This window comes from Schistocerca serialis, chromosome 5, assembly GCF_023864345.2.
Source record: "Schistocerca serialis cubense isolate TAMUIC-IGC-003099 chromosome 5, iqSchSeri2.2, whole genome shotgun sequence".
NCBI classification, from domain to species: Eukaryota; Metazoa; Arthropoda; class Insecta; order Orthoptera; family Acrididae; genus Schistocerca; species Schistocerca serialis.
In genome coordinates, this window is record NC_064642.1 from 50,130,801 (window position 1) to 50,202,889 (window position 72,089).

The window sequence follows — 72,089 nt, forward strand, 5'->3', positions numbered from 1 at the left end:
CTACATAGCTCGTTAAAACAATTATCTTCATGTTAACCTTAAACCACAGTCACACATCATTCATACTTCTAAAACACATTTATAACATTTTACATACACAAAAAAGATATAACACTTTCTGAAAATACTAGAACAGTTTATGAAAAACATTCTATTACTTTAGTGCGCTCTAGTGGGCACAATCGGAACTAAATCAGAGTTCCCTATCCAATATTGTCCTCTATCGGCTGATACATAAACTACGTGGGCGTCCAGTCTCGCGTCACCATCTGTCACTATCCAGCTTTGAGACACATTTCCCACTTAACCGCCTCCAAGGAAGGATCGGTATACGGCGCTACGCCTCAAAAGGAAGTGCATTTATGTAATTATGAATTAAATAAACAGTTAGTCCATTTCTTCACTCGAGTTACAACATTTCTTAAATTTGAACAAAAATGATGAAAGTATCTCAAATATCTATAGTATTAAACATAATGCGACGGAACAAGTTATGTATAATGAGATGGAACAGGCTGTTCTCTCTCAAACTTCTCATACAGCATTTATCGAAGAGGAGATTATCTGGTGTACAGCTTCTGACATCAATACCCACAACATTATGTAGCAATATTCCTATACGTGCCCATCATTCGTCCGCCACTTCCCATATTTACTCCACTCCCTATACTGCACAACGTAATCACAACAGCAACTTACCACTTGTCTATGAACCTCAGCCCGCGATGGTTTCCTGATACATACATTTACTTTTACACGGCAGAGCTACTATAGTGGTCTCCGTAGAACGAGGCCATGCTGTACTACAAGTGTGTAAATTTACATTCAGTCCTTCGAGTTAAATACTTCAGACGAAAAAACGATAAATACGGTTTCTGCAATAGAAGAGACAGTGACAGCGACAAAAGTGATACTGAAGAGGAATAGGAGGAGGAAGACGAGATGTAACTGTAAACAGGACACCTGGAATTACGAGCCAGACATAACAGTCCAAAATGCACTGACAAATTGTACATATCACTCAAATAACAGCTAAGGATAACGAATATTAGAGTAAATGTAGTGTAAAGTGCTGGCAATCGAGCCAAGAAAGCACCCAATATTTAATATTAACGCATAGAATTAGCAATACCATTTCTGTACTACTAAGTAAAAAGTATTTTGTTGCCTGAAGGTGAACAGCTTGAAGAAACCAGTCTGATGCATTCACCACCAGTCACAGTAGTTAATGACACTAACAGATCTCTCATCTATCGCATCATCTGTTTACATAATTCTTAAAATAACAAATTTTTATTTATGTTTCAACCTTAAATTATTGTTATCTTACAAAAGTATTATTCTTTGTCAAATGCTGCAGATAAAAACAAACCAAAAATACTACAATAAAAAGATGACCATCGAAAGCTGTAATATGTACGATCTGTTTTAAAACATCAGGAAACGGATCTTTAAATTTGCAGTAAATGAATAAATAAATAGAACAGAGAAAGTGTGATTTTTGCACGTCGAAAAGATGTCCTCTCCAGGAATTTGCGACTTTTTCAAACCCTATGCAAATGCAGCCACAGAGCTATGAATTGTGCAGTCAAGTTAGCATTACTGCACAGAAGAGAGGACGACAACCTTGGTTCAGTCCTAGGCAGTTAGCAGTCAGGTTTACCGGCCGTTCGGGCAGTCGACCGCCTACCCCGAATTACACGTTTTGCAACCCACACAAAAACTGACGGTTCTGAAACACATTAAATTCATCTTCCGTTAGGCAAATCAACATTAAAAATAGAATGCTTGGAAGAGTACAATAACTCCCTTAACGCCATCAGATGTGTAGTTTCGTAAAAAAAGTGTTAAGTCATCTAATTTGAAAAAGTGCTTTTAAAAGTTTATTACTTGTTTGTTGGTTATTTTTGTTAATTTCCAACAATTGTTCTGAATATACACATTTCAGACTTTCTATTTTAGTGACATCCTAACATTATGCAATAAAATAAATTTTTGTGGTCGTTTTCTACCTATATTTCATACCTTATTCGTTACCCTGGGTGCAGTCATATGATGATAGTATTTCAAATTACTGAACAAAGAAGGCAGCATATATATTCATGTTAATAGCATCATAAGATGGATAAATATCAGTCGTTTCAGTCACAATCATTTCCGTGTATGTCAAGTCCAAATCAGAGCTTGAGGCACAACATATTTTCAAATTCACCGAAATAGTTATATCAAAAGTGGCAATTTTAGAATTTTGCCCCCTCTTAGAAAAATTTATGAGCACGCCCATAGTTACAAATGGAGTTAGACATGTATCTTACATGATAGTCTTGCAGTGAACGCACCCTTTGTAGCTGGCGGATGTGACGTCATGCAGTGGGAGCGAGAAGCGGCTCTGCAGATCTTTAAATATGCAGTCCGTTTTTGTTGGCCAAGAGGGCCACAACTCTCGTATAGGATCGTTACCTACGAGTTCAATAAATGTGTCCGATAAAAATGAAATTTTTATTTAAACCTGTCACGACGAATATTCGATTATTTAAAAAATTTTAACAGCCCCAAAGAAAGAAGGTGTGGGACATGTGAAAATTGCCGAACTATCAGTTTAAAAGTCACGGGTGCAAAAAATTAAAACGAATTCTTTACAGACGAATGGAAAAACTGGTAGAAGCCGACCTCGGGGAAAATCAGTTTGGATTCCGTAATAATGTTGTAACACGTGAGGCGATACTGACCCTACGACTTATCGTAGAAAATAGCTTAAGGAAAGGAAAACCTACTTTTCTAGCATTTTTAGACTTAGAGAAAGCTGGAATACTCTCTTTCAAATTCAGAAGATGGCAGGTGTAAAATACAGGGAGCGAAAGGCTATTTACAGTTTCTACAGAAACCAGATGGCAGTTATAATAGTCGAGGGGCATGAAAGGGAAGCAGTGTTTGGGAAGGTAGTGAGACAGGGTTGTAGCCTATCGCCGATGTTATTCAATCTGTATACTGAGCAAGCAGTAAAGGAAAAAAAAAGAAAAATTTGGAGTAGGAATTAAAATTCATGGAGAAGAAATAATTACTTTGAGGTTCGCCGATGACATTGTAATTCTGTCAGAGACAGCAAAGGACTTGGAAGAGCAGTTGAACGGAATGGACAGTGTCTTGAACGGAGGATATAAGATGAAAATCAACAAAATCAAAACGAGGATAGTAAAATGTAGTCGAATTAAGTTGGGTGACGCTGAAGGAATTAGATTAGGTAATGAGACACTTAAAGTAGAAATGAATTTTGCTATTTGGGGAGCAAAATAACTGATGATGGTGGAAGTAGAGAGGATATAAAATGTAGACTGGCAATGGCAAGGAAACCGTTTCTGAAGAAGAGAAATTTGTTAACATCGAGTATAGATTTAAATGTCAGGAAGTCGTTTCTGAAAGTATTTGTGTGGAAGTGAAACATGGACGATAAATAATTTGGACAAGAAGAGAATTGAAGCTTTGGAAATATGGTACTACAGAAGAATTCTGAAGATTAAATGGGTAGACCACCTAACGAATGAGGAGGTATTGAACATAATTGGGGAGAAGAGAAATTTGTGGCACAACTTGACTAGAAGAAGGGATCGGTTGGTAGGACACGTTCTGAGGCATCAAGGGATCACCAATTTAGTACTGGAGGGCAGCGTGGAGGGTAAAAATCGTAGAGGGAGACCAGGAGATGAATACACTAAGCAGATCCAGAAGGATGTAGATTGCAGTAGGTACTGGGTGATGAAGAAGCTCGCACAGGATAGAGTAGCATAGAGAGCTGCATCAAACCAGTGTTTGGACTGAAGACCACAACAAGATGTTTGTACCAAAATGTTGTCTCATATCCAGCGGTTCATTTGAGGGAACCAAGTCCGTGTCGTATGGTGGGTGAAGAAACACTTCCCGTCGAAAACGCTGCAGGGGCAATCAGTGTGCGGTGGAGGATCGTCATGAAGGAGGAAATGCATGACAGTTACGTTGTGTCGGCTGCATCGAAGCAGGCGAAGTCTCTAACAGGCACTCATACTTAGCGGCACACCCCGTTTTCCAGGCTTCTTTGCGCGCCCGCTGCGCGCGCGATCAGTATTGAAAAGATCGACGTGATGCGATCGATGGGCATACTGGAGACACAGTCCAACACATCTATGTGAAGCTACATCGGATTTTCACTGTGGTTTCCATTTCGCGGTCGATCGGACCTTACTTTCTGAATAGTACATATAGCAGGCAACTGGATGTGAAGGCAGTTAGTGCTATGAAATGGAAGAACAATAAGGTAGTAATTTAGTGGGAGACAAGTTAGTAAATAAAATCACACCTGAATATCTTTTGTAAAGAACCGTTTTTAGATCTAGAAAGCAAACAAAACTGTATACATATGTTTCAAAAATGGTTCAAATGGCTCTGAGCACTATGGGACTTAACAGCTGTGGTCACCAGTCCCCTAGACTTAGAACTACTTAAACCTAACTGACCTAAGGACATCACACACATCCATGCCTGAGGCAGGATTCGAACCTGCGACCGTAGCAGTCGCGCGGTTCCGGACTGCGCGCCTAGAAACGCGAGACCACCGCGGCCGGCCGGAGAATTTCGTTTCGTGATGGTATCGTATAGGAATGCAGTTTTTCATAGCGAGATTCTCGAATAAACATTTCAGGAGTCTTTTACCTCGCTATATTTGTTTGTAGTCTCAGACTTTCGACTTTACCTGTGGCCATCGATAGTAATTAACTGTCATTTTAATAGACCGTATGGTAGCTTCATGTGTGATTGGATGAATTATTTTCCATTAGTCAAACCATACATACCATTTCAGAACGCTGAACATAGCACCGACGCCACCTTAAAATCTTGATTGCCAGTCAGTTATCTTTGACGTAACGAAAACCATATCCCATGAATCCTTCTACTGGAATTCTGCCATGAATGCCCTTGGGATCAGAATGCGAACACCAGCTGTAATCGTCAGAGCGTTGTATCCTTAGTGGTTCATGGAAACCGGTATTCTGTGCTGAAAAACTAACGGATCGTGTAACCTCCCCCTCACTTATCGACCTTAATGACAGTGAAAAATTGAACCGCCTGTACCTAATGGGAATTTGGGAAAAGCAATCGTCACCGAAGTTAATCTGTCGGTAAAGAGGGAGGAAAGGGTTACATCTAAATGAAAGGAAAAATGCAAATGAAACTGGTGGAAATTAATTTTGAAAAGGGGTAAAGTTAATAAAGAAAGTAAATGTGCGGCCGTTACGTTAACAATTAACTAGTGGTAATTAGATATTTGAGATTTGGGGGAAATTACGGTCGCCAGTCCTATGGACAATTACTATAGTAACTGAAAAAGAAAGGTTATTACATATATAATTAGCACTAGAATGAAAAAGAAAGGTTATTTCACATATAATTAGCACTAGAAGCGTGGTAACTGAAGGTTGACACGTGTAGTGTGAAAACTGAAAGTTTGTCAGAAGTAATAAATTTCGCTACAGTCTGCTTAATTTAGCAAAAGAATTAATAAAACCGGAAAATTGAAAGTTAATTTCGTGACTGAAATTAATAGTGAGATTTGTTTCTGAAGCACTACGAAATTCAGTAAAATAAGGTTAGTCTTGGGCTACCTCAACAATCATTTCAAAAGCTACTTGAATCTACGCAATTTAGAAATAAGAGATTTAACTTTGAACTTGAATTAAATGATTCTGAACAATTAACAATAGTAAAATTTAGTACGTACCAAGCTGAGCTGCAGTCACAGGTAAGCTAAAATATGCAAACAAAACTCGCACTCTTAATTTGTGATTGTGTAATCTAAATATTGTAGCCAGCTATGAATACTTTAACTGAACTTTGAAATTAAAGCAGTGAAATGGAATAATATTACTTTAATGCTGGCGTTTGAGTTTCAACGACACTCGGGTTCATACCGGAAAAGGAAAGGACCCTACTTGGTAATGCAATTGGGTCAATGAGCAACAAATGTTCATGCTAAGTTGCTGTAATTATAGTTACGAAAATGGAACAGTTTGAAAAGCTGAGGTCTGGCATACAGTTCTAAAACTTTACGTGCTTCTAGTCTTCCTTGTTGGTTGATTGAAGGTTTGAAGCCGTCGATCGAGGATGTGGCGACAGTCACACATTGTCGGCCGTCGCTGTTGCAGAAGCTGGATGTTGGCGCGCCTTCTTCTCGACACGGTCACCAGGCGAACCGGGCTCTTGATGTGCGCCAGCTAATGCTTCCCGTCCGCGACACCGTGTCAGAAACTATCATAGCAAGTCGAGCGCAATTACATGCTGCCCAACTCCGAAAGCGCGTCAACTCGCGGGAGCGTCACCCAACACACCTGCTCCACTGCACTACCCCAGCCAGACTCCTTCTGCTCCTGCCCGCGCTCCACGCGGCAGAGTTAACACTACCAAAGATCGTAAGCACTTTGGTTTTCCACACGACCTATCGATGTATTCGTTCGATAGGATAGTTTTGCCTAGGCCAGACCCAGCGTATAAATACAAATAATATTCACAAAACAAACCAATTATACATCGACATAAATGCATATACACTCCTGGAAATTGAAATAAGAACACCGTGAATTCATTGTCCCAGGAAGGGGTAACTTTATTGACACATTCCTGGGGTCAGATACATCATATGATCACACTGACAGAACCACAGGCACATAGACACAGGCAACAGAGCATGCACAATGTCGGCACTAGTACAGTGTACATCCACCTTTCGCAGCAATGCAGGCTGATATTCTCCCATGGAGACGATCGTAGAGATGCTGGATGTAGTGCTGTGGAACGGCTTGCCATGCCATTTCCACCTGGCGCCTCAGTTGGACCAGCGTTCGTGCTGGACGTGCAGACCGCGTGAGACGACGCTTCATCCAGTCCCAAACATCCTCAATGGGGGACAGATCCGGAGATCTTGCTGGCCAGGGTAGTTGACTTACACCTTCTAGAGCACGTTGGGTGGCACGGGATACATGCGGACGTGCATTGTCCTGTTGGAACAGCAAGTTCCCTTGCCGGTCTAGGAATGGTAGAACGATGGGTTCGATGACGGTTTGGATGTACCGTGCACTATTCAGTGTCCCCTCGACGATCACCAGTGGTGTACGGCCAGTGTAGGAGATCGCTCCCCACACCATGATGCTGGGTGTTGGCCCTGTGTGCCTCGGTCGTATGCAGTCCTGATTGTGGCGCTCACCTGCACGGCGCCAAACATGCATACGACCATCATTGGCACCAAGGCAGAAGCGACTCTCATCGCTGAAGACGACACGTCTCCATTCGTCCCTCCATTCACACCTGTCGCGACAGCACTGGAGGCGGGCTGCACGATGTTGGGGCGTGAGCGGAAGACGGCCTAACGGTGTGCGGGACCGTAGCCCAGCTTCATGGAGACGGTTGCGAATGGTCCTCGCCGATACCCCAGGAGCAACAGTGTCCCTAATTTGCTGGGAAGTGGCGGTGCGGTCCCCTACGGCACTGCGTAGGATCCTACGGTCTTGGCGTGCATCCGTGCGTCGCTGCGGTCCGGTCCCAGGTCGACGGGCACGTGCACCTTCCGCCGACCACTGGCGACAACATCGATGTACTGTGGAGACCTCACGCTCCACGTGTTGAGCAATTCGGCGGTACGTCCACCCGGCCTCCCGCATGCCCACTATACGCCCTCGCTCAAAGTCCGTCAACTGCACATACGGTTCACGTCCACGCTGTCGCGGCATGCTACCAGTGTTAAAGACTGCGATGGAGCTCCGTATGCCACGGCAAACTGGCTGACACTGACGGCGGCGGTGCACAAATGCTGCGCAGCTAGCGCCATTCGACGGCCAACACCGCGGTTCCTGGTGTGTCCGCTGTGCCGTGCGTGTGATCATTGCTTGTACAGCCCTCTCGCAGTGTCCGGAGCAAGTATGGTGTGTCTGACACACCGGTGTCAATGTGTTCTTTTTTCCATTTCCAGGAGTGTATATACAAATAGTAAAACAATTACAATATATAAAGACACAGAAATGTCATATCTTCAGGTAACAAAATAAGGGAAAAGATATAGTACCATAGATGTAAGCAGGAGGATATGCATTTCCGGCATCGCTGCTAATGTTCCCCCAGCATAGACATCGACGTAATCCCCAATAGCTTATGGATGTTCCATGACTTCCTGAAGTATCAATGACACAATTCGTCCAACTAAACGATATACCGCACTGCCTATTACTACACCAGTCAAGTGCTGACTATTATGGCTTACGAAATCATTGAAAGCATTACTATATAAATAATACAAAGCGATAAGAAAACTGACAAGCGTTCATTCATTACGGTGTCTTGTTTTCTTCTTTTGCTTTGCGTTTCTAAACCTAAAGACGGATTTGCGTCTCTGATATCTTTACTCGCCGTCGTCTGGCACTTTTCAGTAATTTTTTATTTTATTGTAAACAGCAAAGTTTTTCGCATCTAACCGATCGCGATGACACAATATGAGCGCTGAAGAACTGTCCGATACAGAATTGAAGATTCAGGTCTGATGTCCCGTCATTATAGACGGAGCGCTAGATCGGACTGGAAAGAGTGGCGAAGGGAAATTCCGGGATTTGCCAAAAACGTTTAAGGGAAACCATCGAAAATGTAAATCTAGATATCTGGACGAGGATCTGGAGCGCTATCTTCCCTCATGTGAATCAAGGGTCTTGTTACTGAGGCCCTCTCCTTGGCTCTATGATTCGAAATAGTAAGGTCGCTTCAATTGCGTTGCAAAACATGGAGAAAACTATTATACCACAACTTAACTCGAATGAGCCGCAGTGTTGTGTGGGTCCGTTATAAGAAACTCCTACAAGAGGCGGTTCAGAAGAGAGGCCAGAAGTCACGAATTAAAGGGCTCCCAAGACAAGCCTGTGACGTACACGTAATGAGTTGCACAAAGAAAAGATTTTGCTAATGGTGTCTACAGTTAGCAGCAGATGTGGTTTCCAGTACATGAGCACAATTAAGTCCCCATTGTGTAAGTGTGGATTGTCTGCCGTCAAGCCGGAGGAACGTCATTTAATTCAGCCATATTAGGGATCAATTTTCTTATTGTTTTCTGATTCTTTTTTTTTATACAGTTAAAAGTTTGTGCGGTCATGTAACTGAAAACTGCGTAAGCCTCTCACGTGGTGAATGTGTCAACAGCAAACTAGAGTCGTTATTCAGATGAAATATTTGATCTTGAAGTTTACGCAGCAGGTGCTTAAAAAGAAGAAATTTTTGCTTACAAATACAGTTAACATACAAGGGATTTTGAAGTGGCTGATGTTAGTAAAGAACAATGAATGAAATTAAGAGTTTTCAGACAAGCAAATGAAAGTCGTTGCTTCGGTTACGCACTTTACTTCCGGAAGACATCGATACAGTTTCCTACTGTACTGGGGAAAGATAAAACACACCGATAGAGAAGCTTCTATAACTTCAGGGAGACGATTATTGAACTATATGAAAAAGAACGTAAATTAGTTTCAAACTACGGCGTGCACACACTTTATTCAACATGTAAATGTCTGGTCCGGTATGCCTGCCATCATTGGCGATGATGTGGCGCAGACGTATAGCGAAATTTTGCATGACACTGATGCTGTCGATGGCCTCCTGAATGGCTCTTTTCAGCTCAGCAGTGGTTTTGGAGTTATTGCTGTACATCAGCCCCACAAAAAGGAGTCGCATGTATTCAGATCGGGAGAATATGGCGGCCAATCGAGGCCCATGCCAGTGGCCCTTGGTTACCCCACAGCCAGAATGCAGTCCGCAAAGGGCTCCTCCACGACGTAGAACACTCTGCTGCTTCGATGGGGTCAAGTTCCGTCTTGCATGAACCACTTCTTGTCAAAGTCAGGGTCACTTTTGATTATGGGGATGAAATCGTCTTTCCAAGCCTTCCCGTACCGTTCGGTAGTCACCCAGCCAACAAGGAATTACGCAACGTTTATTCCATGACTGGACAATGCACACCACACAGTCGCCCGTTTAGGGTGAAGAGACTTCTCGATCACGGAATGCGGATTATTAATCCCCCAAATGCGCCAGTTTTGCTTATTGACGAACCCATCCTAACGAAAGTGGGCTTCGTCGCTAAACCAAACCATATTCACATATTAATTCCCATCATGCCCGCGGGCAACCGTGCAGTTTGAACGTCCTAACGCAAACCGTTCAGAAATTATGACGATTTTCTTTCATATAGATCAATAATTGTCATCCTGAGGATAGGAAACTTTAAATGAAACGTAAATAATAACGTCCAAAAACCTATCTGCTTGCAATCTTTGTTTGTAAAAGGAACTTCGCGCTTGGAATGAAAAAGTAAATCAGTCTTGGAGGAGACCCGGCGGAGGTTCGAGTCCTCCCTCAGGCATGGGTGTGTGTGTTTGTCCTTAGGATAATTTAGGTTAAGTAGTGTGTAAGCCTAGGGACTGATGACCTTAGCATTTAAGTCCCATAAGATTTCACTCTCATTTGAACATCATAGTCTTGGAGGAAATAAACCCAAAAATGGCCTTAGTGGTCAAAATATTGGATACGAAACTAAGAATGACACCAGGTCGTATAGCGGTATACATCCTTTAGCAGTACGCGTACAGCCGAACGAACGACCACTCATAGCCAAATGTATAAAGCAGGGGTGTCCAACCGGCGGCCCGCGGGCCACATGCGGCGCCGGAGGTGAGCGTCTAGTGCTAGTGTTAAGTATACCGCGTGAACAGTAATAAAGCCGACAAACTGCATGGACGGGTTAGGTAGTATGAACATATGTCCCGATATACCTAGTAGGTAGCGCTGACGAATGACAGTTTCTCTGACCACTTGCCGTGTGTTCCTTGTGTGTTGCAGATTGCTTGACTGACGCAGTTTACTGCAAGCAGCAGGATGGTCCTGTATGCATGTCGGGTACAAGCCGAGATGGTGTTTGTGTAGATAGAAACGGTCGAGAGGAAGCACGGTTATACCCAAACGACTACCCTGAGAGACACCAACCACATCACATAGCATTTGAAGCTCTTTCTGGGCGTTTGTGTGAGCATGAGTCCTTTCAGCCAGACGAACGTGCAGGGAGGTGGCGGATTGTGCGTGCACCAGATTTGGAGGACAGGGTTCCACGGGATATTGAGACAAATGCTAGTAAAACCTCCAAGCAAGTGGTTGGTGTAAGCAATAGTTCGACTAAGTGTACCCTGAGCCACAGCCGCTACGGTACCTATCACATGCGATCCCATCAAGGCCGCTTTGAACACGTGTTGCGACGTGGATGTGATGCAGATCTCTACTGTGTTCCGGGACTATTTGTTGTCGTTGCAGGCACACCGTCCATTTCCGGACACGTGTTCACAGTACCTTTTGTCTTCCCATTTCCATTCAGGAGCCCGTACCTGAAATTTGTCAGTTTTATTCATGTTCACATTGTATTATGTGCGGCTGACAAATACTCATCTTCTTCCATTGTGGCCCAGATAAGCTAGAAAGTTAGACACGCTAGTATAAAGTTTTGCAGCGGCAGTTCGTTGCCAGGTTCAACTAAGAAGCTCCTCAAGAAATGGCAAAATTCTTGTGGCAACAGATTCTTTCCACAACACGGTCCGTTTACGAGAGGAAGATGACAATGTTTCCATGGAGGCCTAAAGATACATATCACACAGCAGTGTCATCTCCCAAAATGTTGTGTAGAAATGTAGGACCACCAATCAAACCTCGATCATAGAAAACCACCACCCTGATATATACCATGAAATGTTTGGCACCGAACTCACTTAAAACAGCATTCAGTGATGAGGTAAGTGATCAGAATATCAATGGACGTCACGGAACTTGCTCTTGATTGAGGTGCTTGTAAAACTCCAGCAGTGTGGGACGATATTATATTCACCGTAGTGTGCAGTTTACCCAGACTAAAGCTGACTGGAATTATTGTGTTGAACAGAGAAAACCCCCATTATTATAAGCAGGAACATTGACACCAGTGTGTTGTGATTCAGCCAGCAGTGTGCAGTAATGACATGGCTCGCTAATCAGGGCCTGTTCATGAAAATTTTTCCATAGAAACCCCATACCATTTGGTGCCCACTCGCACCCCCGCCCCTCCTCCTTCTTAAACATTAACTGCCTTTCCTTGGATTTTCGCACATTTTACTCATGCCATTAGCACAGTCACCCTCATCATGATGTGAATGGTCGAGATAATTGCGAATCTGTGCTTACAAGCCGCCACTGACTTCAATAAGATGTCCTAACCAATACAAACGTTCTTGAAACAGATGAAGAGCAAAGCGAAAGCAGCATTTTTTTTTTAAATTTCGCTTATAAGAAATCATTCAAGGAGGAGAGTCGTACAAACATACTGTCGTTTGACCATCGAACAGTCTCCCGTATGGACGCCATAGTAATTAGCATCCCTGAGTAGAGGAACAACTAAAAGAGTTGGAAGCAAATAAGTCGCCAGGTCAGGATGGAATCCCACTTCGGTTTTGCAAAGAGTATTCTATGGCACTGACCCCTTACTTAGCTTTGCATTTATCGCGAATCTCTCGCCCGTACCAAGTACCAAGCGACTGGAAGAAAACGCGGGTGACTCCGGTATTTAAGTAGGGTAAAAGAACGGACTAGCAAAATTGCAGACCAGTATCCATCATATCCCTTTTCTGCCGAATCCTTGAACATACGAGGTGCATTCAAGTTCTAAGGCCTCCGATTTTTTTCCTCCGGACTGGAAAGAGATAGAAACATGCGCATCGTTTTAAAATGAGGCCGCGTTCATTGTCAATACGTCCCAAAGATGGCAGCATCGTACGGCAGATGAAATTGTACCGCCAGCGGCGAGAATGAGAACTGTTTTAAATACTTAAAATGGCGACGTTTTCCTTACTTGAACAGCGTGCAACATTCGTTTTCTGAATTTGCGTGGTGTGAAACCAATTGAAATTCATCGACAGTTGAAGGAGACATGTGGTGATGGAGTTATGGATGTGTCGAAAGTGCGTTCGTGGGTGCGACAGTTTAATGAAGGCAGAACATCGTGTGACAACAAACCGAAACAACCTCGGGCTCGCACAAGCCGGTCTGACGACATGATCGAGAAAGTGGAGAGAATTGTTTTGGGGGATCGCCGAATGCCTGTTGAACAGATCGCCTCCAGAGTTGGCATTTCTGTGGGTTCTGTGCACACAATCCTGCGTGACGACCTGAAAATGCGAAAAGTGTCATCCAGGTGGGTGCCACGAATGTTGACGGACGACCACATGGCTGCCTGTGTGGCACGTCGCCAAGCAACGTTGACGCGCAACGACAGCATGAATGGGACTTTCTTTTCGTCGGTTGTGACAATGGTTGAGACGTGGATGCCATTTTTCAATCCAGAAACAAAGCGCCGGTCAGCTCAATGGAAGCACACAGATTCACCGCCACCAAAAAAATTTCGGGTGCTGAAAAAATGATGGTGTCCATGTTCTGGGACAGCGAGGGTGTAATCCTTACTCATTGCGTTCCAAAGGGCACTGCGGTAACAGGTGCATCGTACGAAAATGTTTTGAAGAACAAATTCCTTCCTGCACTGCAACAAAAACGTCCAGGAAGTGCTGCGCGTGTGCTGTTACATCAAGACAACGCACCCGCACATCGAGCTAACGTTATGCAACAGTTTCTTCGTGATAACAACTTTGAAGTGATTCCTCATGCTCCGTACTCACCTGACCTGGCTCCTAGTGACTTTTGGCTTTTTCCAACAATGAAAGACACTCTCTGTGGCCGCACATTCACGAGCCGTGCTGCTATTGCCTCAGCGATTTTCCAGTGGTCAAAGCAGACTCCTAAAGAAGCCTTCGCCGCTGCCATGGAATCATGGCGTCAGCGTTGTGAAAAATGTGTACGTCTGCAGGACGATTACGTCGAGAAGTAACGCCAGTTTCATCGATTTCGGGTGAGTAGTTAATTAGAAAAAAAATCGGAGGCCTTAGAACTTGAATGCACCTCGTATTTTCAGTTCGAATGTAATACGTTTTCTTAAATCGAGAAGCTTATGTCCACGAACCATCGCGGTTTTAGATGATGATGATGATGATGATGATGATATTTGATTTGTGGGGCGCACAACAGAGCTCGTTCAAAGTCCCAATTTTTACACAGTGCAATTTGTTGACAGTCCAATCTAGCCCCTGTCAAGATGGATGATGATGATGATGATGATGATGATGATGATGATGATGATGATGATGATGATATAACGAGGACAACACAAACACCCAGTCTCCGTGCAGAGGAAAATCCCCAACCCGGCTGGGAATCGAACCCGGGACCCCGTGATCAAGAGGCAGTAACGGCGGTTTTGGAAAGCATTGCTCGTACGAAACTCAGCTTGCTCTTTTCTCACATGACATACTTCTAACTGCGGATGAAGCGCAACAGGCAGATTCTGTATTTCTGGATTTCCGAAAAGCAAGCGATACGATGCCCCACTGCAGATTGTTAACGAAGGTACGAGCATATGGAATATTTTCCCAGATATGTGAATCGCTCGAAGGCTTCTTAAGTAACAAGCGACAATTGTTCATCAGAGACAAGGAGTACTCCAGGGAAGTTTGATAGGACAAAACATGTATATATGATCTGGTCGACGGGATGGGCAGAACGCTACGGTTGTTTGCTGATGATGCTATGAAGTACGGCAAGGTGTTGAAGTTGAGTGAGTGTAGGAGGTTACAAGAAGACTTAGATAAAATTTGTAGTTGGTGTGATGAATGGTAGGTAGCTCTAAATGTAGAAAAATGTAAGTTAATGCGGATGAGTAGGAAAAATAAAGCCGTAACGTCCGCATGCAGCGCTAGTTGTGTCCTGCTTGACACTAACGTCGCGTAGCCGCCACAGAGCGATATTAAATAGAACGAGCATGTAAGGGTTGTGATAGGGAAGTCGAATGGTCGACTTCCGTTTACAGGGGAAGTTTTGGGAAAGTGTGGTTCATCTGTAAAGCAGACCGCATGTAGGACGCCAGTACGGCCTATTCTTAAGTACTGCTCGAGTATGTGGGATCTGCATCACGACAACAAGGAAGCTATTCGGAGGTGGGCTGCTAGGTTTGTTATTGGTAGACTCGAACAACACGCAAGTGTTACGGAGATGCTTCGGGAACTCAAATGGGAATCCCTGGAGGGAAGGCGACGTTCTTTTCGAGGAACATTACTCAGAAAATTTAGAGAAACGGTATTTCAAGCTGACTGCAGAACGATTCTACTGCCGCCAACATACAGGGTTATTACAAATGATTGAAGCGATTTCACAGCTCTACAATAACTTTATTATTTGAGATATTTTCACAATGCTTTGCACACACATACAAAAACTAAAAAAGTTTTTTTAGGCATTCACAAATGTTCGATATGTGCCCCTTTAGTGATTCGGCAGACATCAAGCCGATAATCAAGTTCCTCCCACACTCGGCGCAGCATGTCCCCATCAATGAGTTCGAAAGCATCGTTGATGCGAGCTCGCAGTTCTGGCACGTTTCTTAGTAGAGGAGGTTTAAACACTGAATCTTTCACATAACCCCACAGAAAGAAATCGCATGGGGTTAAGTCGGGAGAGCGTGGAGGCCATGACATGAATTGTTGATCATGATCTCCACCACGACCGATCCATCGGTTTTCCAATCTGCTGTTTAAGAAATGCTTCTGCTTTAGCCTTTTCCGAAAGATTTTCCAAACCGTCGGCTGTGGTACGTTTAGCTCCCTGCTTGCTTTATTCGTCGACTTCCGCGGGCTACGCGTGAAACTTGCCCGCACGCGTTCAACCGTTTCTTCGCTCACTGCAGGCCGACCCGTTGATTTCCCCTTATAGAGGCATCCAGAAGCTTTAAACTGCGCATACCATCGCTGAATGGAGTTAGCAGTTGGTGGATCTTTGTTGAACTTCGTCCTGAAGTGTCGTTGCACTGTTATGACTGACTGATGTGAGTGCATTTCAAGCACGACATACGCTTTCTCGGCTCCTGTCGCCATTTTGTCTCACTGCGCTCTCGAGCGCTCTGGCGGCAGAAACCTGAAGTGCGGCTTCAGCCTAACAAAACTTTATGAGTTTTTCTACGTATCTGTAGTGTGTCGTGACCATATGTCAATGAATGGAGCCTCAGTGAATTTATGAAATCGCTTCAATCATTTGTAATAGCCCTGTACATTTCGCGTAAGGACCATAAAGATAAGATACGAGAAATTATGGCTCATACGAAGGGATACAGACAATCGTTTTTCATTCGTTCTATTTGCGAAGTGGAACAGGAAGGGGACTGACTAGTAATGGTGCAGCGTACCCTCCGCCTTGCACCGTACGGTGGCTTGAGGAGTGTGTATGTAGATGCGGTTGTAGAAATGTAAACTTTTCGATTAAGTTCTCACCTAACTGGGCTCAAATTTGACCCATGGACCATAGTTGTAAATGTTATAAATGTATGAAGCGGCATCAGCAGATTTTATACCGATAAAAGCCGAAATGTAGTGTGCTAGTCTGTTTCTGGGTTTCCAGGGCCAGACTGGCGTCCATTTGATTTCATCAGTCTCGGATCATCTCAGATGGGAAGTATGAAGTATTCACGGTTGAAACAGTGAAGGAGCGATTTGTACAGTTTTGTCGAGATGGGGATGTTTGAGAGAATTCGTAAGTCACTGCAGATACATTATTGCATCAAAATGTGAGGTCGACACGTGTGTACAGTAACGTGTAACATGCGGAAGTAGCATATGTGGTTAAGGTAGGCTTTTGGTAAAAGTTTTCCCAGTTTGATGTGGATTTAAGCGAAAAGTTTACATTTCAAATGCAATTATACTATTTACGACAATCACTGATCAGCAATTACTTCGCAAACAGCTTTTTATGCACTGTTTTTGTCTGTATTAGCGAATTCACTGGCAGTTTCCACTTCTAATTATTCTGCATCCCATACACAAATTCTGCATTTCCCGCAGTTCGGCACCCCAAGCGGCTGCTGGTGCCGCACTAGGGAGTTGGGCAACCCGCTAATGAATTCAGGCTGCTGACTCATCAACTTTCTCATCGCACCATATTGCAGAAAATGTTTGAGAGGTGGAAGGGGTTTTAGCCAACTGTTAACTGCTACTAACAAGGATACATCACCAACCTGAACTCATATTTTAAAGAGAAAACGCACACTAACAAGATATCAGCTGCAGCAATCGATTCCGTCTGATGATTTGAGGCATGAGTCTGATAGTATGCAGTTATGAGTTTCCGCATGTGAACCTTTTAAACATTCGCGGGTGCCGTCCGTTTCTCACTCTCTTCATCCCACTGCTACCACACAATGCGCGAGCGTTAAATACTGTGCAGCGGGGTGTTTCAGATGTTCGTGCTCATGAGGTCGGATATTCAACAAACGATAGCCCATTGATGACCGTGCGGAAGTGCGTGGATTCTAATCCTGTAGCCGTTGCCAGATATCACTTTGTTTTGAACACTTTTCTCTTGCGATTCACAAATACAGAGTAAAGTAATGAAATGAACGAGTGTGTCATTAAAACATCTACATCTACATCTACATTGATACTCCGCAAGCCACCCAACGGTGTGTGGCGGAGGGCACTTTACGTGCCACTGTCATTATCTCCCTTTCCTGTTCCAGTCGCGTATGGTTCGCGGGAAGAACGACTGTCTGAAAGCCTCCGTGCGCGCTCTAATCTCTCTAATTTTACATTCGTGATCTCCTCGGGAGGTATAAGTAGGGGGAAGCAATATATTCGATACCTCATCCAGAAACGCACCCTCTCGAAACCTGGCGAGCAAGCTACACCGCGATGCAGAGCGCCTCTCTTGCAGAGTCTGCCACTTGAGTTTATTAAACATCTCCGTAACGCTATCACGGTTACCAAATAACCCTGTGACGAAACGCGCCGCTCTTCTTTGGATCTTCTCTATCTCCTCCGTCAGACCGATCTGGTACGGATCCCACGCTGATGAGCAATACTCAAGTATAGGTCGAACGAGTGTTTTGTAAGCCACCTCCTTTGTTGATGGACTACATTTTCTAAGCACTCTCCCAATGAATCTCAACCTGGTACCCGCCTTACCAACAATTAATTTTATATGATCATTCCACTGCAAATCGTTCCGCACGCATACTCCCAGATATTTTACAGAAGTAACTGCTACCAGTGTTTGTTCCGCTATCATATAATCATACAATAAAGGATCCTTCGTTCTATGTATTCGCAATACATTACATGGAGCGCAGTGCTGTTTAATTATTAATGTCGCTGTTTTGCTTTATTTTCTTTGGATGCAAAAGCTGACGTGATTTGTTCATTTTGATTTTGAGGCATAATGTTGAGCATACGCGTGCGGTAGATCGACACATTACGTACTCTTTCCGCGGGGAACAACGTGTTCTCGACCAAGGTTTCAAGGCACGTTCGGCACACGTGTTCCCCTCCGCCATAATCTTGGCTCGCCTTTAACATTCCACGACTCAGGTAGACCCTGAGGAGTTCTGTCATCGAAACCTATAGGGCACTTCCCGCTGGCCTAGAACAGGGCCGGCCAAACGCTGCACAGAGTGCAGACGTGCGGAAGTGCTGCACATGTGCGCACATGTGCGACAGCGACATCTGTTATTAGACATGTGTCCTAAACGCACGGCGGCGGCTCCTCTTCCCTGTTTATGTGGTACAAGCAAGAGCGCAACATACCCAGTCTCGTTTACCCCTGCTGGCCGTAACCGTAACAGCGAAGTACTGAGAAATGGCAAGTACTGTGAAAAAGCAAAGGACGGGAGATCTATGTTCTCATTCGTTTAAAAATGACTGGGAACTGCAATTCTTTTTTGTTGCCGTTGGTGAAAACTCACAGTGTTTGCTGTGCCGCCGAATAATAGGCGTCCAGTGTAAGTTTTCAATTGAAAGACATTACAATACATATCACAAAGACGAGTGTAGTGTGCTCAACACAAAATGGATGAGACACATCAACTCGATTTTACTGTACGTCAAAGTAACTGATACTTCCTGAACTCTTAGTTTCTTGTGTTGCATTTACGTCTGTTTTACTGTACGCTGTACAATGTACTGTTTTCAATTTTCCAGAGTGACAACCACTCTAAATCTTCACTGCGCGCAAGTTTTAAAATCGCATTAAGAATTGCACAATCTGGGAAACCCTTTTCCGAAGGGGAGTTTGTGAAAGGGTGTCTGATTGATGCTGCAGAACTTGTGTGTCCCACGAACGTTAGCAGGTTTCAAGAAATCAGTCTATCCAAACAAACAGTGACAAGACGTATCAGTGCTATGGCCGGCGATCTGCACAGGCAGCTAATAAATAAGGCTAAATACTTGGTTGCTTTCTCTGTTGCGCTCGATGAAGCAACGGATCTTACAGATTTTTTTTCTTTTTTTCTTTATTGTATTTCAATTCCCCATCGGGGCGGGCTGGCAGCAGCATATGCGCTGCTCTTCAGCCGAAAGACATACAACAAACAATAGAAGACATTTAAAAATAGCAAAGGAGAGAGTATGGTGAACATAGATTATAAAAAGGGGGAACATAATGGAAGGCAATAGACAAAAAAACGGGGTGACTGTAAAATGGAGATAAAACTGTTTAAAAATCTTACAGATACAGTCCAGGTTGTTATATACATACGAGGTGTCGATGACGCACTTTGTGTAAGAGAGGAGCGACATCTGTGCGTAGAAACATGCACTACCTGAACGCTGACGGCTGCGGCGTGCACGCTATGACCCGGAAGTTGCACATGTGCATGAGCACCGCACGCGTGCAGAATTTCTGGCCGGCCCTGGCCTAGAATAATGAAATTTGGCAAGAATCAAGGTGTTACAGTACAGCCAAAGGGAAAAATGCGAGAACTGTAAATTTATCATTATACTACACGAAAAAAAACTGCGATTTGCTATCAGACAATCTGTCTGTCCGTTTGTCTGTTAAGACCATGTTATCTCAGGAACTGGTAGACATACCAAGCTGGCCGGAGTGGCCGAGCGGTTCTAGGCGCTTCAGTCTGGAACCGCGCGACCGCTACGGTCGCAGGTTCGAATCCTGCCTCGGGCATGGATGTGTGTGATGTCCGTAGGTTAGTTAGGTTTAAGTAGTTCTAAGTTATAGGGGACTGATGACCTCAGAAGTTAAGTCCCATAGTGCTCAGAGCCATTTGAACCATTTGAACCAAGACATACCAAGCTGAAATTTATGTCACATACTAAGGTCTGCAGTCCCTTAGTGGTATATTAAATGTTAGCTCCTAAATTAATAGAGTCAAAAGGTATGGCCATTTATGTCACATATTTTTGTGCTCATAAACCCACTCACCAAAACCTCCCGGGCACTTCCCGTTGATCTACAACGATGAAATTTGGCAAGAAGTAAACTTGCACAGTACAAGTAAGGAAAAAGAGTTCGGAAATTATTATTTTGTTATTATATCACATGAAAAAATATATTTATTCTGTCATGTGTAATTCGGTGTCAAACTTGAAAGGCCTGAAAGGCTGACAGGGTCGCAGTGTTAAATGTCAAACATCAGGCACGGAATGAATCTATTGTCCATATGAGGCGTGTCGGAATTTATTCAGCATCCGATATCCAAGAGCGATTACGAGTCTGCGAATGTTTGTTTCACACTCAACTTGAAACGCCATATCTACGTGTAATAATCGCTCCTGGATATCTCATGACGTATAAATTTTGAAACGCGTCATATGAGCAACAAAGTCACCCCTTGCCTGTTGTTTCAATTTTGCCATGACGACCGAGTCAGGATGAATGCAGAACAACTGGAATATTTGAGGCCGATATCTTTCCAGTACCAATGTCGATAACAGGCGTAAATGGTATAGATTCCCCATTTCCAGTGTGGATGAACTGTCTACACATATAATTAAGGTTTTTAATGACATGATTATTACGAATATCAGCTAGTTACATGCTCTGTACAGGTACGTATATTATAAATCATTCATGAGGAAGCAGTTTCGGCATACTGCCATCATCAGGTCCTCTGTAAATATATAGGTAAATTACCGTGTTAATGTACTATGTATTTACAGAGCACCTGATGATAGCAGTATGCCAAAATGGGCTCATTGTGAATGATTTATAGTGTGTAAAACAAAAGCAATTTACAGAGCAGAGTAGCTGGCTAATATTCGTAATAACCAAGTCATTAAAAGACATATTTTGCTCTGCAGGCCCCAAAGAACAAAAGTTATAATTAAGTTTGTACCGAACCTTCAGTGCGTGAGTCGTACTCGCGTGTGGCCAGTATTTTCTCCTTAAAATACGAGATCAAGTTGGAGATATTTGCTTGTAAGTGCTCACTCTCGCGACTGGTATATTCATAGGTGAGAGGACAACATAACTGCCACGTGTCCACACCTTTCCCAATGTGACAATGCATTGTTATGGACTATGTGACTCGACAATGATATTCCACAGCTGGTCAGCCGTAAGACTAGAATGCATTGGCAATAATTAAAACATCGCCACAAACACTTTTCAGTACAATCAATGTCATACAGACTCATATAGTCTTAACATCTCGAATCTTCTGTACCAAAGAAGATAGAAAGCTAAGGCAAATTTTAACTTAGTTTACCCCGACACTAGTTGTGAGTTACAGGACCATGTGGTTGCTGGCAGCTGGTTCGCTGGCTCACTCGTTTGGTCATTACCCAACGTGCGTCGAGTCGACACGGCGATACCACGGCAACAAAATAAAGTTTTGTTTTCTCCGTTTCAGTAGGAGCATCTCATGACATTACAAGACGTTGGCTCGCGGTGCGAGATCCATTAGTGAGTGTTTTGTAGGCTGCCGGCGGCTGGTCGGTTGGGTTAAGAATGCCAGGAACGCAGGTAAAAGCTGATGGCTGAGTGCCCGAGTCGGATTTCCCACGGTCGAAGTGTGACCTACAGGCTGAACGGCTGGAGACAGCGCAATAGCAGCCGCGATTGACGAAATTAAAGATGGTTACCTAATATTGTCATCAAAATCACATTAAAGACCTTACAAACATGATATTCAGGGCACGGACAAACAATTTGAACCAAACTGTAGGGCAGAAAGACAGCATCAAATAAACGAGATTGAGCCGGCCGCTGTGGACGAGCGGTTCTAGGCGCTTCAGTCTGGAACCGCGCGACCGCTACGGTCGCAGGTACGAATCCTGCCTCGGGCATGGATGTGTGTGATGTCCTTAGTTAGGTTAGGTTTAAGTAGTTCTAAGTTCTAGGGGACTGATGACCTCAGATTTTAAGTCCCATAGTGCTCAGAGCCATTTGAACCATTTCAAAGGAATTTGATTATAGTAACTAGGGGTTGCAGTTGCATATTTTCGTTGCTGCGGGACGCAATTCAAATCTGACATACGAACGTCTTTACTCAAAACGAAATGTAATTGACAGAAAATGTATACGTAAAAGAAATGCTTGGACTGATCAGTCGCCATGATGAAGACAAGAGAAACTGAAACCATAATATGCACATGTACTGTGCTTAGCTCACGTATCGTACAGCAATTCTTTAGAAATGAAAACAGTTACACGCTCATGTTTCACTTTTCAACACATCCTAAAAAGCTCAACGCAAATAAAAGATGAGTATGCTCCTGTACACAGACTTGCCACCACTTAAGGGGGTTAGGACGACAAACGGGCCGACTTGGAGCAGGAGAAGCATCGCAGGACATTTTAATTTCTAGTGTCTATACTTTTACAAATAAATTCATCAAACTTTGTCAGCATCACCAGGAAGGATTCAGGATTCACACCCATTGCAGTGGAGGTTCGAAAACACAACAAAATAAATTTTTTTACGTGCGAATTTTCATCATTTTTTCACTTACTAATGGCTGCATTTGTTGCTATAGGTACACTTTTCTTCAGAAGTTAGAGAGATTCTTCTATGAATTTTGCACAGCATACATACCATAGTCACAGATGTACGAAACTCTAGAATTTATTTAAATTATGAAAAAACGAATGGACTGTTATATTTCAAACTTCATGTTCAGAGAAAACACAAATTTTATAGTTAATTACCTCAATTTTTACCACAGTTTTTAATAGAGTTGGAAAATTCTAGAGTTTCATACACCTTTAACTATGGTTTGTATGCTGTGCAAAATTCATCGAAGAATCTCTCTTACTTATGAAGAATAGTGTACCTACGGCAACAAGTGCTGCCATTAGTAAGTGAAAAAAATGAAGAAATTTCACATGTAAAAAAATTTATTTCTTATGTTTTCGAACTTTCACTGTTAAGAGTGTGAATTCTGAATCCTTCCTGGTCATGCTGACAAAGTTTTATGAATTTATTTGTAAAAGTATAGACAGTGGAATTTAAAATGTTCAGTGGTGCCTCTCCTGCTCCAAGTCGGCCCGTTTGACGTCCCCCCCTCCCCCCCCCCCTAAATCAACGAACGTATATCCGTTTTCACGCTGGCTGTGCCGTAAACTTTCAGCTGCGACCCTTAGTACTTGTACTCAAATCTCTCCGTTTGATACTGTCTTTCAGCCCTCCAATTTTGCTCACATTGTTTTTCTGCAACCCGTACCAAAACCAAGTACACTAGAAAAATCGTGGCGATGAGATGAGCTCACTGCAACTTCAAGCACGGTGCTCGGATGACAACGTGTTATGAAAGTTACTATACTATTTACTTATGACATATTATAAAACTTGCAAAAAAACGAAACCACTCGTTCAGTGTGATAATGATGTGTAATACGAAAGCAGACGAAATCAGTTAACACCACAGCAAACTGGTTTTAAAATCCGGCATGTGTTTAAAGAATTATAGACGAGTTTATTAAAAAATTGATATGTTAATGTCCTATAAATACTCCATAGATACATGTAATATGAAGGCAGTATGAGTTTCCCTGATTCTTACCTAATATATCTAGCGAGTGAGCAACCGAAATTTTGTGTCTGAAATGTATTTTTAATTTTATGTAAAGTTTTGTTACATTAAATTCTTCATTTGTATGGCCACAGTGTCCGTAGTTGCTTTGCAATTCTTGAGGCTATGTCTGTCGTTGCAACTACAAAAATGCATGATTTTTCTTTCACCAGATGCGTTTCGCTTTATCGAGGTAAGGCATCATCAGTGATCTGTAATTAAGTTATTTACATGTTGATCCGCTTTTAGATTGAAAAACAGCTCGTTAAGAATATGTTGACTTGTACTTACGGTGATTTTCGCTTGATATCTCGCTGACATCGGGAAATGCCGTCTGATAGCACATCGTTTTTTTCTGCGTTAGGCAGTGATAATTTTGGTATAATTTTTAGTTGTTCTGCGGCGCTTTGCATTTCTTATATTTTTCACTTCTAAGTATATGTTGTGGTTTGTGTTCTGTAGTGTTGGGTAGCGAAGGAATAGTGATGAAGAGATTTCCTTTTTTTCGGTGTGAGGGAGGGAGAAACCATGATGAGTGGACATAAGCGTATTGTAGTGTGATGGAGGAGTGTAAGTTAGAGGAGAAAGTGTGGAGCAAGAACTGAAATGAAATTGTCGGGTGGGTGGAGGGGGTGAGGGGGGGGGGGGGGGGTGGGGGTTGTGTGGCAGTGGTGGGAGGGGTGGAAAAAGCGCATTTCTTTTTCACGTAATTTCATCAGTATTATATATAGTCTGGTTTCAATATTTATTTGGTCGTTGAGCAATGGTTTATTTTGTGTTAATGCTTTTTGTATGTGGAAATTTTTTGGAAAGGGAGGGGGTGTCTGTTTTTACTGATTTTTGTGATACTCTTATCTTTTTCAATATTGCTTGGTCTATGGATTTCTTCAACATTTGCGGATCACCTAAAGCACATAATTTCATTTCACTTCTTACGCCACACCTTCTCTTCCAACTCACACTCCTCCATCACACTGCTATACACTTATGTCCACTCATCATAGTTTCTCCCTCTAATACCCCATATACCGGAGAAAAGAAAATCACTCCATCACTGTTGCTTCCTTACTCTTACACAGTATATAAATATACAGAAACATAATTAAACAGAATTACACACGCACACAATAATAAGTAAATAAAGGTTGTGGTCTAAGACAAAGTAGTGGAAAGGTTATGTTGGCAACACTAGAAAACACAAACCACAACATAAAAAAGAAACAGGATACAGTTGGGTGCATAAAAGTATGTCGTGAAAAATATAAGAAATGCATAGCGCCGCAGAACAACTAAAAACTAGACCAAAATTATCAGCGCCTAACGCAGAAAAAACGATGTGCCAGCAGAGAGCATTTCCTCATGTAAGCGAGAAATCAAGCAAAAATCATTGTAAGTACAAATCAACATATTCTTAACGAGCTGTTTCTCAATCTAAAGGCAAATCAACATGTAAATAATTTAATTACGACCAATAAATAAATGTAAATGTCGTGTGTCTAGGGCCTCCCGTTAGGTAGACCGTTCGCCGGGTGCTTGTCTTTCGATTTGACGCCACTTCGGCGACCTGCGCGTCGATGGGGAGGAAATGATGATAGTGAGGACAACACAACACCCAGTCGCTGGCGGAGAAAATCTCCGCCCAGCCGGGAATCGAACCCAGGCCCTTAGGATTGACATTCTATCGCGCTGACCACATTTTTTTTTTATTTTTTTTTTTTTCAATCTCATTTTGTTCGCTTTTGTTCGTTGCATCTGCTCTGGGCGGACGTCGTAAGACATCCTTTTTTTAAGTTCGTTGTTGCTCGATTAACTCAGGTTTTTTTATAGCAGAGGGCAGCTAACCCTCAGACCGCACACGCTGAGCTACCGTGCCGGCATCCACTCAGCTACCGGGGGCGGACATTACAATCACTGAGGATAATTTACCTCGATTAAGCGAAACGCGTCTGGTAAAAAAAAAATTAAGCGTTTTTGTAATTGCAATAACAGAACAAAAAATGCTCTCAAGAATTTTGTTACAATGCAAGATCAGGTGCACACATGCTTCGTGAATTTTGTTAATAACTTTTTGAATACTCTCTTGCTATTTGAATAATAGGTCACAAAATTATCGCAATGATTTTCTCTGTCTCGTAGCATCTTATATGCAAGTGTAATTAGCTTTAAATTTGAGTGGTGGTAATTATTTAAATGTCTACCTTAAATTGAGTACTGTGTGACATCACAAAAAGTAAGTAACGGTGAACAGTAGGGTGCTTGGGACATTTTGCTGGTCGGCGGTCTTCTGCGCCTTTTATTAGTACCGGTGAGCGTGCTTTTGCCGTGAGGCTGCGCGGCCGAGCAGCCGTGTGAAGTACGTAAACACCCTAACATTTCACTGGACTTACAATAATGCCGTGAGTGCGATTTTTAGGGTTAAACTTTTCACTGGATTTAGATTATCTGAATGTGTTTTCGGCGACTGATTTTGAGAAATTATATGAGATTTATTTTGCTTTACTGTATTTGAGGCAGCTTGCAATGAAATTATTTGCTGCAGCATACTTATATTCGTATGTAATACGACTTGTGGTATGTTTCCTGGCCGGCCGCGGTGGTCTTGCGGTTCTAGGCGCTGCAGTCCGGAACCGCGGGACTGCTACGGTCGCAGGTTCGAATCCTGCCTCGGGCATGGATGTGTGTGATGTCCTTAGGTTAGTTAGGTTTAAGTAGTTCTAAGTTCTAGGGGACTGATGACCTACGAGGTTAAGTCCCATAGTGCTCAGAGCCATTTTTTGTATGTTTCCTGCTGCCGCTGTTGAGGATAAGGAACTCACGTTTACGTCTCCATTGATCGTAGGAAAGTGTATTTTTGGAGTTTCATTGTTTGCTGTTGATTTTAGTGAATTACTGTGCAGCTGAGCAAAACTTTCTAGGTTATTTCCTCTGATCGCACTGTATACATAAGGGGTGACCCAAAATTCCATTAACATTTGAAAGTGCGCTAATTCACAAAATACAGGGTGATTCAAAAAGAATACCACAACTTTAAAAATGTGTATTTAATGAAAGAAACATAATATAACCTTCTGTTATACATCATTACAAAGAGTATTTAAAAAGGATTTTTTTTCACTCAAAAACAAGTTCAGAGATGGCCCCCTCCAGACACTCGAGCAATATCAACCCGATACTCCAACTCGTTCCACACTCTCTGTAGCATATCAGGCGTAACAGTTTGGATAGCTGCTGTTATTTCTCGTTTCAAATCATCAATGGTGGCTGGGAGAGGTGGCCGAAACACCATATCCTTAACATACCCCCATAAGAAAAAATCGCAGGGGGTAAGATCAGGGCTTCTTGGAGGCCAGTGATGAAGTGCTCTGTCACGGGCTGCCTTGCGGCCGATCCATCGCTTCGGGTAGTTGACGTTCAGGTAGTTACGGACAGATAAGTGCCAATGTGGTGGCGCTCCATCCTGCTGAAATATGAATTGTTGTGCTTCTTGTTCGAGCTGAGAGAACAGCCAATTCTCTAACATCACCAGATACTGTAGTCCAGTTACAGTAGCACCTTCGAAGAAAAAGGGACCAAAAACTTTATTGGCTGAAATGGCACAGAAAACGTTCACCTTAGGCGAGTCACGTTCATACTGAGTTGTTTCCCGCGGATTCTCAGTGCCCCATGGGGTGCGAACAAATGCTTGCCGGATGCGTGCTACATTTTCATCACTCGTTCTCGGCCGTCCAGAACTTTTCCCTTTGCACAAACACCCATTCTCTGTAAACTGTTTATACCAACGTTTAATACACCACCTATCAGGAGGTTTAACACCATACTTCGTTCGAAATGCACGCTGAACAACTGTCGTCGATTCACTTCTGCCGTACTCAATAACACAAAAAGCTTTCTGTTGAGCGGTCGCCATCGTAGCATCAACTGACGCTGACGCCTAGTCAACAGCGCCTCAAGCGAACAAATGTACAACTAAATGAAACTTGATAGCTCCCTTAATTCGCCGACAGATAGTGCTTAGCTCTGCCTTTTGTCGTTGCAGAGTTTTAAATTCCTAAAGTTGTGGTATTCTTTTTGAATCACCCTGTAATGTAGAGAGAGACGTAAAAATTAACACACGTGCCTGAAGCGACATGGGGTTTTATTGAATTCAAAAACGAATACAAAAACGGGCGACAGATGGCGCTGGACAGCAACACGTCAATGATGCCGTATTAGAATCGCTTATAAAACGAGCTGTAGTGAGAGAGGGAGTCAGATGCGCCAGTAATAGAGGCATGTTGACTTTAGCAGAAGCACTGTTAGCGAAGCCTTACTACCAGAACGGAGAAGCTGCTACTGCAGCCTTACCATCCTGGCGCCATGACAAGGATATTCAAATGCGTGAAGGTCTTCTGACAAGAGTTGCTGTTAAGAAAATTATAGTGTAGTTCGAAGCCACGGGATGTTCGGACGATCGACTTTGCAGTGGGTGACCAGACACAAGTGCCACTCCTGCTCGGGTAGTTCAGGAAGAAATGGAGACCTCAGCGGGTCCACCGAGCGAGGTGGCGCAGTGGTTAGACACTGGACTCGCATTCGGGAGGACGACGGTTCAATCCCGCGTTCGGCCATCCTGATTTAGGTTTTCCGTGATTTCCCTAAATCGCTCAAGGCAAATGCCGGGATGGTTCCTCTGAAAGGGCACGGCCGACTTCCTTCCCTAATCCGATGAGACCGATGACCTCGCTGTCTGGTCTCCTCCCCCAAAACCAACCAACCAACCTCAGCGGGTCCGCCTGCGCATAGTGAAGTCAGCGCTCATGAAGTCGCACTGGCATTCCACGCACTAGTGTTTGGAGAGGACTAAGGTGTATGCTCCAGTGCAGCTACTCTGTCATCAACGGTAAAGATTTGTGCTGCCCGGAGGTATCTCACATATGGAGGGTAAGTGAGCGCGAATAGGAGTTCTGTGACGTCAGTATAACAGTGACTGTATACTCGAAAATAGAGGCAACTTTCACCTGCGTTCGGTGGCGGCTCACAGCTATAACTGCACGCGCTTCCGGTTGCGTCATCAAATGGTTCAAACGGCTCTGAGTACTATGGGACTTAACATCTGTGGTCATCGGTCCCATAGACTTAGAACCATGGAGGTAAGAATAGAGGGAGACGCCGTGACGTCACAGCTGTGAAGCAATGTGAAGCCGAGGGTAGCCATCTCAGTCCGAACAAAACATTGCTGCTGTAAGCTTGTGTGCATAGGCTTGTCGCTCGCTTTTGGAAGGATTTTGCACTATTATGGTGACTTGTGTGGTGTTCGGATGTACGAGTCGTTCTGATTGTGATGCGAAATCGAAGGGAATAACATTTCGTGTGCAAGTTGTCTCGTTAAGTGTGATTTTACAACTTCATTGTGAATGAACGTGTGCTACATCGGTACTTGTACTACAGCGTGTTTTTCTCCTGTATGATTTTAGATTTCCTAAAAATGAAAGTCGGAAAGCTCTGTGGGAGAATGCCGTGAGGAGGAAGAATTGGCGTGCGTCTAAATGGAGCACTATATGTTCTCAGCATTTCCGAGAAGAGGACATAGACCGAACAGTAAGGCTCCGAGAAAATGCTGTACCATCAGTTTTCCCTACACACCCAAAACATTTGCAAAAGGTATGTTAATTCAAAGAATTAAATTCTTAGTTTTCAAGTTCACGTTTCAGTATAATACGTACGTATCGTCGATAATCGAAGTGTTGAGTAACTCACTTTGTCTTCATCATGTACCAAATTAAAAGCTAACACTACATTAACTGGCGCAAAGTATAGGCCTAAACAGGACACTGTGTAGATTTGCCATTCTATGTACGGTATTTCAGTAAATATTAGTGGTAATGAACAGTGTTTCCCAGTAGTGTAACGTAACTGAAGTGTCCCAGTACGTATTACAAACAAGGTGTATTTATGGGGCTTTGGAGGGAGGTTATAGCTAACTTAGTTTTCAGTTTCTGTTATTTAGTTTGTGATACACGTTTATTACTGAATCAACAAAATCGTATCGTTTACATTGAAGGTTAGCTATTCGTAATATTACATTAAAAACTATTTTTAATCCGAAGAAACACGGAATTTCGCCTTTACGACATTTTATTTTAAACAAAAACTTTGAAACAACCAATCTGATGACGTTACATGCGTATATGGTGCAATTAGCGACCGTAATACACGCAGCACTATAGCACACTGGCAATGTTTTGGTCAGAGTGTCATGGCAGCGAGCCACGCCCCCATGGCTTCAAAACGTAGTACGGCTGGGATACGTAGCGCCATCTCCCCTTATTCTTACCTCCATGCTTAGAACTACTTAAACCTGACTAACCTAAGCACAGCACACGCATCCATGCCCGAGACAGGATTTGCACCTGCGACCGTAGCAGCAGTGCGGTTGCAGACGGAAGCACCTAGGACGGCCGGCCGGCGGCCGCGTCATCAACGGTGCCTACGTGATCAAGTATTTCGCGAGGAATTTCACGGGTGTTAAGTATGAAAGGGGCGCCACCGCCTCATGCGTGCGGGACCTTAACGGGCGGCTGTGTGTGGTTTGACAGCCGACGGCCACGTCACTTCGTGGGGGCTGCCGTTAACCTCCTGTGGGGTCTAGTGGACAGGGGGTGGCTTGCGTGGGTTGATTGTGTGTCTGTTGCATTATTTTGTGAGGAGATCTGTAGTCTGTGCTATGCGTTATTTGGACAGTTTACGATTTCGTGTCTGCACGTCACTGTGCTGCGTTGTTTAGGAGGAGTTTGCAGGTCTGTACTGAAATAATTTCGGTGTAGTAGTTTGCATGTGTGTAGGCTCTGGAATGCATTACTTCGACAATCTACAATTAGCAAGTGTGTCTGCTCCATTATTTACGAGTAATTTGCATGTCTGCAGACTGTGTATTGTAACCCCAAGCACCACAGGGCGAGTGTCTTGTCTCAGCGTCATAAATATACTCCATCCCTAAATAAATTGTTCCAAAATAAATAAAGTACACTCCTTCCCCTCTCCAGCAGCCCAGCACAGGCTGACTCATTTTCCCACCAATCCCTAGGAAGAGGTGACGGTCAGGTGACTTAGGTTAGTGGAGATGAGCTTTGTTTCCCCCAATTTTCTTAGGTTGGTAGAGGAACCCCAAGTGACCTTTCTTTACCGCCAAAATCGAAACTCTACGCCAGCTCCTAAAATGAGGTGGTGGTCGGGTGACTTAGGTTAGTGGGGTTAGACCAAGTGACATATTATCCCGCAATTTTCTTAGGTTAGTAGAGATAACCATGATGTGATGCATTATCGTGCTGGCATTTGAACTTCCCGCCGTTTTTCTGGGGGAGCGGGGTAGGTTAGTGGATGTAGTCCAATTGACCTATCTTCCAACAAAATTTAAGCTTTCAGCCAGGGGGTGTGTCACTTGTGTCATCACCAACTGACATCACATCCATCTTCTTGGATGATGTCATGTGCCGTGCACATTAGTACTCGTTAGTGCATGTTAGTACACATTAGTGCATGTTAGTACACATTATCCCAACAAAATGGGTTGGCAAGGGTACGTGGCAGTCGGTTGAGGATCGTGGTGGAGACTTTAACTATTTTCTTCCAAGTCCAGGTGGGCATCGCATTCGTGAAAATTCTTTCCAAGTCAACGGCAGCACTCTCTGGTGGCGTCAATACGTACTAGGCCTTGTGGTGAACACAGTTTGCCGCCATCTTGGACAATGGTACTTGCATCATCACCTGACGTCATGGCCGCCATCTTGGACGACAGCGCTCTCTGGTGGCGGCGCTGTGTACTGGTTCAGTTTCAGTCCGGATCTCGTGGTGAACACACTGTTTCCCGCCATCTCTGATTACGTCACTCATAAGAGCGCCCTCTGGTGGTGGTTATATGTACTAAGTTAGTTGGAGTCCAGACCTCGTGGTGAACACACTGGATGGCTGTGCTGCATGAAATTGTTTAAATAAATACTGGTGTGTGCAAAATAAAGTTTTATCTCCAGCACTGATCAAGTCCTTTTCCCACGAATCCTTAGGAGGAGGTAGCGGTCGGGTGGCTGAGGTTAGTCCAAGTGCTCTTTCTTTCGCGCCATTTTCTTACCTTAGGAGAGATACACAAATTGACCTTTATTTACAGCCAAAATTCAGTCTTGGCGCCAGTTCATAGGAAGAAGTGGCGGTCAGATGACTTAGGTTAGCAGAGGTAGCCCAAGTGACCTATCTTCCCACATATTTCTTAGATGTTATGCATTATCCTGTTGGAATTTGAACTTCTCGCCGTATTTCTAGGAGCGTGTGGTGTGGCACTTTCCTGTAAAAAGCCGCCATCTTGGATAACGGTACTTGCGCCATCAGCTGACGTCAAGGCCGCCATCTTGGATGACGTCATGTGCTGTTGCCAAACCCACACGCCACCATCTTCGATACTCTGGCAACAGTGGAAAGTGGGGTCTAATGGCTTTGTTCCAATACTTTCACAGGTCCAGATTTTTTCGTCTGAGATCTTATGAAGCCCCTGGTGTACAAAACCGTTGTGAAATTAGAAGAAGGACTTGTCACTAGAATTGGTGCCACTCCTCATAGCATTGCAGACTTGCCATGAACCTTTGAATGGATACGTCGATCCATGATCCGACGATGTATAGAATGTGTACTGGCCAGTGGTCATACATTGAGGAGTTCCTATAAATGCCACTTCTGTAATTAAGCATGCTAAACTATGTCCTGTGAAAATCATCCCTACTGTCAGAACTTACTGTAAGGGATCATATGTACCATAAGTAAATATATTTGGTTTATTGTTCTCTACCTCCTGTAATAATTTGAGCGAATATCTTTGGAACAACCTGTATATGGGTCTCTTTTTATCAACCTCTGACTGATCGCGAAATTAAAACCGCAATGAACATCCAGTAAAGCAGATAGTATGCTCACTTTTCAATTCTAAGTGCACAGTGAGCACATAAAGATGCCTAGAAACAACAGTGTCTGCAGTCAAGCGTGAAGTTCTGCTGTGGAGTTTCGCCTTATTTCATGCAGCCCACATAATGTAGATGTCATGTATTCCGTTATTCATGACAATTCTCGGCCGTATACCGTGGTGCAACGAAGACTCTCCAGCGGCGGTTTCGACGTGAAGTTTATGAACACTGGCTATGCAACCCGTAATTGGTTCCCTCTGATTTTCGTGTCTTTGCTCTCATGAAACCCTAGCTAGGAGGACAACATTTTGCTGGAGACAAAAAGCTACAAATAAGCGTTAAGATTTTCTTTTTTGATTATACCTCATACATTTGACGATTAAATAGTATCTATGGAAGAAACATTAGCACTATTTGAAGTATGTGAATTATGAATTCTTGTTGCCTGATATTTTCTGCAGGATTGAGGGTTTCCTCACTATGGATTTACGTAGCAAAAGGTACAGACGGTAGCGTGTCTCTCGCCACAGCTGAACCCTGCGAGATCACGTCTCTGCTGTAACCTATGTATCGATCTGAGCGGTATACTTTTAATTCTCTGTAAATCGTTTTTCATATCTGGCATCAGTGCTGACTACAGTGCCCCATCTTTACCGATCCTTTGCGCGTTTCTCACCCAAGCGCATTCCTGGTAGATGTCACTACTTCTGGATGAACGGATCCCTGACTGAGGGACTGATGACCTCGCTGATAAGTCCGTTACATTAGTCTCTTACCCCAATCAACTGACCACCTGCCCCAAAAGTTATTTTTTTTTTTTATCATCAGTCTACTGACTGGTTTGATGCGGCCCGCCACGAATTCCTTTCCTGTGCTAACCTCTTCATCTCAGAGTAGCACTTGCAACCTACGTCCTCAATTATTTGCTTGACGTATTCCAATCTCTGTCTTCCTCTACAGTTTTTGCCCTCTACAGCTCCCTCTAGCACCATGGAAGTCATACCCTCATGTCTTAGCAGATGTCCTATCATCCTGTCCCTTCTCCTTATCAGTGTTTTCCACATATTCTTTTCTCTCCGATTCTGCGTAGAACCTCCTCATTCCTTACCTTATCAGTCCACCTAATTTTCAACATCCGTCTATAGCACCACATCTCAAATGCTTCGATTCTCTTCTGTTCCGGTTTTCCCACAGTCCATGATTCACTACCATACAATGCTGTACTCCAGACGCACATCCTCAGAAATTTCTTCCTCAAATTAAGGCCGGTATTTGATATTAGTAGACTTCTCTTGGCCAGAAATGCCTTTTTTGCCATAGCGAGTCTGCTTTTGATGTCCTCCTTGCACCGTCCGTCATTGGTTATTTTACTGCCTAGGTAGCAGAATTCCTTCACTTCGTGATCATCAATCCTGATGTTAAGTTTCTCGCTGTTCTCATTTCTACTACTTCTCATTACCTTCGTCTTTCTCCGATTTACTCTCAAACCATAATGTGTACTCATTAGACTGTTCATTCCGTTCAGCAGATCATTTAATTCTTCTTCACTTTCACTCAGGATAACAATGTCATCAGCGAATCGTATCATTGATATCCTTTCACCTTGTATTTTAATTCCACTCCTGAACCTTTCTTTTATTTCCATCATTGCTTCCTCGATGTACAGATTGAAGAGTAGGGGCGAAAGGCTACAGCCTTGTCTTACACCCGTCTTAATACGAGCACTTCGTTCATGATCGTCCACTCTTATTATTCCTTCTTGCTTGTTGTACATATTGTATATGACCCATCTCTCCCTGTAGCTTACCCCTACTTTTTTTCAGAATCTCGAACAGCTTGCATCATTTTATGTTGTCGAACGCTTTTTCCAGGTCGACAAATCCTATGAAAGTGTCCTGATTTTTCTTTAGCCGTACTTCCATTATTAGCCGTAACGTTAGAATAGCCTCTCTCGTCCCTTTACTTTTCCTAAAGCCAAACTGATCGTCACCTAGCGCATTCTCAATTTTCTTTTCCATTCTTCTGTATATTATTCTTGTAAGCAGCTTCGATGCTTGAGCTGTTAAGCTGATTGTGCGATAATTCTCGCACTTGTCAGCTCTTGTCGTCTTCGGAATTGTGTGGATGATGCTTTTCCGAAAGTCAGATGGTATGTCGCCAGACTCATATATTCTACACACCAACGTGAATAGTCGTTTTGTTGCCACTTCCCCCAATGATTTCAGAAATTCTGATGGAATGTTATCTATCCCTTCTGCCTTATTACACCGTAAGTCCTCCAAAGCTCTTTTAAATTCCGATTCTAATACTGGAACCCCTATCTCTTCTAAATCGACTCCTCTTTCTTCTTCTATCACATCAGACAAATCTTCACCCTCATAAAGGCTTTTAATGTATTCTTTCCACCTATCTGCTCTCTCCTCTGCATTTAACAGTGGAATTCCCGTTGCACTCTTAATGTTACCACCGTTGCTTTTAATGTCACCAAATGTTGTTTTGACTTTCCTGTATGCTGAGTCTGTCCTTCCGACAATCATATCTTTTTCGATGTCTTCACATTTTTCCTGGAGCCATTTCGTCTTAGCTTCCTTGTACTTCCTATTTGTTTCATTCCTCAGCGACTTGTATTTCTGTATTCCTGATTTTTCCGGAACATGTTTGTACTTCCTCCTTTCATCAATCAACTGAAGTATTTCTTCTGTTACCCATGGTTTCTTCGCAGCTACCTTCTTTGTACCTATGTTTTCCTTCCCAGCTTCTGTGATGGCCCTTTTTAGAGATGTCCATTCCTCTTCAACTGTACTGCCTACTGCGCTATTCCTTATTGCTGTATCTATAACGTCATTCCTTAGTACTTCCGTATCCCACTTCTTTGCGTATTGATTCTTCCTGACTAATGTCTTGAACTTCAGCCTACTCTTCATCACTACTATATTGTGATCTGAGTCTATATCTGCTCCTGGGTACGCCTTACAATCCAGTATCTGATTTCGGAATCTCTGTCTGACTATGATGTAATCTAATTGAAATCTTCCCGTATCTCCCGGCCTTTTCCAAGTATACCTCCTCCTCTCGTGATTCTTGAACAGGGTATTCGCTATTACTAGCTGAAACTTGTTACAGAACTCAATTAGTCTTTCTCCTCTTTCATTCCTCGTCCCAAGCCCATATTCTCCTGTAACCTTTTCTTCTACTCCTTCCCCTGCAACTGCTTTCCAGTCGCCCATGACTATTAGATTGTCGTCCCCCTTTACATACTGCATTACTCTTTCAATATCCTCATACACTTTCTCTATCTGTTCATCTTCAGCTTGCGACGTCGGCATGTGTACCTGAACTATCGTTGTCGGTGTTGGTCTGCTGTCGATTCTGATTAGAACAACCCGGTCACTGAACTGTTCACAGTAACACACCCTCTGCCCTACCTTCCTATTCATGACGAATCCTACACCTGTTATACCATTTTCTGCTGCTGTTGATATTACCCGATACTCATCCGACCAGAAATCCTTGTCTTCCTTCCACTTCACTTCACTGACCCCTACTATATCTAGATTGAGCCTTTGCATTTCCCTTTTCAGATTTTCTAGTTCCCCTACCACGTTCAAGCTTCTGACATTCCACGCCCCGACTCGTAGAACGTTATCCTTTCGCTGATTATTCAATCTTTTTCTCATGGTAACCTCCCCCTTGGCAGTCCCCTCCCGGAGATCCGAATGGGGGACTATTCCGGAATCTTTTGCCAATGGAGAGATCATCATGACACTTCTTCAATTACAGGCCACATGTCCTGTGGATACACGTTACGTGTCTTTAATGCAGTGGTTTCCATTGCCTTCTGCATCCTCATGTCGTTGATCATTGCTGATTCTTCCCACCCCTAGGACAAGAGAGTGCCCTGAACCTCTATCCGCTCCTCCGTCCTCTTTGACAAGGCCATTGGCAGAATGAGGCTGACTTCTTATGCCGGAAGTCTTCGGCCGCCAATGCTGGTTATTTATCAAAATTTAGGCAGTGATTATGAATCAAAGTCGCTACCCCTAGACCACGGGTATCCCTAAACAATATCCTGTTAGAATCGTCCCTAGTATCAGAAATTACTGTAAGGGATCATATGTACCATAAGTAAATATATTTGGTTTATTGTTCTCTACCTCCTGTAATAATTTGAGCGAATATCTTTGGAACTACTTGTATATGGGTCTTTTTTTTTATCAACCTCCGACTAATCATGAAATTAAAACCACAATGAACATCCAGTGAAGCAGTTAGTATGCCCACTTTTCAATTCTACGTGACAGTGAGCACGTAAAGATGCCTAGAAACAACAGTGTCTGCAGTCAAGCGTGAAGTTCTGCTGTGGAGTTTCGCCTTATTTCATGCAGCCCACATAACGTAAATGTCACGTGTTCCCTCATTCATGACAATTCTCGGCCGCATACCGCGGGGCAACGAAGACTCTCCTGCAGCAGTTTAGATGGGAAGTTTATGAACTCCGATCATGCAACCCATAATTGGCTGATTTTCGTGTCTTCTCTCTCACGAAACGCTAGCTACGAGGACAAGAATTTGCTGAGACAAGAAGCTACAGACAAGCGTTAAGATTTTCTTTTTTAATTATTCCTCGTACATTTGACCCATTAATTAGCATCTAAAGAAAGGGACGTTAGTACTGTTTAAGTATGAGAATTATGAATTCTTGTTGCCTGATATTTTCTGCATGATTGAGAGTCTCTTAACTATGGATTTATGTAGCAAGAGGTTAGGCAGGTAGTGTTTCCCTCGCCACTGCTGAACCCTGCGAGATCACGTGTCTGCTGTAACCTATGTACCGATCTGACCCGTATACTTTTACTTCTCTGTAAATCGTTTCTCATCTCCAGCATCAATGTTGTCTTCAGTGCCCCATCTTTACCGCTCCTTTGCACGTTCCTCACCCAAGCACATTTCTGGTGGATGTCACTACTTCTGGATGAAATGACCCCTGACCGAGGGACTGATAACCTCACTGATTAGTGCCTTACCCCAGTCAAATGACCACCCGAACCAAGAGTTACAGCTAAGGTAATATGATCAACAAGAGACGGACGTCGTGTACGTCGTCAGTCTAGCAGTAGTGTAAATTCTGGTCTGTTTGTTTTAGTGTTGATGACTGCGTAATCCGATATGGGAAATCACGTAGAAACCACACACTCGAATGTCAGTGAATAACAACAACAAGTGTCGCTACGACTACAGCATAGATGATGTAATTGTCTTCTCCCTGTTTCGAAATCTACAAAAAAATAGCTCTAAGCACTATGGGACTTAACATCTGAGGCCATCAGTCCCCTAGAGTTACAACTACTTAAACTTAACCAACCGAAGGTCATCACACACATCCATGCCTGAGGCACGATTCGTACCTGCTACCACAGCAGCAGCGCGGTTCCGGACTGAAGCGCCTAGAACTGCTCGACCACAGCTGCCGGCCTATCTCTACACATGCTCCCCTCTATGAAGGGTAATCATAAAGTTTTGATTTCAGCTTGAAAAAACTCAATTCCCGACCATGTTTGCGGAGCTAGCTCTTCTGCATTTTCAGCCTTCAATGCAACACATTTTTCCAATGATGGATGACTTCTTGGAGGCCTTGGTTGCAGAAGTCAGCATTTCAGCTGGTCGTAAACCGGCAAGGGTGGTCAGCATCACATGTTATTACTTGAGAGATCTGAAGTTTAAACTGTACCGATCAATTTTTATATGTTTGCTTTTCATGATATAGCCATTGAATTTTTAGGATATAACATATACAATTACAAAATGTACGACCTACTATATAACTACAGGTCTTTACTTGAGAAATAAAAATACCCACTCCAGCCGGCCAGTGTGGCCGAGCGGTTCTAGGCGCTTCAGTCTGGAACCGCGCGATCGCTACGATCGCAGGTTCGAATCCCGCCTCGGGCATGGATGTGTGTGATGTCCTTTGGTTAGTTAGGTTTAAGTAGTTCCAAGTTCTAGGGGACTGAATACCTAAGATGTTAAGTCCCATAGTGCTCAGAGCCATTTGTACCATATATCCACTCCACTATTTTCAGTAATTTTTGAACAAATAATAAGCAATCACAGCCACAAGGTATGTGAGAAAAGTAATGAGACTGGTCTTTTATCTACCAAAGTTCTTTTTTTATTTTTTTTAAAAACAAAGATACTGTAACCACCTTCCGTAGCTATACATCGGCGGTGTCGTTTTTCCCAGTCTTTGTAACAACACTGAAAGCCTTCAACATGTCGGTCACATTCGTTTGAAGGTTCTCCAGAGTCCCAAAATGACGTCCTTTTAAGACATTTTTCACAAGGAACCTTCTCCAAAGGCCTGTTTCAACTTTCCAAAGGCCACACTTGGGGAATTCCTCAACTTTAACACAGAACTTGACGGTGTAACGTTGCTCTAGATTCCGCTGTTCCATTTTCGTAACACACGACAAAAACACAACATCATCGATGGAGCTCGCACAAACCACTTGATGGTTGTGCAGAGCTGAAACTCTGACTGAGCACCTGGAAGGTATGAACACACCGGTCTACATCTGTAGAACAACACAGTGCTGCTAGATCGTTCGCAGTGTTGCCAGTCTCATTGCTATTCTCACACACCTAGTGTACCTTAACGATTTCTTGCAAGACTGGATAAGGACAAGGGCCCTTCGTCAGATATTCATCGAAATCTTTGTAAAATCATTTTGTACAACGAGACTTGTTGAATGCTGGTTACCATAATAAAAAAAGTCTAAGTATTCAACAAATGACGGTGAAGCTATTGCATGACGTTCTCAATGGAGCCACAGTGTCATGTTGAGTTTGTTGACATTCCAAATGTTTACACAAAAAAACTTTTTTTGACAACTGTATTCTGTTAAACCGAAAAATACTTCTGCTGTAGCCTTGAAGGTAACTACGTCTTTAATTTCAGTGTATGTTTTTCTCTTATTTTTTATTTCTTTTTACATGGGTTGTATTTTTGCAGAGTTTTACACAACTGAGCTTCACTCGACAATATTCCTCGCCATCACGTCTTTCACAGTTGCTGAATGTAATAATGTAACTCTGAATCGCCTTTGGGCATGTTACACACACACACAGGCTTGAAAGCTGTCGAACGACCACATCCATAGGCCAGTCGGTAGAGCACTTACTCGCGAAATGGAAATGTCCAAGGTTCGAGCCCTGGTCCGACACGCTTTTTTAATCTGCCAGGAAGTTTTAAATCAGTGCACACCACGCCGCAGGGTGAATATTCGTTCTGGATACATATTCAATAGTTCGGGTTTCGATTCCTGGATTTCTTTTTGCCCTTTATCCCTTATTTTAGCTCAGAGAATGATTTTTAAATTTCTTAGCACCTGCTGTGCGCCGTTCACGTTCGACTGGCTAGAAGGTCTGACAAAATCAAGAAACGCCTGTAACTGGTGTTAACACCAATTTTCGTATTCACGACAGCTTTACTTTACACGTCAAAGTGTGAAGTTTAGTTCCCTATTAATTCTTAGTTTTATTTTTCCCACCAGAACACTATTAGTTACGTTACACATTTTAATTAATTTGCAGTCACGAAACTCATGTTGCGAAAAGTTTTCTGCTGGAAATCATTACACATCTCAGAAGCACTGTGTATTTTCCTGATGCCTTAATATGTGATATGCAGCAGTAAATTTCTCTCCTTTGCGCTCTACATCTCCTCAGGTTTCTACACTTTTTTCTCCGTCCGTGACAAGTATGGGAAGATCTTGATATCACGTGACGTAGAGGTATTTTTCACGCGTCAGAGACATTACGTGCAATGAAGACGAATACATCACTTACTCCCTCGCAGACAACAATGTTATCGCTTTCACAATGTAAAATAGTCCCTGCCTCACCGTTGGCGCTACCTCCTTGGCTAGGAAGGGACTTCGAGGAACAGCGGGTTCAAGAGAAGAAGCGAGTGCCCCGTGTACGGGGCGCTGGCTTGCGATAAAATTGCAATTACGACTGACATTAAAACTTATGTTCATAGTGGACGCCGGCGCACTGCTATCGGGTGAATCCGTCATGCGCATGCGCGGCGTAATGGCGGCGCCGGAAGCCGGCCAATTACTGTCGGTTGTTACACTTCCGGCGCGCGTTCCCGCGCCTGCGCACTCGGCGCCTCCGCGACCGCGTGTTGTGGCCCGGGCTTCCATTCTCGCGCGCGCATTCTCGCCCCAGCGCGATTACTCGCTTGCCCGCGTGTGTTCTACACACTGGCGTGTGTGCTGCCGCCGCCGCCGCCGCCGCCGCCGCCGCCGCCGCCGCCATCTCTGCCGCCGCGGAGCCGGAACGGGTCGCCCAGCCGAGCAAAATGAACGGCCTGGGCGCCGCCCGCTGTCTTTATCGCGAGCCGTCCATCGCAATTAAAGCGGCCACCGGGATCGGCGTCGCAAGCCACTGCACCCTTCCTTCGGTCTCGCTCGGCTGCTGGGCAGATTTTGAGCTGCGTCAGCACTTCTCTGCAGTGCAGAAAGGAGATCAGCACGGGGCGAGGGAGTGGGGGCAGCGGAGGCGAGGATGAGGTAATCATTACGTAAAGGTTTTTCCGAGACAGCTCCCAGTTGCAAAATTTGTTGACTTACTTAAGTCGTTCAATACCACGTTTCAAAGTATGGGAATCATCCTCAGGCTACAATGCCAGCACAAAAATATTTAACAAAATTTCACGTAGATATAAGCTGTTCCTTACAACACTGGCCTCTGTTGGAGTAGCGGAAAAAGAGAAGGATAACCTAGTATAGGGTATATTCACACTGCTTCTTCATCTCCTCTTCACATAAAAATTTTAAATTACGAGGGTGTGCCAAATGAAAACCTTAAATTTGTAATAACAAATCGAAATTTCGCGCCGTTACCCTGTAAGTTGGTAAGCGTGATACAAACAGCGTGCAGAATGGCCTGTAGGTGGCAGCATAGTGCAGATGCACACATACCGTCGCAGTATCGGTATAAAGATGGCGACTTGCGACTTGCACCAGGGAAGAACAACGTTCTGTTATTCGGTTTTTGCGTAGTGAAGGTGTGAAACCTACTGACATTCATCAACGAATGAAGGTTCAGTACGGTGCTGCATGTTTGTCACAGCATCAAGTCTACGAATGGAGTAGGAAGTTCTCAAATGGTGTGACTTCAGTGGAAGATGCTCCTCGTCCAGGTCAGGCACAGCGAGTTGTGACTCCACAGAACATTGCAGCAGTTGAAGCCATAGTGAAAGAAACCCGCCGAGTGACAGAATGACATTGCAGCATGTTTACAGATTAGTCATGGGTCAGCACACCAAGTTGTGCATGATGTGCTCCAGTTTAACAAAGTGTCTGCAAGATGAGTGCCACGGCAGCTGACTCCTGAAATGAAAGAAAGACGTGTTGATGCTTGTGAAGAACTTCACGGTGCTTTGAACGAGAAGGTGATGGCTTCCTTGCAAGAATCGTTACTGGGGACGAAACCTGGGTTCACATCCACCGACCAGAAACGAAGAGAGCATGCAAGGAATGGCGCCATTCCTCATCACCAAAACCAAAGAAGTTTCGAACAGAACCATCAGCAGGAAAGGTTATACTGACTCTTTTGGGACGAAAAAGGCGTCATTTTGGGGCATTACATGCCTAGAGGGACCACTGTCACCAGTGCATCATACACAGATCTCCTAAACAAGTCATCTGCGGTCTACAATCAAATCGAAGCGACGTGGATTGCTGTCAGCAAGTGTCCTTTTGCAACATGACAATATAAGGCCCCACACTGCCCGTACAACAGTTGCAACAATCACAGACCTGCATTTTGAGTGTCTTCCTCATCCACCATACTCACCAGACCTTGCCCCAAGTGATTTCCATATGTTTGGACCACTCAGAGTCGCAATGGGAGGAAAATAAGTTCCGTTCTGATGAAGAGGTAGCCACGCGGTGCACGAGTGGTTGCGCGGACTACCAAAAGAATTTTTTTCTAAAGGAATTTACGCACTTTGAAAGTGCTGGAGAACTTTCATTGAGCGTGGGGGAGATTATGTTGAAAAGTGATACAGCTTTGTACCACTTCTGCACAATAAATAATATTTAAAAAAATATTTAAGGTTTTCATTTGACTCACTCTCCCCGCAACGAATTTCTCTCCTGTGCGAACCTCTTCATCTCAGAGTTGCACTTGCAACCTACGTCCTCAGTTATTCGCTGGATGTATTCCAGTCACTGTCTTCCTCTACTGTTTTTGCCTCTACATTCCGCCGGCCGCGGTGGCCGTGCGGTTCTGGCGCTGCAGTCCGGAACCGCGGGACTGCTACGGTCGCAGGTTCGAATCCTGCCTCGGGCATGGGTGTGTGTGATGTCCTTAGGTTAGTTAGGTTTAAGTAGTTCTAAGTTCTAGGGGACTTATGACCTAAGATGTTGAGTCCCATAGTGCTCAGAGCCATTTGAACCTCTACACTCCCTCTAATACCATGAAGTCATTTCCTGATGCCTCAACAGATGTCCTATCATCTCCTCGTCAGTGTTTTACATTCTTCGTATCAAATGGTTGTCTTCCTTTGGCTTTCCAATTTCCTCCATTAATGTGCTTCCTTAGAGGTAAAACATCTAAGAACAACCTTAATATGTATGTGAACTTCCGTTTACTGTTTTTGTATTGTCATTGCAGGTTGGAGATGAGACCTGTACCTTAAACGTGTTGCCTTATTAAATCATTTAAGTGTGTCAACAAATTTTCTGAAAGCCTTGTCATATTTTTTAAATAGTCACTGTCGAGTAACAGTCAATATCGCTTTAAGCTGAGTTAGCTTTTCTCTAATGATGCATTTCTTGGTAGCTGATGGATTCACTAACCGTAGTGCTCTGAAAAGATCAAAACAAAGACATAAAATGCGAAGTGACGCGCTTATGTTTTTCTTGTAGATGATGTTTGCTAGCCGGCCAGGGTGGCCGAGCGGTTCTAGGCGCTACAGTCTGGAACCGCGCGATCGCTCCGGTCGCAGGTTCGAATCCTGCCTCGGGCATGGATGTGTGTGATGTCCTTAGGTTAGTTAGGTTTAATTAGTTCTTAGTTCTAGGGGACTGATGACCTTAGAAGTTAAGTCCCATAGTGCTCAGAGCCATTTGAACCATTTTTTTTTGATGTTTGCTATCTGGGCAGCAAAATAAAAGTTAGGCGAAGTAGACTGTATACGAAACAAACCGGCCGTAGTTATAAAATTGATTCTGATAAAGGAAAATTTGTTAACATTTGACATAAATGTAAGTGGTTTGTAAATATTTGTATTTTTCACGGAAAACAGTCAAACAGTTGTAGGACAAAAATTTATTGAAATCTTTTACCACGGTTTCGGTATATCCAAATATACCTTCATCAGAAGCAAAAATACATCTGAACAAGAAGATACTTTCATTAGCAAAAACTTAGCATCATAACTGAGATAGGAAAAAAAAAACACTTATAACTTTAAGTAACCGTGAAAATCACCAAAGTATTACAAGCACAAACACTTTTAGTCACTTATTAAAACCACATCCTGCGGTGGAGATACGTAAAACAAATGTACCAAAGGCGTCGTCAGTAGTTAAAGTTATAATATCACCTCCATCTGTACAGCATAATTAGGAAGAGAAGGTCGATGCGAACTCGGCATATTGTCAGTACCTAGCCTGTGAAGTAGCGCGAAGAGGGTGTGGAAGCACTAGGGCAGACTCTAGTGCCCTCTTTCGTTAGATGTGTTCCGTAGCGCAAGCTTCACCTGCTTGACACTAGGACACAGGCAAATTGGTTTCATATTTTCTATTGTATGTAGGTGTTTTAAATGGGTCTGATTATTAAGACAGAGGGTTTAAATTAGCACAACCGTTAAAATTGTGATGCGCATGAGTATGTATCCCGGTGTTTCAATGTGCGCGAGTGTCTCGCGCATACCACTAGTGAAACTGCCCGCCCCAGTGCATCCACACTCTCTTCACGCTAGTTCACAGGTTAAGTACTGATAGTATGCCGTGTTCGCATCGACCCCTGGTGTCTCCCTTCCTCTCCACTCCCAACCAGTTGCCGCGCCTTTACCGTTGTGTCCCTCCCTCTCTCCATCTCCACACCCTCCATCTCCTTTCCCAACACAACTTCCACCGTCTACCACTCCCGGATGATGAGCTTCGCCCTGACATCTACCCTTCCTACCAACTCTAACCCCCTCTTCCTGCCTCCTCCTCAGGGCTCCCTCTCCTCCCCCTCCCTCCTTCTGAGCGGATTTCCCCTCCTACTCCCCCTCCATCTCTTGTGCCTTCTTTCAGTGTCTCTGTACTCCCTCCTGCCCTGTCTTCCCTTTTCCTCTCCCGCCCCATGTGTCTCCTGCCTCTTCGTGAACCCACGGTTGCCCCTCTTCATCCCGCCGCTTCCCCAGCTGCCCCATGCTCTCCCCTCCTTTTCCATCCTCTCTGACCTTTCCCTCGGCAGGCCCCACCTGGTAGTTTTATTCTTCGTCGTGTGTGCTCCAAGTGGGTTTTAAGTGTGTTGTTTCGGAGTGTTTTTAATACTGTGGCCAACTTTTAACCTGTGCATGCGCATCCAGTGTCTTCTCTGTGTTTTAAGAATCGCCAACTGCGTTTTTTAACTTTCTGGTGACTTTTTTAACTGTCCCCAATGAACGTTTACATGTCAGTGTATTTTTACCTCCATTTTCTCCCCTTACTCTGTTTTATGTTTCCCCTTTTTTACCTCCTTATGTATGTATTATTTTATTCTTGTTTTAGTTGTCATGTCACTCGGCTGAAGAGCGGCGGATTGTGCTGCTGACAGCCCTCCCCTGCCCATATGGGGCAGGGGAATGAAATCACAATAAAGAAAAAAAAATCGCATCGACCATCTCTTCATAATTACGCTGTACAGATGGAGGTGATATTTTAATTTTAACTACTGACGACGCCTTTGGCACGATTGTTTTATGTGTCTCCACTGCAGGATGTGATTTTAGTAAGTGACTAAAACTTTTTGTGCTTGTAATACTTTGGTAATTTTCACGGTTACTTAAAGCTTTAAGTGTCTGTTTTTTCTTCTTCCTCAATTATGGTGCCAAGTTGTTTGCTAGTGAAGATGTCTTCCTGTTCAGGTGTATTTTTGCTTCTGATGAAGCTATATTCAGATAAACCGAAACCGTAGTCAAGAATTTCAATAACTCTTTGTCCTGCAACGGTTTGGCTGTTATCATTTACCACGAAGATTTTCAACAGTTGCTGCTTCAGCCATGTTTAAAATTTTGTAATATTGGTTTGAAGTATATCCTTCTGGCCTTCCATCAGTAGGAATTGCCTTTGCAGGCTGAAGTGTACTGTACCTACACCACATATGGAATGAAATTGCAAGCAAATGTAATCACCAACGTATCAAATCAACTAATTCACACATTTATAACCATATATACACATTTCTGTACTACAAGTTCTTACAAAGTAAAGACTACATAACAGAAGCAAATGACAAAAGTCATATGGATTTTACTGTTGGGAAAGAAATATTCGGCCGGCCGAAGTGGCCGTGCGGTTAAAGGCGCTGCAGTCTGGAACCGCGAGACCACTACGGTCGCAGTTTCGAATCCTGCCTCGGGCATGGATGTTTGTGATGTCCTTAGGTTAGTTAGGTTTAACTAGTTCTAAGTTCTAGGGGACTAATGACCTCAGCAGTTGAGTCCCATAGTGCTCAGAGCCATTTCTGAAAGAAATATTCGAGACCGTTTCATTCATTAATTGGAAGTGTTCTGGACTGATCATTAAAGCGCTTGGTAGTGTGTCCTTACAAATATATTGTAAGGGCCTGGGCTGAGACCCTTACGGTTGCCAGATGGCGAAGCCTTGAGAACTGTGGTAAAGGCCAATTAGCGCTCTACGCACTGAAAAAATAGGATGTATTCGATTCACATGTTACAACTGACTCAACTTCTCTGCAACTGTGGCGAGGGTGGTGGACGCAGGACGTGGCCTTGGATCGCGCTAATTCAGCCATCCTCACAAGGGAACCTCCCCATCGCACCCCCCTCAGATTTAGTTATAAGTTGGCACGGTGGATAGGCCTTGAAAACCTGAACACAGATCAATTGAGAAAACAGGAAGAAGTTGTGTGGAACTGTGAAAAAATAAGCAAAATATACAAACTGAGTAGTTCATGGGAAGATTTGCAACATCAAGGACACTGGGAACGCAGGAGCGCCGTGGTTTAGTGGTAACGTGAGCAGCTGTGGAACGAAAGGTCCTTGGTTCAAATATTCCATCGAGTGAAAAGTTCAATTTTTTATTTTCAGTTTATGTAACAAACTCTTATGTTTTCATCACTTTTTTGGGAGTGATTATCACATCCACAAGAAAACCTAAATCGGGCAAGGTAGAAGAATCTTTTTACCCATTCGCCAAGTGTACAAGTTAGGTGGGTCGACAACATATTCCTGTCATGTGACGCACATGCCGTCACCAGTGTCGTATAGAATATATCAGACGTGTTTTCCTGTGGTGGAATCGGTTGACCTATGACCTTGCGATCAAATGTTTTCGGTTCCCATTGGAGAGGCACGTCCTTTCGTCTTACTAATCGCACAGTTTTGCGATGCGGTAGCAAAACACAGACACTAAACTTTTTACAGTGAACAGAGACGTCAATGAACGAACGGACAGACAATAACTATGCAAAAATAAAGAAAGTAAAAATTTCACTCGAGGGAAGACTTGAACCAAGGATCTCTCGTTCAGCAGCTGCTCACGCTACCACGGGACCACGGCACTCCTGGGCCCCTCTTCTCCATGATGTTGTCTATGTGGCCCATGGACTACTCAGTTTCTATATTTTGCTTATTTTTCCACAGTTCCACACAACTTCTTCCTGTTTTCTCAATTGATCTGTGTTCAGTTTATCAAGGCCTATCCACTGTACCAACTTATAACTAAATCTGAGGGGGGTGCGATGGGGAGGTTCCCTTGTCAGCAGAGTCTCAAGACCGTAGTCTCGTTGTGGCTGTTCACACAACACCATGGTAGTGAGAAGGGGACTGGGCAGCAAACGTACTTTACTTTGTACACTGGTGTTGACCACCAAAAGGTCAATTGGTTTTTATAAGGTATTCTAATGGACATCAAACAAGTGTGCTTGAGCAAGCTTCAGTAGCTCTGGGTATGATGTAGATGGCAGTGCAGAGTGATGGTATGGTATGGCTCCCCCCCCTCTCCCCTAAAGGCAATCAGTGGACACCTGTGTCTGCTCACAGATGAAAGTCGGGGGAGGGGGGGGGGGGGGGAGGGCATCATTCTTTAGTGCTCCTCCCAGATACAGGGAGAGCTGTAGGTGGAATTCCCCAAGACTTCACATAAGCGTATGAGATGCTACCAACTCACAGCGACCAGGTTCAGCAGACAGGTGGGCAGCAATCTGATAGACAGAAGTCATCTGGTAAATGTTAAGTAGCACATCGCAGGGCCTGCGTTCTAACTGCTCACTGTAACAGAACAGCGCGCGACACTGGAAGAATGAGTATTTATTGCTGTCCATCTAAGGCAGTGACGTTATGTCCCGTCGAGGATGATCGCATGTGTTCCCATTTTCTGGGCTCATCAGCTATCTTCACTGCAGCTCAGTGTCGCAACAGTGGCTTTCAGTAGTTCTGCTTCGCGCTACCCTGCCATGTCAGCCGGCTGAGAGGTCTCCTGTGGAACATGTACTCGTTCTTGTGGCATTATGCCACGCTTTCAGAATGACCTTATGACCCCCTTTCAGAGATGTCGTGTTCCAGAATCAAGAGTTCAAGAGTTCTCGCTTGAGCAATGTGAACCAACAGCTCCTGGTGTGTGCCCTATTAAGAGTTCTTGCAGTATTGGCTCTCTGCCTTTTTGTCGTTCTGATCGCTACACAGCGTGGTGACCTGGTTCGAGTCGGCTTAGCGCCGGCTGGAGAAAACTAAATAATTTTGCATTTGCTCATGATATCTTTCTGTGGCACCACAATATCTTGCTTCATATGACAACATAATTGAAATGAGTAAAAATTAAACTTCAGTGAACTATTAAGGCTCATGCTTTGATCCTCTTCTTCTTTTTACGATCACAGGCTCTGTAGGCCACGCGCGGCGTCAGCGATCTGCTTCCATCTTCTATCACTCGCTGTCTCTCTGCACCCTATGGGGATACCTAATCTTCTCTATGTCACCTTTCCAATGTGTGCGAGGTCAGTTCCATTGGTCTTGTTGCTTGGAGGTTGCCCTCGAATGCCTTCTTAGGAATTCTGTTGGTCTCCATCCTAGCCACACGCCTAGCCCACTGCAGTCTCCTCCCTTTTAATTTCTGATCGATAGTGGGCTGCATCATTAATTGATAAATTTCATTGCTCTTCCGAACTCTCCGTATGCCATTCTCCAACAGAGGTCACCAGATTTTTCTCACCATTTTTCTTCCGAAAACATTCAGGTTTTCTCTTTCTTTCTTGGTAAGCGTTCAACGAACCATAGAATACTAGTGATGACTTTGCTGTTTTGATCTTGATGACTAAAAATGATGTACTGTTAAATGTAGTCAGTTAAGGAATGAGATGTATCGCATTCACATTCCATTTCGTAAGTTGAGTAAGCAAGTATGTCAAATCGGTTATTACCTTCTATTACCCAACACACTGAAAACAATATCTGTGGATCGTAAATGCCTTCCTGTATGGATGCCTATAGTTTGTTTGACGTGCCATCTTGAAGCGACAGCAACATGAAGTGGTTATGGTTTCTAAATACAGATTTTGTTCGAATGTTGGGCGAAGAAGAAGTTTATTCAAGTTTCGGCTACAAACTTTTTGGGATTTCACTAGTAACACTATGAAATGCAAACTTCAAAATGAACGTTTTATATAAATAACGCAATAGCTGTATTGCTGCCTTCGTATTTACGACTATACACAAATATGTATGTTTTATTTGTGGAGAAGCAGATTAGTGATTAATGTCCCGTCCACAACGAGGTCATTAGAGACGCAGCGCAAGCGCGGATTAGGAAAGTATGAGGAAAGAAATCGGCCGTGCCTTTTCAAACGAACCACCCCAGAATTTGCCTGAAGCGTTTTAGGGACATGACGGAAAACCTAAGTCAAAATTGGCGAATGTTGGTTTGAACAGTCCTCCTTCCGAATGCGAGTCCAGTGTGCTAACCACTGCGCCAGCTCACTTGGCTTTTTTTTATTTGTGGATGCCAAAGACAGTCGTTATGAAAACAAAATAGAATGAAATGGAAGTCTTAAGGATGTAATTATAGACCCTGAGCAATATAACGTCTGCCACAGCTGTCGAGTAAGTCATAAAAACTACAGATTAGCCGGATATAATGCACCAAACATCAATATTAACGTTCTGCAACAGTCGTTCAAGTACATATGAGGAGTTTCTGATGCACTATGGTGCGTGTTCTGCGAGTTCACATAACTGTACAGACAGAACTAGATCTCATATAAACAAATTAAAAACTGAGGATTCGCTTCATTCAGAAGCTACCAGCAGAACTAGATACGTGTAGGGTGATCTGGAAGCTATAATTCGAACACAATAGACATTTGTAGCGATGAAAATAGGCCTGTCTGACGTTTTGCCACGAGAACCTTGTAAAACCCACTTGCAAAGTAGTATTTTTCGCCCGTTATCTTTCATTTAACTACGTTTCCTTGTTCCTAATGGTCTCTTACCTTTATATATTATGCAGCTATGAAACGTCGACAACACTTTTCGCCTCAGTTTCATTTTGACCACCTACGACAATCTCTGTACATGAAGTAGTGAAGCAGACAATTATTCTTACCTGCCTTTTAGCATATCTGGTATTCTGCACCTGGCTACAGCCTGACCTCTAATCGTTTCTGTCTCTTACTTCTATCATAGGTAAATAAAGGACTGAGAGAATGTCTTAGTAGTCCTGACTGTTTGACAACGAAATCGACCTACAAAGTGAATACACATTAATAACAGAATCACCGCTTAAACTTTGTCAGTTACGGAAGACATATTTGCGGTATACTTCTCATTTTTACATTCTTTACCTTGGCAGACTATTCAGATATTCTGAAAATATTTTTATTCTTTTAATCAGTCCTGTAACGTTGTACTGCATCTCCCCTTTGATAAATTAAGCGTTCGCGTTAAAATAACTATAAGTACATCTGCACATCAATATTTATTTTCCAAACGCGAACATTTGATATTTTTGTGATGTATATTTGGTTTCGGTTACGCTATGAGGCACAGAGAATTCTATTTTAGGAGTATGTTCGTTCTCATTTCACTAAAAAAATCTTCTGTAAACACCAAAACTTCATAAAATAAGTACTTCACTCAAAAAATAATACAGGAAGTATAGAAATTTATTGAGACGCAACCATATAGTAAGTGAATACACAAAGTGATGAGACTATCAATAAATTGTCCTGCATAAATCCAACTATCGTCCTCACTTGAACACATACACAATCAATCTATCGAGTCTCAGCGAACGTTTGGCATGCACCAGAGAGTACACGTATCAATCGGCGACCTCGAGTTTCATGACGGATGTCAAGCGTTCAGGTCTGCTGTGGGAAACTCATACTACTCCAGCGAAGGTACTGTGATGCGGATAATAAGGAACAATTCCAGCAAATACAGTGCTACGCAACGATTATTGAAACCTTATATAATCTTATATGTCGACTCCGTATAGTTTCTTGTCATATAAGCTACAAGAATCAAACTGACAACCCCTTCAGCAATTACGGTCCTGACTAAGAGCATTTAGAGATTCTAAATAACTTCTTCGTTCAGCTGCTTAAGCGTAATGAAATAAGTAGGAACTGCAGGGAAACTAAGACGAAATGACTGCATGAAAAATATGAAGAAACTGAAAAAGAAATGGTTGGTTGGTTGATTGTTTGGGAGAAGAGACCAAACAGCGAAGTTATCGGTCTCATAGGATTACGGAAGGATGGGGAAAGAAGTCGGCCGTGCCCTTTCAAAGGAACCATCCCGGCATTTGACTGGAGCGATTTAGGGAAATCACGGAAAACCTAAATCAGGATGGCCGGACGCGGGATTGTACCGTCGTCCTTCCGAATGCGAGTCCAGTGTAAAAGAAATGGTTTTCAGAAGGAGTAACCCAGCATATAGTAAAGTCAAAACAACCTTCGGTGAAACTGAAAGCAAGGATGGTAACATCAAGAGTGCAATGGGAGTTCCACTGTTAAACGCAGAGGAGAGGTTGGATAGGTGGAAAGAGTACATTGAAGGTCTCTATGAGAGAAATTACTTATCAGATAACGTGTCAGAAGAAACGGGCGTCGATGGACAAGACATGGGGAATCCAGCAAAAGAATCAAAATTTAAAAGAGCTTTGGAAGACTTAGGATCGTAGAAGGTAGAAGGGATAGATAACATTCCATCAGAATTTCTAAATTCTTTGGGGAAGTGGCGACAAAACGATTTTTCACGTTGGTTGGTGTGTAGAATGTATGAGTCTGGCGATACACCACCAGAATTTCGGAATAATATTATTCACACAGTTCCCAATATTGCGACATCCGACAAGTGCGAGAATTATCGCAAAGTCAGCTTAACAGCTCATCCATCCAACATACAGAAGAATGGAAAAGAAAATTGAGGTTATATTATATGATGCTCAGCCTGGCTTTCGTAAAGGTAAGGGTACCAAAGAGGCAATTCTGAAGTCGATAAGTTCATAGGATTTTTAGACCTGGAAAAAGCGGTCGACAATGTAGAATGAGCCAAGATGTTCGAAGTTCTGAGAAAAGTAGGGGTAAATTATAGGGAAAACGGATAATATAGGCCTACAATAAGTACAAGAGCCAAGAGGGGTTAATAAGAGTGAACGAAGAATGAAGTGCTCGGATTAAAAAAGGTGTAAGACAGGGATGTAGGCATTCGCCCCTACTGTTCAATCTATACATTGAAGAAGCAATGAGACAGATAAGTGAAAGGTTCAAGAGCGCAATTAGAATTCAAGAAGAAATTATATCAATGATACGATTCGCTGATGACATTGCTATCCTGAGTGAAAATGAAGAAAAGTTACATGGCGTGTTGAATGGAATGCACAGTCTAATGAGTACAGAAAATGAACTGTGAGTAACCGAGGAAAGATGGAAGTAATGAGAAGTTGCAGAAATGAGAACAGTGAGGAACTCAACATCAGGACCGATGATCACAAAGTAGATGAAGTTAAGGAATTATACAGGGTGATTCAAAAAGAATACCACAACTTTAAAAACGTGTATTTAATGAAAGAAACATAATATAACCTTCTGTTATACATCATTACAAAGAGTATTTAAAAAGGTTTTTTTTTTCACTCAAAAACAAGTTCAGAGATGTTCAATATGGCCCCCTCCAGACACACGAGCAATATCAACCCGATACTCCAACTTGTTCCACACTCTCTGTAGCATATCAGGCGTAACAGTTTGAATAGCTGCTGTTATTTCTCGTTTCAAATCATCAATGGTGGCTGGGAGAGGTGGCCGAAACACCATATCCTTAACATACCCCCATAAGAAAAAATCGCAGGGTAAGATCAGGGCTTCTTGGAGGTCAGTGATGAAGTGCTCTGTCACGGGCTGCCTGGCGGCCGATCCATCGCCTCGGGTAGTTGACGTTCAGGTAGTTACGGGCAGATAAGTGCCAATGTGGTGGCGCTCCATCCTGCTGAAATATGAATTGTTGTGCTTCTTGTTCGAGCTGAGGGAACAGCCAATTCTCTAACATCTCCAGATGCTGTAGTCCAGTTACAGTAGCACCTTCAAAGAAAAAGGGACCAAAAACTTTATTGGCTGAAATGGGGAACAAATGTACAACTAAATGAAACTTTATAGCTCCCTTAATTCGCCGACAGATAGTGCTTAGCTCTGCCTTTTGTCGTTGCAGAGTTTTAAATTCCTAAAGTTGTGGTATTCTTTTTGAATCACCCTGTACTACCCAGGGAGCAAAAAACCTATAACAGATGGAGCGAGGAGGACATCAAAAGCAGACTATCAATAGAAAAAAGGGAATTCCTGGCCAAGAGAAGTCTAGTAGTATCACACAAAAGACTTAATTTGAAGAAGAAATTTCTGAGAATGTGCATTTTATGGTAGTGAAACATGGACTGTGCGAAAATCGAAAAATAAGAGACTCGAAGTATTTGACATTTGGCGCTGTAGAAGACTGTTGCAAATTAGGTGGACTGCTAAGGTAATGAATGAGAGATTCTCCGCAGAATCGGCGAGGAAAGTATTGTATGGAAAACACCAACAAGAAGAAGGGACGGGATTGTAGAACATCTGTTAAGACATCAGGGAATAACGTCCACGGTATTAGAGGGAGCTGTGGAGGGCAAGAGCTGTAGAGGAAGACAATACTGAAATACACCCACGTAGGTTGCAAGTGTTACTCTGAGATGAAAAGGTCGGCTCAGGAGAGGAATTCGTGGCCGGTCGCATCAAACCAGACCTAAGGCTGATGCCCTGCCCCCTGTCCCGCTCTCCCATAAAAAGTGTTTCATCAATAATGGTTCCATCACAGTTCTACATGTTTATCTCAGTTACGCTCACAAGACTGAACAGTGCCCATTACAGACCTATACTTCCAAAAAATTTGTACAGAATCCGAGTTATTCACATTATATCGGACCATTACACCCATGATTGATGGTGGAATTCACAGGGTGCTGTCACATACAGGGCTATTACAAATGATTGAAGCGATTTCATAAATTCACTGTAGCTCCATTCATTGACATATGGTCACGACACACTACAGATACGTAGAAAAACTCATAAAGTTTTGTTCGGCTGAAGCCGCACTTCAGGTTTCTGCCGCCAGAGTGCTCGAGAGCGCAGTGAGACAAAATGGCGACAGGAGCCGAGAAAGCGTATGTTGTGCTTGAAATGCACTCACATCAGTCAGTCATAACAGTGCAACGACACTTCAGGACGAATTTCAACAAAGATCCACCAACTGCTAACTCCATTCGGCGATGGTATGCGCAGTTTAAAGCTTCTGGATGCCTCTGTAAGGGGAAATCAACGGGTCGGCCTGCAGTGAGCGAAGAAACGGTTGAACGCGTGCGGGCAAGTTTCACGCTTAACCCGCGGAAGTCGACGAATAAAGCTAGCAGGGAGCTAAACGTACCACAGCCGACGGTTTGGAAAATATTACGGAAAAGGCTAAAGCATAAGCCTTACCGTTTACAATTGCTACTAGCCCTGACACCCGATGACAAAGTCAAACGCTTTGAATTTTCGGCGCGGTTGCAACAGCTCATGGAAGAGGATGTGTTCAGTGCGAAACTTGTTTTCAGTGATGAAGCAACATTTTTTCTTAATGTTGAAGTGAACAGACACAATGTGCTAATCTGGGCGGTAGAGAATCCTCACGCATTCGTGCAGCAAATTCGCAATTCACCAAAAGTTAACGTGTTTTGTGCAATCTCACGGTTTAAAGTTTACGGCCCCTTTTTCTTCTGCGAAAAAAACGTTACAGGACACGTGTATCTGGACATGCTGGAATATTGGCTCATGCCACAACTGGAGACCGACAGCGCCGACTACATTTTTCAACAGGATGGTGCTCCACCGCACTTCCATCATGATGTTCGGCATTTCTTAAACAGGAGATTGGAAAACCGATGGATCGGTGGTGATGGAGATCATGATCAGCAATTCATGTCATGGCCTCCACGCTCTCCCGACTTAACCCCATGCGATTTCTTTCTGTGGGGTTATGTGAAAGATTCAGTGTTTAAACCTCCTCTACCAAGAAACGTGCCAGAACTGCGAGCTAACATCAACGACGCTTTCGATCTCATTGATGGGGACATGCTGCGCCGAGTGTGGGAGGAACTTGATTATCGGCTTGATGTCTGCCGAATCACTAAAGGGGCACATATCGAACATTTGTGAATGCCTAAAAAAACTTTTTGAGTTTTTGTATGTGCGTGCAAAGCATTGTGAAAATATCTCAAATAATAAAGTTATTGTAGAGCTGTGAAATCGCTTCAATCATTTGTAATAACTCTGTACTTTGCGCTCCCTGGGACCCGGAATTTTACTTTAAAGAAAAAGAAGCTTCCCAGATTTTCTGCAGTGCAACGGCAGTTTTAAAAGTTTAAAAACTAATTTCTATGAAGCAGAGCAAAAATTCCTATAGTGCTCAGAGTTGGTAACCGTGTTTCAGGGAACACATCGTTCAAAGCTTCAGATGGACGGGACCTGTATTTGCTTACTTGCACCGGTCTGAATTGTCCGTGTGGCATGTAGCGGTTTTGTACCGTAAGTGATCGTTTCCAAATGGCTCTGAGCACCACCAGGACATCAGACACTTTTCTGCTTCGATGGGGTCGAGCTCCGTCTTGCAAGAGCCACATCTTGTCGAAAGAGGTGTCACTTTGGATGATGTGGATGAAATTATCTTCCATGAGCTTCACGTACCGCTAAATAGTCACCATGCCATCAAGGAATATCGCACCGATTATTCAATGATTGGACATTGCACAGCAGACAGTCACCTGTTAAGGATGAAGAGACTTCTCGATCGCGGATTGCGGATTCTCAGTCCACCAGATGAGCCAATTTTGCTTATTGACGAATCCATCCAAATGAAATTGGAAACCAAACCATACTATATGCGATTGCAGTCTTTCCCGGCGTATTCCACTGATGAATTCTTTCCTGATTATCAGCCGAGTGGTGGCGTCGCCTTGTCGCAACGTTTCAATGAGTTTCGTACCTTTCATCTACTGGCGAAGACCCATCTTAATCTGCTTCACTTCGCCAGAAGATGATGGGCACGAAACTCATTGAAACGTCGCGACAAGACGACGCCACCGCTCGGCTGATATCCCGAGAAGAATTCATCAAACTGTGGTGTCACCGCCAGACACCACACTTGCTAGGTGGTAGCCTTTAAATCGGCCGCGGTCCATTAGTATACGTCGGACCCGCGTGTCGCCACTGTCAGTGATTGCAGACCGAGCGCCGCCACATGGCAGGTCTAGACAGACTTACTAGCACTCGCCCCAGTTGTACAGCCGACTTTGCTAGCGATGCTACACTGACAAATACGCTCTCATTTGCCGAGACGATAGTTAGCATAGCCTTCAGCTACGTCATTTGCTACGACCTAGCAAGGCGCCGTATTCATTTGATATTTATATTAATGCCTGTACAGTCAAGAGAGATGTTCTACAATTGTGGATTAAAGTTAAGTATTATATCAACTACGTACTTTATTTGCTACTATTAATTCCTTTAACTGTTCCAGACCTCACACCAATCTGCGTGAGCTTAACGCGTGCCTTTCGGGTTCCTCTCATTGTGACTTGGCTGTCTTGCCAAGTCACAACACAAACCATACTAGTTTCCAAATTGCCCTGCAGCCAACCGTGCAGATTGATCGTCCTAACGCAAACAGTTCAGAAGTTATGGCGATTTTATTTCCTACAATTGAAAAATTGTCACCCTGTAAGTACAGAACATGGCTCATTCTCTGCTCCACAAGTTCAGAAAAAGTTCATGAACGGGTAATAAAAGATCCAGGTCCGAAAGAAATAGACGTAGATATAATGCATTACAGGAGGCTTGTATTTCTTGTTACGGTAAACCGTAGGTGAGCTATGAGCCCAATTAGATATGCACTTAATCGAAAAATTTCACTTCAGATTGTCGAGCTGGCGTAAGTTTTTCCCTGACAGTTGCAGTGGACTGGGCGCGGAGCTTCGCGGGGCTACTTCTACTAGTAACGTAACGAGATTTTTTTGAACGTCTCTATGGTAACACCCCACTGTTGGTAGAGCTCTATAGAAGGTTACTGCAAACGCTTCGCAGTTGAAAGCGAGCAATAGTGCTGCGAGCTGCCAGAGATCTATCTAGGTGCTCTCCATGGTAGTACTGACTAGGACTGTATTTGCAACTGAAACTCAGTGCCGGTGCGTAACCACATATTCGCCGTTATCTCGCAAACGGCTTATTAGCTGACCAGCGCTTACTGCGACGTTTTTGCTTCTACAGCCTCCACTCGGCAAGCTACCTTTCCGGTGTGTGGTGGAGGGTACTCTTTGTACCAGTGTCCCTCCCCTCTTTTGCTGTTCCAGCTGCGAACGTTTCGCGGGAGGAACGATCGCCGGTAAGGCCTTTCGGCTTGAATCACTTTCTAATTTTACCTTCACAGTATTTTCGCGAGATGTACGTAGGGGGAAGAAGTATATTTGTTGACCCTTGTAGGAACGAACGCTCTCGTAACTTCAACAGTAGACCCATCGCGATGCCTGGTGCCTCTGGAGCTGGCTGATCATGCCTCTGATGCTCTCGCTCTTACTAAATGAACCTGTAACCGCTCTACTTTGGATCTTCTCTACTTCCTCTATCAGTTCGATTTGGTACGAATCCCGGGATGGCGAGGAATAATCGAGTACTGGTCGAACGAGTGTTTTCTAACAAGGGAACCCCCCCATCGCACCCCCCTCAGATTTAGTTATAAGTTGGCACAGTAGATAGGCCTTGAAAAACTGAACACAGATCAATCGAGAAAACAGGAAGAAGTTGTGTGGAACTATGAAAAAAAAAGCAAAATATACAAACTGAGTAGTCCATGCGCAAGATAGGTAACATCAAGGATACGCTTAGCTCAGGAGCTCCGTGGTCCCGTGGTCAGCGTGAGCAGCTGCGGAACGGGGGCTCCGTGGTTCAAGTCTTCCCTCGAGTGAAGATTTTAATTTCTTTATTTTCGCAAAGTTATGATCTGTCCGTTCGTTCATTGACGTTTCTGTTCACTGTAATAAGTTTAGTGTCTGTGTTTTGCGACTGCACCGCAAAACCTTGTAGTAGACGAAAGGACGTGCCTCTCCAATAGGAACCGAAAACATTTGATCGCAAGGTCATAGGTCAACCGATTCCTCCACAGGAAAACACGTCTGATATATTCTATACGACACTGGTGACGGCATGTGCGTCACATGACAGGAATACGTTGTCGACCCACCTAACTTGCACACTTGGCGAATGGGTAAAAAGATTCTTCTACCTTGCCCGATTTAGGTTTTCTTGTGGATATGATAATCACTCCCAAAAAAGTGATGAAAACGTAAGAGTTTGTCACACAAACTGCAACAAATGAATGCAACAGTTTCACAGTCGTACAGTTTTCCCTGTGCTCTGTCAAAACATATGTTTTTAACGTTTTCAATTTTTTCCTTGTGTAGACCGTCAAATCCTGTATATGTCCAAGCAAATCTGAACATGTCCCGGAATTTTGGAGAGCGAAATTGATGTGTGAGTGCCTGAACTTTGATAATTGTCTGAAAACAAAAAATTAAATTTCTCATTTGAGGGTAGAGTTGAACCAAGGACCTCTCGTTCCACAGGTGCTCACTCTAACCACGAGACCACGATGCTTTTCAGGTTACATCATCCTTGATGTTACCTATCTTGTGCATGGACTACTCCGTTTCTATATTTTGCTTATTTTTTCATAGTTCCACACAACTTCTTCCTGTTTTCTCGATTGATCTGTGTTCAGTTTTTCAAGGCCTATCCACTGTGCCCACTTATAACTAAATCTGAGGGGGGTGCGATGGGGAGGTTCCCTTGTAAGCTATTTCCTTTTTTTGCCTGACTACAATTCCTGAGGATATTTCCAGTGAATCTCAGTGTGGCGCCTGCTAGCTGCGATTAGTTTTATGTGGTCGTTCCACATGAAATCGCTCCATACGCATACTCTTAGATATACGATGAGGTAACTGCTTCTAGTGGTTCTTACAATCAGAAAGTCACAAAATAGGCTCTTTCTGCCTATATATGCGCAATATGTTACATTTTTTTATGCTCAGCGTCAATTGCCACTATCTGCACCAAGTGTCGCTCCTCGGCAGCTCCCCGTGCATTTCTTTGCAATTTTCTAGTGTTGCGCCGGCCGAAGTGGCCGTGCTGTTAAAGGCGCTGCAGTCTGGAACCGCAAGACCGCTACGGTCGCAGGTTCGAATCCTGCCTCGGGCATGGATGCTTGTGGTGTCCTTAGGTTAGTTAGGTTTAACTAGTTCTAAGTTCTAGGGGACTAATGACCTCAGCAGTTGAGTCCCATAGTGCTCAGAGCCATTTGAACCATTTTTTCTGGTGTTGCGACTTCCCTCTGTACAACAGCTTCGCCGGCCGGAGTGGCCGAGCGGTTAAAGGCGCTACAGTCTGGAACCGCACGACCGCTACGGTCGCAGGTTCGAATCCTGCCTCGGGCATGGATGTGTGTGATGTCCTTAGGTTAGTAAGGTTTAAGTAGTTCTAAGTTCTAGGGGACTTATGACCACAGCAGTTGAGTCCCATAGTGCTCAGAGCCATTTGAACCATTTTTTTACAACAGCTTCATCTGCTAAAAGCCTCATGGAATTACCGACGTTGTCTAATGTATATATACGAGGGTCGGAACTTAAGTAGTGGCAACTATTTATTCACAACCGATACAAAAGAGGTAGATGTTTGCACCTGTTACTGACCTTCAGAGCAGTCACCAGCGTTGTCTAGAACCTGTTGCCAGCGATGTGGAAGGCGTAGTATACCGTTAGCAGAGCCTGTTCTGTGCGAATGGAGCGGTCTACTGCCTGTGAAATCTCTGGAACTGTTCTGAAGCAAATGCCACGAAGTGGTTCCTTCATCTTCGGAATCAAAGCTCACAAGGACGTAAGTCCGGGGAGTGTGGTGGACGGTACAGTACTTCCCAGTCCCGTCGACCGAACAGAACAGCCACAGCTTGCTCTGTACGCAACCGCGCATTGTCGTGCAAAATGATGGGTGGGTTGCGCAGAAAGTGTCGCCGCTTCTTTCGCAAAGCTGGTCGCAGGTGATGCTCCAAAAACGGTATACTACGGTATCGCTGGCAACGGGTTCTACACAACGCTGGTGACTACTTTGAAGGACAGTAGCAGGTGCAAACATGTAAGTATTTTGTATCGGTTGTGAATAAATAATTGCCCTTATTTAAGTTCCAACGCTCGTACATTGATTCTTATTAACATTTAGAAAACTCTGGAGGGACGCATGCGACTGGCACAAGTAATTTAACATAATGGACATGAGGGCGAAAATGTCGGGTAATGCCCCAAAAGTTGACGACAAAAATAATGTCGAGCATGTGACGTAACCAGTCGAGGTACCTCGCCGTACGAGCAGCGGTTGAGCTTATGGGTCTGTCGCATCTAATCATCTAAAGCCAAGTCAAGTATTCAAGTGGGTGTTACTCCAGGCCTAAGTGCGTGACCTGAGCGCGTGGGACTCACGGTCTGTGTCTTGACTGTGCCAGGTAATACTGCTTTGCCTTGCACTACACAGTTATCTGTTTACACTTGACGTCAGATTTATTCTTTCATTTACCTGTCTCGCGGCCTCTGCTGGTTATTGCAAACGACAGTACAAGTAAAAACCTACAGAAGTAAATGAGTATACTCCTCAGCTTCAAAATTACGTCGGTACTAGTAAATGACCTACGTTTCCATTTCTAAATAATGTATGTAAAAAAATAAAAAAAGGAAAGAAACGCAAACTAAGAATAGCATTTGCTTTCTTGCAGTGAGGACAATAATTCTGTAACTTCTACGTTTACAAGATATCACATTTACAAGAGGTGTTCGAAATTTACGCCATTTGCTCGAATGCAAGTATTGTATCGCTCAATCATCCCTTCACGCCCAAGCCCAACCGCTGTACGTGCGCCGAGGTACATCATCTGGTGACGTGGCTTATTCACCATCTCACATCCATTTTTAGGGTATTTCCCGACTTTTGCAGTCTCACGTGTCTTATATCAAATTACTTGTCTCTGCGTAATTTAGGTCACATCGGCAGTTTTTAAACGTTAGTTAGAATCACCCAGTATACAGGGTCAGTCACCTAACATTACCGCTGGATATATTTCGTAAACCACATCAAATACTGACGAACCGATTCCACAGACCGAACGTGAGGAGAGGGGCTAGTGTAATTGCTTAATACAAACCATACAAAAATGCACGGAAGTATCTTTTTTAACAGAAACCTGCGTTTTTTTCAAATAGAACCCCGTTAGTTTTGTTAGCACATCTGAACATATAAACAATCACGTAATCAGTGCCGTTTGTTGCATTGTAAAATGTTAATTACATCCGGAGATATTGTAACCTAATGTTGACGCTTGAAACCTCCGACGTTCAGTTGCGTGTTGTAACAAACACGGGCCACGGTCGGCGAGCAGCATCTGCAGGGACATGTTTACGATGACGACCGTGTTTACGAGTGTGGCCGTAGTGCACTGTTGTGGTTTGGTCTAGCTGTCGCAGTGTCCGCATGTAGCGCTTGCTGCGACTGTTATTCTGCATTCGTCTCCGCACGCAGACCAACTGTAGTACACCGTATTACCAGACGTCTGTGACAGTGTAGTGTTGTAGGAACTCTGACCATGGTGTACTCGAACTCTGAAAAGGCGGAGATGATGCTCATCTATGGCGACTGTCGACGAAATGCAGCTGAAGCCTGCAGGGTGTATGCAGAACGGTACCCGGACAGAGAGCATCCAACGTGCCGCACATTGCAAAACATCTACCGCCAACTGTATGCAACAGGTATGGTCGTAGCACGCAAACGGGCCCGTAACAGGCCCGTCACAGGAGAAGCGGGTGCAGTTGGTGTGTTAGTTGCTGTTGCCATGAACCCACACATGAGTACACGGGACATTGCGAGAGCCGGTGGACTGAATCAAAGTAGTGTCATGCGCATACTGCATCGTCACTGCTTTCACCGGTTTCATGTGTCGCTACATCAGCAATTACATGCTGATGACTTTAATCACCGAGTGCAATTCTGTCAATGGGCATTAACAGAGAATGCGTTGCAGTTCTACCTGTTTACCGATGAAGCGGGTTTCACAAACCACGGAGCAGTGAATCTACGGAACATGCATTACTGGTCCGTGGACAATCCTCGCTGGCTCAGACAGGTAGAGCAACAGCGACCGTGGACTGTAAATTTATGGTGCGGAATCATTGGCGACCACCTCACTGGTCCTCACTTCATTGCAGGGGCCCAAACAGCTGCAACATACATCGCATTTCTACAGAATGATCTGCTAACGTTGCTCGAAAATGTCCCACTGGAAACGCGTCGACGTATGTGGTATCAGCATGATGGTGCACCTGCACATTCCGCAATTAACACTAGGCTGACCTTGACAGGATGTTCGACGGGCGTGTCATAGGACGTGGAGGACGCTTAAATTGGCCAACCCTTTCTCCTGATCTTACACCTCTGGACTTCTTTCTGTGGGGTACGTTAAAGGAGAATGTGTACCGTGATGTGCCTACAACCCCAGAGGATATGAAACAACGTATTGTGGCAGCCTGCGGCGATATTACACCAGATGTACTGCGGCGTGTACGACTTTTATTACGCCAGAGATTGCAATTGTGTGCAGCAAATGATGGCCACCACATTGAACATCTATTGGCCTGACATGTCGGGACACACTCTATTCCACTCCGTAATTGAAAACGGAAACCACGTGTGTACGTGTGCCTCACCCCTCATGGTAATGTACATGTGCGTCAGTGAAAAAGACCAATAAAAAGGTGTTAGCATGTGGACGTAATGTGCTGTTCCAGTCTCTTCTGTACCTAAGGTCCATCACCGTTCCCTTTGGATCCCTACGTAATTTGGTGCTCTCCGATACACACGATCGAACAGCGGAGGAGTGGCACTCAAGCGTCAACTTTAGGTTACAATATCTCCGGATGTAATTAACATTTTACAGTGCAACAAACGACACTGATTACGTATTTGTTTATATGTTCAGATGTGCTAACAAAACTAACGGGGTTCCATTTAAAAAAAACGTAGGTTTGTGTTAAAAAACGCACTTCCGTGCATTTTTTTATGGTTTGTATTAACCAGTTACACTAGCCCCTCTCCTCACGTTCGGTCTGTGGAATCGATTCGTCAGTATTTGATGTGGTTTACGAAATATATCCAGCGGTAATGTTAGGTGACTCACCCTGTATTGTACCCCTGGAGTGCGCCCGAAGTTACTTCACGTTTGCAGACTTCTCTCCGTTGAGAAGGATATCCTGTGTTCTGGTTTGCTAGAAATTCTGCAGTTCAGTCACTCATTTGGTCTGATTTTTCCGTACGCCGGTATTTTGCCCATGAGGCAGCAGATCGCTACTGTATCGGACGCCCTACGACAGCCTAGGAATTATCATATGCATCTTGTAAGTGGGCTGCTTCTGTGTTGGCAGCGCTGTGTAGCGCTTTGCATTGGATTTCTGACTGCGCTCGAGACTCTGCGGTTGGTCGGACTCGTTGTTGGAAGTTAATCGCCAGTAGTGTTGGGCCGTTGGAAGTGAGATACCAGCAGTGACGGATGTCAGATGTGAGAAGTTACATTGATGAAGGGCAGAGGTCTGAAGTCTTAGCGTAAGCTAACGATCTGGAAGGATCCGACATGGAGATTGTATATTATTCACGATTATATACCTTTGTACTGGATGTCAATGACGATTGATATTCGTGTTCGAACTGGATGTCACATTATTAAGGTAAAAAAAATAAATACATTATTTGGTTTGCAACAAAATCTTTTCCTTGCTAACCATATGCCTATTAGTAGTTAGTGACTTTAGTAGTTAGAATATTTCATTTAGCTGGCAGTATTGGCGCTGTATTGCAGTAGTTCGCGTAATGAAGATTTTTGTCAGGTAGGTGATTAATGAAATGTATAGGTTATTGTTAGGATTTATTTTTAGTCAGCGCCATTCTTTTGAATTAATTATTTGAATTCAGGTTATCTATTTTTGAGCAGTCAGATTGCCTTGCGCTAGGATATTGTAGGTCAGCGTTGACATGATAAGAAAAAGTAAAGAGAAAGTAAGCACAGTACGTTCAGTGTCACTCAGCAGATACAGAATCAAATAACGTAGAAGTTTCAAGTTCTCATTTCATTCAGTACAGACACAATCATTTAAACAAAGAAGTTTCAGTCTGAGGGCATTGAACATTTACATGTTTTGTGACAGTTTTGTTTACCTTTTGCCGGCCGAAGTGGCCGCGCGGTTCTGGCGCTGCAGTCTGGAACCGCGAGACCGCTACGGTCGCAGGTTCGAATCCTGCCTCGGGCATGGATGTGTGTGATGTCCTTAGGTTAGTTAGGTTTAACTAGTTCTAAGTTCTAGGGGACTAATGACCTCAGCAGTTGAGTCCCATAGTGCTCAGAGCCATTTGAACCATTTGTTTACCTTTTAAACGAAAATATGTCTAAGATTTTTTACTTGGTCTCATTCAAGACGGTCACTCGCTTGGTATCTGTGAAAGGTATATTAGCATATTTGTTTTTCTTTCCTTGTAAATATTTGTTGCGAATACTTGTTCTTATGACGTGTTCTACACCCTGGAGGATCTCTTCACTATGAATCTATTGCACATCTAATCTAATCCAATGTCAACGAACAAGGCGACTACCTGGGCTTTCTGTGTATAATCGCTGTTAAGAATGGTACAGCTTCCATGTGTTGGAAACGATCCCCATGTTCTATTACGGCATGGTAAGAGCATAGTACTAGCCGCAGAACATTATTCGATCGCAAAGTGGAAAGCTGAAATTGCATTCTTGCCGTCGGTGTAACCACCTCGACATAGGCCGTGTATCCGGTTGTTGCCAACGTGAGAAATACTCTCAGTGTGATAATTTTTGTTCTTTTCAAGGAAAAGAGCAGTTCGCGTGATGGCTGCTGACCGCGGAGGCGTGTTTTCAGTTATTTCCGTTCTGCTACTGTTCCCCGTGTTGGCTCTAATTGCTAGTGGCAGCCTACCTCTACAGCCATGCTGACGTTTCCGGGTTCGAACACTGTTGCCTCCTCAGCTCTTCCTCCGAAAACACAGTAATGTTCCTGGCCGTGGCGAGGGTCACTGACCGAACTAACGCCGCTGCACATTACGTCGAAGTGGAAAAAAACAGCGGCGTTGATTGCCCGTTTGTGGGATCAGTCTTGAAGTATGTAAGAGCGACTGATTTTCAGCAAGTGCCCATATGAAAAAAAAAGAGCTTTAGTGAGCAGTAGCAGCTGTGTTCGTGAAACACATGGAACAGCGGTTGCACGACATACAGTTCAAGGCGTATAGAATCATTCTTTACGCCCAGATAACCAGAAATCGGAGAATGCTTTGAATAATTCCCATACTAACGTAAATACGTTGATGCAACTCTATCTCTTTGTACCAGTCGTGCGTGATATGCGAACGATGCTACATATCACAGCATAAATCAAAACATTCATCGGTCCTAAGCAACAATTTATATCATATAGCACATTTGGACCTAATCACTATATTTTAATCGCTGATTGCAAAAACCTCCGAAGTCCACTTTTGGTGAAAACTGACCGTGAGTTAAAAGCAAAAATGCATACCCTGCATGTAGCTTCACCAGACTGCACAAAAACGTCCAAAGTCTCATCGTTTGTTGCTGTTTAAACAGAGGTAGGAAGTCTGAGCTGAGTGCAGAAACGTCCGGAGTCCAGGACTTCGGTTATTTTTCTTCTCAGCTGTTGGCACTAAAGTTAAGTGCAGTACAACTGTACGGAAGAAATTGGCGTTGATTTTAGTATTCTTGTGAAAATGCTTAAAGTGCCGTCTATCAGCAGTTATGACAAGAAATGGGTAAGACATTTTTCGGAATATCAAAGAAATGTTATGAAGAAAGCTAAAATTCATGGAGAGGAGCATGAGAATTATAGAGGCAACACAATTCCGAAAAAGGTGACAGGAGAAGACTGCAAGTGTCGAAGAAAGTGTTTTAGTGTTGTTGCAGAAGACAACACAACTCAAGTTTTAGCACATTTTCTGAACATGGTATGCAAGAGTGACCAGGACCTTTTGTTGCAAGGACTGATCACAGCTAGTGACGTAAAGACAACGCCCAAGAGGCGAGAAGGGGTGCAGACGTGAAACATCTTTTAGCTGCCGTGTCCTCGTTGGAGGCAAACGATTTGAGGTATGCACAAAAGCTTTTTTAAGTATTTATGCAGTAACTGATGCGAGAGTTAAAAGAATTCGCAAACTGCTGTGTAGTGGGCAGACACCGAAAGACGGAACAGGTATATGTAAGAGTGTTAACGCAATGCCATCAGAGGAAATTTTCAAAATTACAGATCACATCAGATCATTTGCCATTAAGGAAAGCCATTATGGTAGCCGCACTATGCTCTACCTTGACTGTGATCTACCTGTGAAAAAAATGTACCAACCTCCTATTGCCAAACATCCTAACTCGACAGTGAAATACGTGTACAATAATAAGATTTTTCGTACGAACTTTTCACTTGCTTTTGGAAGACACGTGCTGCACTTGCGACGAGTTGACGTTAAAGATTAAGTTAAAAACACTCAATGAGGTAGCAAAACGAGCAGTACTATCAGAGAAGACTGTCCATATCCGAAGATCTAAGAAGTTTTATGATGCTCTGCAAGATGGGAAAAGACAGTCGGAGACTAATCCTAGAACTACTGCTTTATGTTTCGACTACATGAAAAATGTTCAACTTCCTCGTGTCCCTGTGCAAGATCTGTTCTACTTGCGCCAGTTAACTGTTCCAGTATTTTGTATACATACAAGGCCATTTATTTTTTATCTCTGTCACCGAGGGAATGCGAAGAAAAGACCCAATGAAGTTTGTACTTTTCTGTTGACTTGCACGAATATATAGCCCAAGATGTGAAAAATTTACTCCTGCTTTCCGATAACTGCCCGGGACAGAACAACACAATGATCCGCCTGCATTTAGCTCTTGTGGAGTTAGACTGATCTGAATACACTGATGAGCATTTTTACCCTACCCGTGGTCATTCATTCCTGCCATGTGATAGCATATTTGGGGTAATAAAGAGAACTCTCAACAAAGTAGAAAGAATGCACTCAATCCATGAGCTAATAGTAACAGCAGACTGTAATTTCATCGTGCATTTGGTGGATGCACATGAAACAGTGGGCTTCAAGAAGTAGCGGCCATCAATTTATAAGCAGACTTGCTTTTCTACTGAAACATAGAAACGAGATATTCCAAGAGCTGACGAGGTATCACTAAATATTTCAAAGTTTCATCATTTCCGTTATAAATCATCAATGCCAGGAGTTGTGGAAGCAATGGAATTCATTAATGGTCTTCAGACCAATAACTTCTCCTTGAAATTTGACCAAAGGAAGAAACCACAGTTGCCAGACGACAAGTGTTACCACGATACGATAGTACCTATTGGGGTGAAGAAAAGGAAGACATAAAACAATGTGTACGATTTGTTCCTGACTGAAAGTGTGTCATCCTTCTCGAATGAAATATGGACTTGGCATACAACAAATATGCAAGAAACGTTGGGTTGACTTCTCTGCTGTAAACATTAAATGCTATTTTGTTTTGTTACGTGTTTTTCCTTTTGTAAACAGTGTTAATTAGCAAAAGCATTCAGATATGACGTACTACGGCTTTGCAATAAGAACAGTGTACTGTATTCTAAAGGTTTTTATCATAAAATGCATTTATTGCAAAAATAACCTAAATCCACAGCATACAGGGTTTTTTGGAATGCAAACGAGTTAGGATGTAGGTGTAAGATGTTGACAATAAACGTGTTGAGTGCAACTTAATTTACATAGTGCTTATGTTGTTTTTAACTTTCTTTAAAAGAAGTTGAATGTGACTTAGGTTATTTTTGCAATCAGCGATTCATTTGTACCTGTCTGTAATTTAGCCCAGCTTTAGATCCCACTTTATAAAAGTCTACGTATTACCAAAACTACATCCCCATAATCTGTTATCCAATTAAACTCGTAAGCTGACCTATGACCAAACAGAACCTAATTTGAATTGAAGTGCAACTGATCAGAGTGCAACTTGTCTTCACATTGAATGCATAACTGAAGTAAAACAATTACCTGGCCCTGATCGTAATCTCCACTTACCTCGCCTCCTGACAACATTGTTACAGATTTCTCGAAAGCACAACAGTAAAGAGCAAGGAGACAGCGGAAAAACTACATTTCTGTTTCTAAATACATATTCAAACTTTTCCGCGTGGTAAAGCGTAATGACAAACAGTTCGATGGGGAAAATAAATATTCCTATGAAATAATATTCCAAGACAACGATTTTAGAATGAAGTATATATTCAAGAAGACAGTGTAGAACTTCACGTGATCTTCACACATAACATAGGTCTGAACAATACTATTCTTAACGAAGTGAACAGTGATTTACCCTATACTTGCAATGTTAAAATAACGCTTATAAATTACATCTTTCCTCACAAAGTATTTGAGGTAGGAAGTTGAACTTTTTACAGATTATTTATTGGAATATGGGCTACAACTTAACACAGGGATTTTACAAAATTTTAGTTCAGTTATTAAAGATGATTTTTTTCAATTGTAATGAAAATTCACAACATTTTTTTGTAATTTTTTATTTATATATTCAAAAATATACAGTTTTTTTGGAAAAAGGCTGTGTTAAATTATGCAGAAGGTACTGTGTAACATTTACTGAAAGTTTGAAACAAATATGTTTGGAAGATCCTTAGAAAAATGGTTCAAATGGCTCTGAGCACTATGGGACTCAACTGCTGAGGTCATTAGTCCCCTAGAACTTAGAACTAGTTAAACCTAACTAACCTAAGGACAACACAAATATCCATGCCCGAGGCAGGATTCGAACCTGCGACCGTAGCGGTCTCGCGGTTCCAGACTGATCCTTAGAAAACATGTAATTAGTATGAGAAAATAAAAGTTTTGGGAATCGAGCGACAAAGATTGGATTAACTTTTTAGTGCATTCCAGGTTCATAGGATGGATTATCTTCATCCTCTGCAAACTACTCCTCCAGCTTCCTCTTGTTCCTCCTCCTGTTTACTCTTGCTTGTATTTCTAGACTCTTTACAGCCCTGTCTGCAGCCCGAAGGCGTTCCTTGTCTAAAGCAAGCATCGCTCGTTGTTGTGTTCGTAGATTTTGCTACCATTTTCTTCAGTTGCAGTTACCGCAACACTGTTCCAAAAGGTGGTCATGTTTGAACACTTTTCACATTTCAGTTGTATTTCACTAGCAAGTCCTACGTGCTTTATTATGGAGAGTCCCAGACCAACTTCACTACAATGAATACATCTTACACAGTTTGAAAAAATTCCTTTGAGAACCGACATATCAAATATTTCATTCACATCCGATTCGCCCATAAAACATTCATAGTTTTCACTCATTGAACCAAGCTTCTTCTGTGAAGTATTTTCTTTCCCACTTTGACTGCTATGGGCAGGTGTACTTGAGAGGTTAGGTTCACTCACTTGGTTATCGTCTTTATTGTTTACAGTAATAACACATACCTTTGGCTTTCCAACATTTCTCCTTTTCTTAAAAGCCTTCAGAGGATTTCTAATTACTTTACTTTTACTCATTATTATACTTCAACAGAACAGAAACTCAAGAAACAGAATTAATTACGAATATTTTCGACATAACGACAGAGTAAATAAACATGAAACAATCGACAATCACACCAGCGATATATATTGAACCATCACCGGTTAGCCACAACACATACTTTATCTCACATCACTAAAATGTACCTGATGAACACGGACGTTAATAATAACACCATTTGACAGCAGTTTAACAGCGCCACAGTGGGTCACGCCCATGTAGAACATATTTTTAAAAAAATTTAAAAATAGTTGTAGTCTTCGGAATTGAATAAATTATATATCTATTAAAAGGTAATAGTCTGCAGATTCAGAAAACGCAAAAAAGTAAAAATTGAACTTTTCATGATTTTGAGCCTTTCCGGAGCCCCTTAACAGAGAATATCTATAAAAATTAAACAGCATTATCAGTTAATATGTTAATGCATGACCCAGGGAAGTGGGGCGGTATTTCTCTCAGCTGTGAGTAAGTTCATCAGCTGACAGTAACTATTCTGACGAACTAGGTGCGCAACGCTGCGGTCTTACCTCAAACTTCTTCTCTTCAAAAATAATGACATTATTCAAAATATATATTCTCTTCACTTTCTAATATATATACATCTTACTCATCTTTACTGTCCTTTACAATGAACCTTTCTTCATCTAACAGATAGAATCACAAGTCTACACAGCACCACAAAATACGTCCATCACGTTCCACACTTCAACCAAGAATGTATCAGACAGTCTAGAGGCAAATACTGTGCCACGACAAGATACTAAAGCATCATCTTCCCCATTTCAGCCGTATCACCCCGAGCAAACCAGTAAAAAAAACTGAATCTGGCACAAAACCACTCTACATTAAATGGGAGATTAAAGCTTTCTTTTTATCATCGGCGTAGCTACCCGTAGGCATATTCCAGCGACCAGTACTTCCGTCACACAGCCAATATTAACCCTCATTTCCCGGTCCTTCTCTATTTACTTTTCTCCTTCGATATCATTTGGCAGGTTTTATCTAATGTTTCTCACTCTTCCCAAGACTAATGAAATAACTGTCCATACCAGTCGCTTGCGATGATGCCTCCATGCATTTCTTTTAGTATATCATTATTCCTATTTTAGAAGAGTGTTATAAAATCATAAACGTAACTAGTACCATCATAATAAGACTGTCACTACTATGATATCTATATTATTATTATTGTTATCATACACAGTTAAAATATTAGTATCAACGATAACACATTCTCTGATGATGTGTAATTAGATGCAAGAGAAGGTCCGTTGTCTCTTATCTCACTAGATAACATAAATGCATAAATAAACAATATTTCTGACAGAAAATTCCGTCTTTACGGCTTCACAATATCGAGGAAATTCATAGAGGCTCCGTGAAGCAGTATTACCTGATTATAGTTTGTTTATATATAATTAATTTACAGTAATCTTTAGCGGTATTGGCAGATTGGTTTTCCCGTGATTGTTTTATAATAATGTTTATACGTATGCACTGCAACCTGTTACGACGTTTAACTATTATTAATATTAATTTATTCGAAACGTGTTTAGGGCCACTAGCGCTCATCTTTAGGCATCAAGACCAGAAAAATATCAGTACTTCTGAAATGAACAAAAAAAAGAAACAAAGAAATTGCGTGTATCACTGGAGTCTGACAGTGTCAGGAAGTAGACACCGTCTGG